Source organism: Nuphar pumila, chromosome 7 (genome assembly GCF_984573655.1).
Source record: "Nuphar pumila chromosome 7, dmNupPumi1.hap1.1, whole genome shotgun sequence".
Lineage (NCBI taxonomy): Eukaryota > Viridiplantae > Streptophyta > Magnoliopsida > Nymphaeales > Nymphaeaceae > Nuphar > Nuphar pumila.
The window spans coordinates 22,075,408-22,147,496 of record NC_143255.1 but is presented as its reverse complement, the minus strand read 5'-3'; the positions used below and the strand labels follow the sequence as shown (position 1 = coordinate 22,147,496).

The following is a 72,089-nucleotide window of genomic DNA, read 5'->3' as shown; positions in this document are numbered from 1 at the left end:
GATCATTAGATATATACAAAAAATTTACAACTATGTCATCAAACTAGTGCTATTGATACTCATTACAATCATGCAAATAACATATATCCTTTCAATGTAGATGACATAAAAAGGTACACATTATTGGGTTGTGTAATCTATGCTTCAAATGTAGGTGTTATTATGTAGGCATTTTTAACTTTATCATTGTAGACACACAAATTTTGACCGAGTCATTTTATGTGATGAGACACATATCAAAATTGAATGTTTTTAGCCTACTTTAAGCCTTTGTTAGTTTTAACTTTATTTTTGGCCTCTAAAATGGCATCCTCAAGTTTTTTGTCTAAAAGATCAATTAAACTAGAGGTTTTCAGCTTTTGAATGAAACAAAAATTAGGTTTATCCAACATTAGAGTGGAAAGTTATAAGCAAAACAATGACTTTTTTAGTAAAAATATATTTTTCAGGTAGGCCCACTTTGAGTGCATTTTTTACCACCAAAACGATCGAATTTAGCTTTTCAATACATCCAAAATCACCTCAAACCAACAACTGGATAGAAAGTTATGGCTAAAACAAGTTCTCATTCTAACGATAAGTTAGGTTGTCATTAACCCCTGTTGAATTGTCATCAAAGCTTTTTCGAATTGTCGTCATAGGAAGTTCTGTTTCAGAAAGATAATGGCATCTTCCCTTGACAACACCTTAAGTTGTCATTAACACTAGAGTTATCGTCAGCATGAGTTGTTGTCAACATTTTTCGATACCAACTCACTGTTAGCTCCTTTTCTAAGCATTTTTGGGATGAGATTTGCCTCCTTAGGCTTGCAAACTCGGATATGAAAAGTCACCTCCTCCCATAACCCCTTTCCTTTGATAAAACACTTCATCCAAGACAGTAAACCTTGACCAAATCGTAGCTTTTGATTCAAAAATCTCCTTTTAGGAATCATTTATATAGAAGATTTTTTGATACATCAAAATTATAACTGGATCTGCCTAGAAAACTACAAATAGGGATGCTCCCTCTCTCTCCCGTATTTGAGATTTGGCTCTTGCATTTCTAGCACTGTCACTCTACCGAAATCTTGATAGACCCTAACCTAGCCTAGGCGACTAACCTAGCCCACTTGGCTTAAGCGACTAGCCTAGTCTAAGCCTCTATTGAGCCTAGTCTAGGACTTAGATCCCTAGTATCACCCCTTTTTGGAGTCTGTGCCTAGCGGAAGTACCGTTCATGCTCTCCTGCATTTGTCAACTGTAGAAAGGGATAACTAATTCTGAGGTGAGATTTGATTTTAATTTTTGTTTGTATTTCATTCATTTATATATTTTTTTAAGTTTATGATAGTTCTAACATTCGTATATTGCTTGTTTCGTATATTTTTTGAGTTTTTGTGGTTTTCACCATCGAACTCACCCTTTTTCATAGGATTATGTAAGAGGTACGAATCTCCACACCACCGCCATTCCAAAAACAATGTTCCAAGGTTCTTAGTTCGGCTAATCCCTATTCATCGGCGGAGGAAAGGCTCTTTACCTTGAAGAATAGTCTCACACTCTTTCAAAGTCTAGATCCGTTTCAAGTCCATTTTAAAGAAAAAACATCTTTTAGTGGAAAACCCCTTTTTTTGTTTTCAATATCCATGAGGGATATATAATGGTTAATCATGAAATTTGGAAATGTAAGAAAGATGCATCCATGCAATCAAATGAAGATGGTTATACCACTAAAATGATGATGATGATGACTATACCATGTTAGATGATGGTGACTCATAATCAAATTATAAATGACATGGCTAAATTAATGGCAGATGCAAATAATGCAAAAATGATAATTAAAAAGTCAAACCCTTGGTATATTTTATTAGATATATGAGCACAGTAGAATTAATTTTTTTTACTAATGAGACATGGTTGAATAAGTTCTCATTCAATGGATTCTCATATAATGAAGAACAATTGAAAATCATTGAAGTAAAGACATCTAAAATTAATGAGTTGCGTAACAAAAAACTGAACAACCAAGAACCTTTTCAGGAGCTAACAACATACTCAAATGATGAAGACATCATTGTCGACTGAAGGTTTAATGATTTAAATCATTGTCATGAATGTTTAAAAGATCATGTGATCAGACAGAACTATAAAACAAAATTCTTAAAGAGTTACAACAATATAGTGGGTCAATGCAATGTCAATAAAGCAATATATTTTATGCAATTAAGATTCAAGATCAATGTTATGGTATATTTGCATCAAATCTTAAACCAGACTATATCTAGATCATATGATAATTCTCTATAACAAATCATAGATTCTCTCAAACTAGAGCCTATTGTCAAGTGCAGTAAGGTCTCGTTGAGAGTGCAACAAAATGATTGTGTTGGTTTCAAGAAATAGATTTATTTTAAGTTAAAGATTTTAGTGTAGCTTGTTGGGCATAGGCCTACGTACCTAAAGGGTATGATGTGAAAAAAAAATGAAATCTTAATTTAAACTTAACAAGTTGCCAAGTTATTTGGTTAGGCCCTAAGAGATAGGGTAACTCATCAACACGAGTGACTTTATTCTCACCTAGAAAGAGAGCTTGAACCAACCCCATGGGATTATGATGAGTTGTCGACAGACTCATAATTAGATGACGGTGGCATGTTTGCTCTTGTGGGCTCCGCCTTGGTCACTAGGGTGGACCAATCTCCAAACACAGTGGCTTAGGGTACACACACTCATTTTTATTGCAGATCCAGCTACGTACGTTAGTGGTAGTACACTATGACCTTTTTTTAAAGGAAGAAACTCCTTGATGAAGGATTCTAGACCTTGGTGTTGGCAAAATCGAGTTCTTGTGGGGTTTAAAATAAAATATGTAAGTCAACTTTGGTTGAATATACACCTCCACGTAGACCGACGAGCCTATAGCTGCCCAAGGCAGTGGTACCCTCGTGGAGATAATAATTCTATCAAAACCTAAATTAATTGTTGTGTGCATTGGTAGAATGCAAAAATAAACTTAAACGGAAAAGAAAGAAAAATATGCATGCATCGTAGTTTGTGCTTATATCCCTCTCATTCTCTTATATCTCATCACTCACCTTTCCTATCTAAAGCTACTCAAAAGTGATCGTGTCGTGATAGGCAGCCTCTACAGTGCAATTGGGGTTGTGTTTAATGCGAGAAAGTATTGCTTGGTTGAATCTTGAAATCAAATTTGCAGCCAACTCTATTGCACCGAGGAATCAATCCTATAGAGACAATTGTTGCTTTAAAGATGGAGTTTATATGCGTGCCTCCAAGCAAATTTCTTGTTTGATTGAGTATATGTTTCAGCTATTTTTTCCAGTAATTCCTAACTCAGATCTCATTCTATGTTCAACATGTAATACATTTCTTTTTATTTTTCAGTTTTCGTGCATTGTATGACTTTTTTAACCTAGTATGTGTGTGTGTGGATGTATGGAGAAGCTTGTTTTTGTTCATTTTGAGATTATCAAGCTGGGGTTAGGCAAGTGGCTACCATATTATGGGCTAAAGGTATAACTTCATATATATTAACTGCTTAGGAAACCAAGTCAAACAACTATATTCGTCACCACTTAAGCTACTTTCATGAACATAGAATGCAATTTAAGATAGTAGATTTTGTTGGCACACAATGGCAAAAACAGAATTTTGGAAAACTGAGATCCCAAGCCTAGGAGCATGTTCTTAAGATCGCTATCTTTAGAACTTTAATCGCCCACTTCATAATTTTCAAAGATGCAAATTGGGTTCATTCGCAACTAAGTTACCAAGATAGAACTAGGTTTGGATCTCAAGAGCATCACTTCTTTGCAAGATCAGGTGACCTCTCCCATACACGAACTTTGCATGCCAAACAAAAATAATTAAGAAGGTAGTAGATTCCTTAGCCAAGTAGGAGGGCCCACAAAGGGCGCGGGGGCGTCCCACCTTCTTGAGATTCCTACTTGCTTGTTTACTTTAGTTGCTTAATAAAAATTTAGATCTTATTTAAATTTCTAATTAGATTTTTTAAATTGAATATATATCTAAATTAAACTCAAATTCTATTTAAATTAAATCCATATCCATAACCAATTCTGAATTCAAACCAAATTCAAATGCTGAATCCAAATTCACATTTAATTAAATTCAAATCTAAATCCAAATTCAAGTTGAATTAGGTCCAAATTAAATTCAAATTTCAATCCCAAATTCATGTTGAATTAAATCTAAATTAAGTTTCCACTAAAATTCAAATTCATTTTTAATGAAGTCTAAATTTGATTAAATGCCAAATCCAAATTTTCATGTAATTAAAATTCAAATTTAAATTCAATTGGGATTCAAATTCAAATTGAAGTCCAAATTAACTTGAAATTTCAACTCATCTAAAAATTCAAATTAAATCAAGATCCATATCCAACTTTAAATTCCAACAACAAATGCACATTTAAATCCTAATTAAGAATGAAAATTAAAATTAAAATTCAACCCATAATTGAGACATAAAATTCATTTTTATTTATTTAATAATTATTGAAAAGTTCATGGGTATACTATGGACCCTATGTGTGGTTAATTATGTTTATGTGCATGCAAAAGAATTAATTAAACAAAATGAAATATGCATTATTTCTCTTGAAGCTTACAAAGAGTGTGTAAGCGGTACTATAGGCTCCGTGGAAAGTTGTTTATAGCATGGAAGGTTGTTTTTCTCCCACCACGGAAGGGGACTAGGCTACCACTGCAGCCGCAAGATGATATGTATAGACTTCAGCTAAAGAAAATTTTGATATATCAGATTGGTGGGCTGAAAACTCTTTTGATAATGGATCGCCCCAAACCTCAGGATCAGTGAAGTTGTACAAGGCCAGGTTAATAAGTCATAAATTAATTGAAAATATACCCTGGGCCAGTGCCTCTTGTTCGGGAGGTCTGTGTAGTACCCACAAAATGTGTTTGTGATAGAGAAACAACCTTGTGTTGTATATGTAGTTAAAGCATTATATGCATCATCTAAGTAAGAAAATATAATAATAAATATAAGAAGCTACTCATACATTAAAGAGACGTTTAATTATTCTAGTAAGTTTATGCATTGATTAACTTTTTATGCATAAATGTGATAAATGTGTAAATTGTTAAATGTTATGTAAATAATATTCTTTAGATGTACATATGTTAATTGTCAAAATTATATCTAGTTATGATTAATGCATGTCATAGTTAAGTTATTAAATAACTGGCATTATTTGATGATATCTTAGTCGGTGCATTGTTTGCATATATTTTTTCATACTAGGTGACGTTGTTCTCACCCCCAAATAATTTTAACATTTTACGTGAGGAGGCTAGATTGGATAGTTTATGAGAAGGGAAGGATCAGAATAGCCAGTATGGTTGTTAGAACCGACATCATGAAGCAGATCATAGTAAAGTAGAAGGATAATCCCAAATTTCCCAAGATGAAAGTAACTTGTCAACAAAATGAGTCTGCTCTATACTTGGAGGAGGATGGTAGTATCTAGTTTGGACAGAGACTATGGGTGCCAGAAGATCCAAAGTTGAAAAAGGATTTGCTTGATGAAGCACATAGATCTAAGTACATGATTCATCCTAGCAGTATTAAGATGTTCAAGGATTTACAATGAAATTCTAGTGGAACGAGATAAAATATGAGATTGCAGAATGCCTTTATAAATGCTTAGTATGCCAACAAGTCAAAATAAAGCACCAGAGACTTAGAGGGACAATGCAAACTCTAGGGATACCCCAACGAAAGTGAAAAGACATTACTATAGATTTTATGGTAGGTCTGCCCAGGACTAAAATCAGTATGATGCTATTTGGGTTATTGTCGACTGCCTCACGAAGTCGGTGCATTTCTTGCCAATTAGGGTGAACTAGATGTTGAAAAGTCTTGTAGACTTGTATGAGATTGTTAGATTGCATGGTGTTCCATTATCTATCATTTTTTATAGAGATTCTCAATTTACTTTAAGGTTTTAGAGGCATCTTCAGAAGACTTTTGAAATGAAAGTTAAGTTTAGCAAAACATTTCACCCTCAAACAGACAAACAGTAAAAAAGAACAATTCAAACACGAGAAGATATGTTGTACGCATGTGCTCTAGATCATGCAAGTAACTAGAGTAAACATATGAAACTAGTAGAATTCGCATATAACAACAGTTACCATACAAGCATTGGTATGACACCATACGAGGCATTGTATGAACGACCCTGTAGATCCCCAGTTTGTTGAAGTGATGTTGGTGATAGGACTATGGAATCACAAATTGTACTCCAACACTACACTAATCAGGTACAATTAATTTGCAAGGGGCTTTTGAGAGTTATCTTGATCAGAGACAGTGGGAACTTGCCTTTGATATAGGATATCATGTATTTTTTAATGTTTCACTGACGAATAATGTGTTTTGTTTAGACAAAAAGGGAAAACTTAACCTATGATATATAGGACGTTTTGAAATCCTCAAGAAAATTGATGGAGCAGCATATAGAGTGGAACTTCCTCCTTAGTATTCGAGTGTTTCATGTCTTTATGCTAAGAAAGTGTGTGTCTGACCCATCACATGTGATTTAATATGAAGATCTCGAGGTACAAAATATCTTACAGTCAATGAGCGACCGATAAATAAGATTCTTGATCGACGAGAATAAGTGTTATGGAAGAAGACGATTATCTTTTGTGAAAGTGCGATGACAACACCATGAAATCGAGGAATGTACATGAGAGCTAGAGGAAGAGGTGAAAGTGAAATACTCATAGTTATTTGGTATGTAACCATAACAAATTTTTGCAGAAAAAAATTCTTTAAGGGTGAAGGATGCAATACCTGCAAATTTTTCATAATTGTTTAATAAATAAAGATGAATTTTATATCTCAAATTTGGGTTAAATTTGAATCACATGTTAATTTGAATTGAATATGAATTTTAATTTAAGTTACAACTTAATTTGGATTTGAGTTGAATGTGAATTTGAATTTGAATTTGAATTTGAGACTTAATTGAATTTGGATATGAATTTAATTTGAAATTAAATTTGGATTGGATTTCAATTTAAATGTAATTTGAAAAATTAAATTGGTTAGAGTTTGATTCAATTAAGTAATTAGATCCATAGGGTGGGGAGCCCCTCTTTATGGGCCCTCTTGAGGTTAGAAACCAATTTGGGAAGGATTCAATTTTGTTCTTAAAATCTTCTACTTTATTCTAAAGTTAAATTAAGCCATTAGTTTATTATTTCATAAATAGAACTAATTAGCTTAGGTATCTCATAATTTCTTAATTACCTTATAATTCTAATTAGCTAAGATCTTTAATTTCATATTTAATACACATTAAATTAAATTAAATTAAAATCTAATTAAGATAGAAATTAGAGGAGTTTTCATGTGAGATTAGGAAAGTCCACATGGGGCTTTAAAAATGGGTGCTTCTCTCCCTCACCCTGTATGCCCCCTTGGATTCCCCTCTCTCTAAAATCCCAATTCCCTATTTCACTCTCTTTTCTTCCTTCTTCTTTGTACATGTCCCTCTCATTGAGAAGAGGAAGCCAGTGTAGGTAGTGCATATATAGGAGAATTGAGTGGTTGATATGATATATGTGAGTACCCTAGTTGAAATCTCATGTATTTTGGGTTTTAACCTCAATTTCAGATCTGGGTTTGGACTTAGATCAAATATTTTTTCGGATTTGTAGCCTTTGTTTGATCCTGAGTGGTTTTTGAGAGTTGTTTTAGACATATCAATCCATAGAATGTGCAATTTTTGCGAAAAAGATACAAGAAATTTATATAAAAAGGGTTTGGATTTAGGATTGAATCATGTGAATCAAGATCTTAAATCAGGTTCATGATTTAGAACCATGGATTGAATCTTTGAGTGGGTTTTGTAATGGTTTCTATAAAACTATGCAAAACAGCCCCTGTTACGATATGTTGTTTGAAATTTTAGATTTATCTAACTTTGGATCTTGCATTCTTATATGCGTTTAGCATGCTAGATGGCTAGATTATCATGTACATACGTGATTCATGGAGGATCCGATATGATTGCATCTATGAAGGCCTTGAATCGCAAAACGGAAATCTTAAAAATTCTTTTCTTATAGGAAAATTAGTTTCTTGAATTCGTAGTATGTGTATGCTATAGATTTGTATGTCTAGCATGTTATATATTGGATTTGTGATATAAAGCATGTTTAAATGTGTATATGAATTAATATGATGTGTGATTGATAAATAAAAATTGTTGGATGCATGCATGTTCTTAGTGTTTTTAATTAAAAAGTTAAAGTTTTTAATGTGTTTTCTTGAAAACTGCATATTGTTATATATTTTTATTCTGATCAGCCTCAAAGAAAAATCTAGTTTTCTAAAACAGTGAACCCATAAATCTTGAAAGTTTAGAAAGATGTTTCAAACATATGAAAGCAATCTCACAAAAAAAAATTGAGCTCAAATGAGTTTCTGTTTTGAAGATATGACCTTGCAACTCGATACATAATTTTTGTCCTAAAGGAAAATCTATGTAGGTTGCATGTTTTTGTGAAAAACATAGCTCCCAATATATTCTGGATTTGTTATTGATGTTTTTATGTGCATTAATTTATATATTAAAAAATGCATGATAAAAAGCTTGAGTCTAATTCTTTACAATTTGAAAATTAAAAATCATGCAATATGGTTCCAAATCTTGTAATTTCTGAAAAGCAGTCTGTCAAAGTATAGAAATAACATGCATTATTTGAATTTTAATTCTTTGTAGGAAACTTGTTTTAATGCAGGGTTTTTTTGAGCTTGTGTCAGACATACCAAGCTAACCTTAATAAAAATATCAGAATTTATTTCATTTTATGTAATGCATAGTTGATGTTTCTTCAAAAAGGCTAAACCAAACAAGACTATTTTGTGAACAAAAAACATATTGCACTTACAAGACTTGTATTCTCTGATTCATAATGAGTTTGGGTTTAGGTTTTTTCTATAGATAGCTAACACATGTGTAAATCTATAATAAAAATCTTAGAGATAAAATCATTTTATAAGGGTTATGGCAGAAATTTTGTGGACTGAGAAAATCTATCATAATATTTTCAAATTAGGAACTTGAGATTGCATGCAATTCATGGTTTAAAAACTAAACCAGATGGACATAGTTTGGTTCCAGAGTTGAACTAGATGAACACACGACCTGTTAGTGTATAGTGTGTGGGCCTAATGGGGTTGTATGGTTGTGTCATCATTTATAAACATAATTGAATTTTTATACTATCAATTTTTTTTACAATGCTAAAATGGATTGCATGATATGTTAATATACTTTCATGATATTATGACATGTTTGCATGATGCTATGTAATGCAACATAATGTTATGATATGCTTATGTGCATCATGATATGAAATATGTGAAGCATAATGAGATGCTTATGTACACTGAATACATGATTAAATGTATATAGTTATGCATATACACGAAGTGACTTACGTGTTGATACCATGTTTGAATTACTGCATGTTTGTACCTGAAAGGTGTCAATGGTTGTGCCCGAAAGGTGGCTATTGTGGTGCCCAAATTGGTAGCTATGGACCTTGTGTGTGGTTAATTATATTTATGCATGTATGGCAAGATAATTAATTAAATAAAGTGAAACATGCATTAATTCTCTTGAGGCTCTATGTAAAGTTGTTTATAACACAAAAAATTGTTTTTCCCTCACCATGAAAGAGGGGGGACTAGGCTACCACTATCGTCATAGAGTGGTGTGTATGGACTTTAACTAAAGAGAATTTTGATATATCAAGTTGGTGGGTTAGAGACTATCTCGATAATGGATCGCTCCATACCTCAAGACCGGTGAAGTTGTGCAAGGTCAAGTTAATAAGTCACAAATTGGTTGAAAATAGACCCTAGGATATTGCCTCTTATTCAGGAGGTCTGTGTAGTACCAAAAGGAATGTATTTGTAATAGAAAATAATATTGTATTGTTCATGTAGTTAAAGCATTGCATGCATCATCTAAGTAAGAAAAGATAATAATAAAGATAAGAAGTTACTCATGCATTAAAGAGATGTTTAATTATTCTGGTAAGTTCATGCATTGATTAACTTTTCATATATAAATATGATTAAATATGTGAATTATTACATAAATAATATTCTTTAGATGTACATGTGTTAATTGTCAAAATTATGTCTAGTTCTGTGTCATAGTTAAGTTATTAAATAACTAGAATTAGTTGATGATATCTTAGTCGGTGCACAGTTTGTGTATATTTTTTCATACTTGGGGACATTGTTCTCACCCCAAATAATTTTAACATTTTAGGTGAGGATGTTTGATTGGAAAGTTTCTTTTTGGACTTGACAACTGGACTGGCTGGGTCTTGTTTTGGAATGTTATGGGGGTTTGGCACTAGACTCTAAGATTGGCTCATTGGTTTTGAAATGGCTTATTATGAATACTTTAAATTAATTTAGTATAAATAATGATTTTTAAATTTATAAAATTTATTGGATTACTTGCTGGTTTGTTATTGTGTCTGTGACATTCTCAATTTTACATTTTTTGAGCTCTTTATGTTTTCTTGATAAAGGGTTTTTGTCCTTAGATGTCTCTTTCTTGAACTTGGTTCTAGAGAGCTATTAAACGCTAGCGCTTATACACAAACTGACTACCTAGAGCTTATTTTGGTTGAAGAAATCTCATAGATAAGGCCTTGCATAAAGAAAATTAATTTAAAAATTGAGTTATAAATCGGGGGGTATATCTCCCACATGATAACTTTACAAGTCACACGAGAGAAAAAAACAGAAAGAGAAAAAACTCGAGAATTAGAAAATCTAATGATCCAAAAGGACAAAAATGAAGGATTTTTATAACCTCAAGAAGGCAAAAAACAATTTAGGTGATAAATGAGATTAAATGGTCATAAATTCAATGTTTAGAAAAATAAATAAAAATAACCCTGAATAGTCACCCACCTTTTACCAACGGTTAATAACCACCAAAACCACCCAATGGTCACAAGACCAATAAACACCCTTTAAATGCTTTCAAAAGGGCCAAACCAAGAGCAAAACAAAAAGTCAATCAAATGGTCAAGGTGGGCTCGGTGTGGACATAGCCGCCTCAAATGCACCTTGCACCATTGCATGTGTGCAAAGTGCACCATCAAATTGTCACATTGCACCTCAAGCACCCTTGCGCACACACACATGTATCAGTTCCTACGTGTTGCATAACAATGTCATAACAATGTCCGCAAGCCAACCTAAGACACAAGGGTTTTCAAATATAGCATATAGATAAAAGACTATTTAAACCAACAAAATTTTCTCTCCCTCTTAGAATGAGACTAAATACTTTTCAAAGATATTTTGGTGTGAAGCAATAAATGCACCAAAGCTTTATAAAGGATATGTAACTTTTCATCACTAAAAATTGTATATTTTGAAACTTTTTCAACAGATTTTGCTATCATTTTGGCCTTGTAAACTAGTAGGGTTCTGCCTAACCCCAGCTGGCTAATCAAAAAAAAAAAAAAACTAAGCTTCCTATAAGATCTGCATAAAGGTGGAGCCATATGAGATGCAACAAGTTCTTGGTTTAATGATCTTTATATTAAATGCACTAGGGAATACTCTTCCAAGCATCAAACTGGAGTTCGATAGAGTTACCATAGGACACTTCTAGATACAAAGTGGATCGGGTGTATTTTCAATTAAAATAGATTTTTGTATTTCATTGATTCTTTGCCTATTCTTTTCTTAAAAAAAAAAACTAAAAATTTAAATCTATTGTGAAATCTTCCTCATCGGGTGTTTACTGAGAACAAGGTTTGTGGCTTTGAATTACACAATCAGATCTAACAATATATGTGGCATATGTTTCGGACCCCTGTTGGAGCTCCAACCAGGAAAACCCACAAGCCTTCAATTCCTTTTTAAGATATATCTTTCACGGTTAACTTTTTGTTATACCTGTCATGCAAACCACAACAAAACGATGCAAACCACAAGATAAAGAGAAGAAAAGAACAAGAGAAGACATGAGATTTACGTGGTTCAACACTCAGGCCTACATCCACGGGCAAAAGGACTAACAAAAAATCCACTAGAAAATGTGAGAAAATAGAGAGGCGAGATACAAAGCTCTCAAAACCCTAATCTCCAATACACCCACTACTGTCATACCCTTCTCTCTAAAGGAGGTGGCTATAAACATAACGAAGGGCATACATCTGCGTCCTCGAAGAGGTTTGTGGTGGGCCCTCATTTCGGGCCTAACAGCTCAATCTCTCTGCACCACCACAAACCCCCGTTGGAAATCCCATTGTATAGTTGCTAGAATATCTTAGGATCGGAGCAGATCCAAAATTCAAGACACCCACAACAATACCAAGGGTCGTAAAATAAACATGAAGGAACAGGGACACCACATTGTCTAACACAAGGTGGCATAAAGCATACTACCAAAATTTTGATATGATGGAACTATGCAAACCGTGTATTCTAGAAAATTCTAATTGTATTTACACAAAGATTTTTGTTTGACTCCACCTTGTGTGGTGGTTGATCATCAATTGCTTTTGTATTCTAAAAAATTGTAGTATCTATACAAAGACATTATCAGCTCCACCATGTGCGGTAGTTAATTGCCTATTTAGGTTGTTGAGGTTGGTGCGCGAGGCGAAGATCGATCACTCAAAGCTATCATCACATCTATTTTTTTGGATATAGTTGTGTAGAACTGTTTATATTGTTCATATGTTTTGTTAGAACAATTTCAGATTTTTGTAGTTTTAGATAGACATTGTTGATTTTATACATTTTTTGGTATTGCCCACTTTTTCAGAATATTTTTAAGCTTGTTTGGCGTCAAGTTCAATTTCAACTGGATGCATTGTCGTGCCTAAGGTCATTAGTGATGGGGCCTCCCTTTGCTAAATTTTCAAAGAAATGGAGATGGGCTTGATGTTGTTGGTTGATTTCAGCATAGTAGGAAATTTGGAAGGCGCACAACTGACTTTTTAATGACAGCAACCTTGGCTACCTTAAGGTCGTGCATCATCGCATCCAGCTTCATATGTTTTTTGCTGCGTTCGGTCTGGGACTCGGAAGACATAACTTGGTTAGGACCATCCCTGCTGAGCTCTCTTGCTAATGTAGCCCACACGGCAACTGCTTTGCTGTAAACTTCATGTATATATCACAAGCTTTCATCGTCATTTCTAAATCACTGTTAATAATATTCTTTATTCTTCTCAAAAAAAAATCACTGTTAATAATATTCTTTATTCTTCTCAAAAAAAAACTTACTGTTATTTAATTATGTTTGAATGCTGCCGAAACATGAGGTCATGATACTTCAAGCTACAATTATTACCCATGAATTTGCCTTGTTCCATTGAACCCTTCAGGATCTTCCTCTTAGAGCCAGAGCTTACTAAGTAGTCAGCAAAACAACTGCTACTGAGACGCAAAGACAGATACTTGGAAGGCATCTCTTCCCCTTTACCCACAGATTTTCTTCTTCCCTAATCTATGGTGATGTTGTTATACTGATCAATGTACTGCTGTTGCTTTGAAACCAATAGTTGGTTTCATACATAGTGAATCGATGGGGGAAAAAGACATAGTATCCATCATTGCTAAAAATTTCATTCTTGCTGATTATCTTACAAGGAAATATATGCTTTATATTAAGGACGTGAATGTACATGAAAATGGATGGGGTAGACCACATCAGGTAGTTTTTCTCTCCAATTCTTTTGGTCCTTCCATCTACTCCATTATAGAGAAAAACTCTGTTTCCAGCTTGCCAAGAATGACTGAATGAGCTGGTCATGACATCTAGTGACATGTATAATGGTGGGAAAATTGAAGTTTGTATTTTCAGGAATAAACCAGAAGAGCCTCTTATTTTCATGAGTAAGCTGGTATATCATTTAATTTTGAAAGTGTGTTTGAGACTCTACTTAGATGGTGGGAAATGTGTCTGGCATTCTTTGTGTTCTCTAAGAATTGTTGCTGCTTCCATTTCTTGTGCAAGTAGATGAAACATCAGTTGGAGTCATATGATACTGACAAGAATAATCTTACTTTGATACGAAATGGTATACGTGGGGGTCTGGCTTTGGCATTATGCACTTGTTAGAGAAAAAATTGTCAGAGTAAGATGACAAGGTGGATCAACTATTGGTTTCAAATGCCACGAGGAGATGCCTTGCAGGATCCAGGGCCTTTAATAGCTTCTAGGGATGAATCTATCATTATATGGTTTAAATCAGTCCACCATGGGACCCACCTGCCACATTTTGTGGCTCAGCCCCATAGAGGAATCTTTTTGGGGTTTGGAGTATTTCCTGTTTTAGGAAGGAAAGTTGTAACCCTAAAGCTACAACAAACTGGTATCAAAGTTGTAATTTTCTTATAGAAGGATTCAATATGGCCTCAAAGATATCGAGTGTCAAGTTTGAGGTGAAGAAATTTGATGGCAAAGAAAACTTTGGCCTATGGCAAAGATGGGTGAAGGATCTTTTGATCCAACATGGTTCATGCACAGCTCTAGCTGATAGGTCTATAAAATCGATGGTAGCAACTGATGGACAGTAAATCATCACTCTAACATTCGCGATGAGTGATGAAGAATGACAAGAGTTTAATTTTAGTGTTGCGAGCATAATCAAATTGTGCCTTTCAAATGATATCATGTATAATGTTCTTAAAATTGAATCGGCCAAGGAGTTATGAAAAAAATTAGAGAGTTTGTATATAACCAAGTTCCTACCCAATAAGTTGTATTGGAAACAACAACTTTATGAGTTGTAAATGAATGAAGGTATTAAGGTTCTTGATCACTTGAATGCCTTTAATAAAATTGTGAGATCTTATGAGTATGGGTGTAGTACTTGAAGAAGATAACAAGTTCTTAATTCTTTTGAAGTCTTTGTCCATTAAATATGTGAGCTTGAAGTCTATACTTATGTATGGGAAACAAAGTATCACATTTGATGTTGTTACTATTGCATTGCTTTCAAATGAAATGCCCAATAAGTCTTCTTTAAATGATCAAAAAAGTGAATGCTTAATTGCAAAGACACTGAATAAAAGTATGGGTCATCCTAAGGAGCACATTAGCAGGTCCAAATTGAAGGACAAATCTAAAGTAGGATATTATTGCAAAAAGTTGAGATACTTTATGGGAGTGTCACAAGCTTTAATAGATGGTCAAGAAAAAAAAAGCAAAAGATTATGATCAAGCAAGTATAGTGCTAGATGTCAAAGATTTGGAAAACCTTCAAGATGGATGGGGACCAGCCCTAGTGAAGTCCAAAGATGGTGTAGAGTATTTTGTGTCATTCATGTATGATGACAGATAATGGGGGTGAGTTTACATCTAATGAGTTCAAGATCTTCTGCAGGAAAAGAGAAATCACGTCACTTTATCACTCATAGGACTCTTCTATAGAATAAAGTGGTGGAAAGGATGAACATGGTATTGCTAGAGAGGGCTAAATGCATGAGATTATGTGCAGACCTTAGTAAGGAGTTTTGGGATGAGGCACTTAATATGGTTGCATACTTGATTAATAGATCAACTTCTACAACACAAAGATTTAAAGACTCTAGAAGATGTATGGAGTGAAAAGCCTAGAGATTACTTGAATTTAAAGATTTTTGGATGTCTTGTACAAGATAGACAATGCACCAAGTTAGATCCCAGGACTTATTAATGTATTTTTATGGGATATGAGAAAGGTATTAAGGGTTACAAACTTTAAGATCCTATTGCTGAAAAAATTATTTATAGTCGTGATGTAGTCTTTGATGAGAACTCTATGCTGGAGTTAAATAGAAGTAAAACCAAAGATGAGAAGAAAGGTGATAAATCTTTATTGCAAGCGGAACTAAAGGAATAAAGCAAAGATAAGGAAGAAATATCTAGAGAAGAGCCTCCACAAGTAGATTCACAGGATGATGTGCCTTCATATTTGATTGCAAAGAATAGGTCGTAAAGAAAAATTCAACCACATATTTGCTACAGAGAAGATGATGCAGTTGCTTGTGCACTTTCAGTTAGATCTGAGGATGCATACACTTATCAAGAGATCATTGAAGCAAAAGATAGTTGGATGCTATGAAGGATGAGATGCACTCTTTGCATAAAAATCATGCATGGGACTTAGTGAAACTATCAAAGGGCGAAAGAGTCATAGAGTGCAAATAGGTATTCCAAAAGAAAAAAGCACCTCATGAAGGAAAGCCTCCTAATTATAAAGTCAGGTTGGTTGCAAAATAATTTTCTCAAAAAGAAGGTATTGATTATAATGAGGTATTTTCTCCAGTTATAAAATATACTTATTTTAGTTTGTTGCTAGCTTTGGTGGCTATATTTGATTTAGAGTTATAACAAATGGATGTCAAAACAACTTTCCTCCATAGTGATTTGAAGGACATTTACATGAATCAATCAAAAGGATTTGAGAAGAAGGGCCATGAGAACTATGTTTGTAAGTTGAAGAAGTCACTTTATAGGCTTAAGCAGTCTCCTAGACAATTGTATAAAAGGTTTGATACTTGCAAGATTGAGTATGGTTATGTTGGCAACAACTATGATTCTTGTGTTTACTATCATAAGTTGGTTGATTGTTCTTCTATAGTATTGACTTTATATTTGATTGCAACCAAAAATATTTTAGATATTAATGCTTTAAAAAATATATTGAGTTCTAAATTTGAAATAAATGATCTAGGTGTTGCAAAAAGAATCCTTAATATAAAGATCACAAGAAATAGAAGGCTTGGCAAGTTATGGCTCTCATAAGGCTAGGACACCTCTTGGGCAACAATTGAAGTTGAGCAATGACCAATCTCCAAAGAATGGTGAACAAAGAGAATACATAAAGAAGATTCTCTATGCTAGTATAGTTGGATGCTTGATGTATACTATGGTATACACTCATCCAAATATTACACATGCAGTAAGTGTTGTTAGTTGGTCCAGATAATACTCATTGAGATGCAATTAAATGAATTGTGCACTAAGTTATTGTTTCAGAAGGATAAAGGTGAAGGTGAATTTGTTGACTCTAACTATGCAGGTGACCTTGATAGGAGGTGTTCATTAACAGGTTATGTGTTTACATTTAGCAGAGGGCGTATCAGTTGGAGATATATTTAGCAAGACATCATTGCTTTATCTATAACTGAAACAAAGTATATGACAACAGTTGAAGAAACAAAAGAGGTTATCTGGTTGAAGGGTTTAGTTAGTGAACTTGGCATCTCATAAGAGAAGGTATATATGCATTGTGAAAAAGAGTGTGATTGACTTGACTCATAATCTAGTGTATCATCAAAAGTCGAAGCATATTGAGATAAGGTATCATAAAATTTGTGAATTCATTGAAGATGGAAATATTTAATTAGAGAAGATTCCTACCAAAGAGAATCATGCAGATTTGATGAAGTCGATGATTATTGAGAAGTTTGAGCATTGCTTGGACTTGATTATAATGTCTTAAGTTAAACATTGTTGGCCCTAGAGAGAGGGGGGCATAAATGTTGAAGAGATGATTGGTGGGTGTGGACATTCAGGCCAAAGTGGAGATTTTCATTATATGGCTTGAATAAGTCCGCCTTGGGATCCACATGCCACATTTTTTTATCATCCCATAGATGACTATTTTTGGGGTTTGAAAACTTTTATATTTCATAAAGGAAAGTGGTGAGGTGAGTTGTGTTGGAACCTTCCTACTGTGGGGGTGCTCACGTATTTAAGTGAGGTGTGAATTTTGGGGTAGTGTGAAAAAAGAAATACAAGAGGGTTGTGAGAGAGGAAACCATGGGTTTTGATTAGGGTTGTCTTCCATAAGGCCATCAAGAAGGTGTTTTTGGGTTGTTCTATCTTAGTGGTAGAGAGAGGAAGACTTGTTGCACACAACAATTTACTTCGTAGACCCAACAATAAGTGTTTTTTTTGTTCTCTCTTGTGATTTTATATATTCCTCTTGTACAAAGATTATTTCTTAAAAATATGATCATCTCAAACTCTCTTCGTGGATGTAGGCGCATTGTCAATTCACGTAAATCCTCTTGTCTTGTGGTTGATTACCTCTTTGTTTTCATTTGTGTGATTTGCATTCCCTCTTTGAGGCTTGATCTGATCTTAACTTCTTTTCGAACTTATGTTTGGACCTTAAAACTATAACAAAATCATGGTAATCAGGAAGAGAAATGGATACAGGAAGCAATGCATGTAACAAAAATGGGGAAGTGAGTGTTAAAAAGTAGTGTGAAAAAGAAAGTGGGATGCATTTTGGAAGCGATTGTGGATGGTATGAGAAGCAAAAAAAATGTGAAGAAAATGAGGGGCCATCTTAGAAGAAGCGAGGAGAAAGCAAAAAAAATAAATATTAACATAAAAACACAAAAAACAAGAGGGAAGCGAGGTGGAAACAACCAAGAAGTGAGTGAGAAATGAAAGGAAAATGATTTGAGAAACAAGTGGGAAGCACAATTTCCATTGATGAAAGTGTGCTTTTCATAAATGGGAAGCAACTTTTCCCCATGCTTCCCCTTTTGGAGGAAGAGTGGTATTTTCCAGCTTCAGAAGCACGCTTCCCCCTATAGGGGCGCTTTCGGTAACTATGGGATGGATAACATAAAAAGTATTGTTGTTGCTTTGGTGGCACAAGACTGGCAGCAAAAGTGGACAGCCTGATGCAGGACTTGAAGCGCTCAAAGGAATATGAGGTTTCATGTTGCTTGTATGGAGTCAAAGAGTGGTAGATATCTCAATTTTGAATGATCTTGTAGACTATGTCCATGTTATTCAAACATGTGTAATTAGGATCGATTGTAATGGTCATGTGTATATAGATATTACGTGTGTAAATATGAATATGGACAGACTCGATAAAAATATTCTTGTTAATACATGATGGTGTCTATTATATATTTGTGCAGAGAATTTCATTGTGCCATTACACAAATTGTATTGTAAAAACAAGAAAAAAATCCGTGAATTAGTAGTGGTGTTTTATTTTTTGCCACCAATTAGGGGTGGCAAAACCTGACCCGACCCGCCAACCCGCCTCTTAGGCGGGTTCGGGTTGGGCTTAAACTAACCCGTTTAATAAACGGGTCGACCCGCCTAACCCGTTTATTAAACGGGTCGGGTTCGTGTTAAGGGTATGCCAACCCGCCAACCGGTCTGACCCATTTAATAAATGGGTTAGGCGGGCGGGTCAACCCACCAACTCGCCAACCCGCCCACCCGACCCACCAACCCGCTAACCTGCCAACCTGCTTACCCGACCCAACCCATTTATTAAACGGGTTGGCGGGTCGTGTCGGGTTACCCGTTTAATAAACGGGTCGGGTTCGGGTTGAGGTATGCTGACCCGCCAACCCGACCCGATCGTCACCCCTACCACCAATACTCTTTAAGTCATAATAATCATGCAGGGTAATTTAGTGGGACTTGTGATTGCTGCTAAAGATATGTAGTGGTAAGTGGCAATCAGAAGTGCCACTATTGATCTACCAATGCAACATAACAATTGGAATGTTTAGAGATCTAGTAGCATTAAAAAATCTCCACTAAGTCATATAGATTTATTGGCAAATATAATTGCTGCATAAAATTGAAATTTGCTGCTGTATCTCTATAGCCACATTGACTATAGCGACAATTAGTGAATTGCCACTGTTCATATAGTGGCGATTTTCCAAGCGTTTAGTGGCAATTTTGGTTGCCACTAAAGACCGTTCTCCTTTTCACTGTGACTAGACTTGGTTCTATAAAATTTATTGAAATTTGATCAATTTCAACTCTTGTCGACTCTGGTAGTATGCAATAATGTTCCCCCAATGTTGGCTCATGTGGGAGTGCTTTGAGGTACCAACCCCAGATTGGTTTCCTCCCTAGCTGATATATAAAAGTATCGGTGCGTCTGCCTAACCCCAGCTTGCTTATCTAAAAAAAAAAATTAGGTCTATGTTCAAGAGGAAGGGCTTATAGGAAATGGTTTCATTATTATATATTTATATTGGTAATGTGTTTCTTTGGTTTGTCTATTACCCTGTCTAGTTGTATAGCACATGTTTCTCGTAAAGCTGTTGTTCCTTTTGTTAATCCTTTTGAACCTCTTGCGGATGGACAAGGTAGCATCGTGATTAGGGGTTTCAACGGGTCAGGTTTGGTTGGGACCCAGGTAGAACCAGACTTGGACTAGATTTTTGGGTATTGTATCATGTTCAGACCTGGGTCTAATTGGGTCTGCTATAAGAGAAACCATACCCAGACACAATAAGAACTATATGAACTAGACTCGGATCATACCCCGTAAAATAATATTTTTTATCATTTTTATATTGAAAATTTGTGGGTCGTAATCAAAACTCAGGTCGGGCTCGAGTATGGTATAAAATTTCATAAACTATACCCAGGTCCATGTATTAATCAGACCTTTGGGTCTGGACACGGGACTTCTTATTTGTCACCATACCCAAACCCTAAAGGGTTTGGTCTGGGTAAACCCGACCCATTGACACCCCTTATCGTGATGTTTGCTTGACTTCTTAGTTTTTTTTTTTTTTTTTGAGGGAAGGCTTGATTTCTCAAGTTTCAAACATCATTTTTTGCTAGGGCATCAGCATATAATTTTAAATCACTATTTACTTTTATTGAAATGATTAGAGAGTAATCCCTTGAAGGTGAGTAAGCATGCAATTGAACTGTTTTGAAATTGGTGGTATACGAGATATATATATAGAGAGAGAGAAAACGACAAAGAGAGAGAGAGAGAGTAAATGGTTCGGCCACTTGTGTACTACGAAAAAGAGATGATCTTTTCTTATAGATGCCTTAGGTCTAAGCCTTTACAATTTATAGAACTCTCTTCACTCAAGGGTTAATTTTTTTTTTTTTGAAAGGCAAGATAGGATTGGTTAGATCCCTACCAGTTATACAACTTTACCATTGGGTTTTGAACCTGCAATGTCCCAACACAAGGTGACATGCACTAGCTGCTCCTACCAGACAAGCGGAGCCCCAGTTTTTACATTTTGATAAAGACTTCCTTTTTACAATTTTTATCTCCTTTTCTTCTTTGATTATCTTTCTTTTCTTCTTGGTTTTCTTGCCAAGTAGGTTTCCATAAGGCTGGATGTGGGGTGAGAAGTTTCCATCTTGTTTGAGATTTCCATAGTGTAGAAGTCTGACATTAGGTGAGTTTTCATAAAGCTGGTCTTGAGTAAAGTTTCCATCTTGGAGCTCTTCTTGGATTCGGTTGGACTTGGGACTCTTTTTTGGATCAGCTGGATGGAATCGATTAGCCTCCTGCACACTTGGTGGGGGAGATGCCCATAGGCAAAGTTTGGGCTGAATATGCTGAAAAGCGGGCTTAGTGAGCAAATTGGTGAAGATATCTTCAACCTGTAAATGAGATAGAATGAAAGTAGTGACATTTGAATGACCTTTTCCGGAACAAAATAGTAGTCAATTTTGATATGTTTTGACTAATTGTGGAACACCAAGATTCTTCATGGCAAATTCATGCATGATATTTAAGACTCACTGCCTGAGATGATGATGATATCATCTACATAAAGATAAAGATGAAGGAATATGCATCCCTGAGAGTCGTGAAAAATGAATAAAGAGGAATCAGCAATACTACAATAACATCTCAGGGCCATCAAGAATGTATTGAACCAATCAAACCAAGTCTGAGAAGACTACCAAAGCTCATAGAGCGCACAGTTGAGTTTGCAAACATAATTGGGTTTGTTGGGGTGCCAAAATCCTGGTGGTTGATCCATGTAGATAGGTTTCTCCAATATCTGTCATGGTTTGTCCCGACAGTTTAATTTGGGCATTCTGCGAGTTTTGGTTTGAGCTTGTGTTTTGATTCATCTGACGAGAAGATTGGTTTCCCGTTTGCGAGAACCCACGCCCTCTAGAGGAAAACTTGTTTTGATAGCCACATCGCTTATTGAGTTTGCAAACAAAATTTTGTGGTTGTAAACGCATGGAGGAAAACTTGTTTCTCAGTCGGTGCTATCGGCTAGGCTTGGTTGAACCAAAGTAGTTTTTCCGTTCATATGACGTTGATGGGCCATGGCTTTGCACGGTAAAAGTCAGAATAAGGCTGCACCTATATGTGGCCTCCTGTGAAGACTAGAACTCATGTTTCACATTTCCTTCATGTTGCCCCGAAAAGCCGCACCAAACCTTAATAGCTGTGTGGGTCCACAAGTTGTAAGATGCTTTATTCCATTAAAGTTTAATTGGTTAACCTCACCTGAGTCCCATTCACCTAATTCAGTTCACCGTAAGGTTTGAGAAGATCCACAAAATTTATATAGACCACTTGATCTAGAACTCTATATCAACCATTGAGCCAACCCCACCTTTCTCATTTGTAGAGAGAGAGAGAGAGAGAGGTGTTCATGGACACTCTGCAACTAAGGACGGAACTTTCATGGGGAGGATCCGAATATTTCTCTCTTGTGAGGGGGAGGAGCAGGAGGATGGCCATGACTAAAGGCTCGGGCCTCGTCGTCGCGGTGAACCGTGGGAAGGCTATGGAGGCTAAGATGATCGAAGGCGTGAGCGACGAGCTGAACGCCATTGCTCGCCAGAACCTTGACTTTGCGGTGGTCCGCCGGCGAGTCAGGTCAGCCTTCGTGGAGACGCAGCAGCAGCTTGATCATCTGCTTTTCAAGGTTCATCTTCCTTCCTTCCGTTCTTCTTTCTCTTTCTTTTCTCTGCCTGAAAAGATTCTCCTGGCCAAACTGATCCATGACAACCGACTTTGCATCCCAAATGCATCGTAGGGCCCATCTCCTTTGAATCATTTGCCACTTTCACGACACGCTACAACTGTAAAAGAGGTCATGCCGTATGGTCCACATTTTGGTGGTGGGTCCCACCAGAAAAAAATGTGGGGTTTTCGGGTGTATGTCCAAAGAGCAAGGCAGACCACCATGGGCGTAGTTTCGTGTAGGCAATGACCAGGTTCCACCACCGAGGTGGTATACCATGTGGTAAGCGGGGTGCTGTGCCAAGCTGAAGGCCCAGGTTCGAATCCCTCTGCCACATGGGGCTTAAGAGATATCTGGTACTGGTAGGGGTCTGCCTAACTTCAGCTTGCCTTTAAAAAAAAAAATAACCAGGATCCCGTTTGGGTTGGAGATGTTGGGCAGGATCCAGCAATTTGAAAACGTACGGTCTGGATGTGCCAGTTTTACATGTTATAATCTATAGTTAGGTCTGATAGACTGGGCTGGGCTGGTTGGCTCATCATTTGTAGGACTGCCAATTGAATGGGCTGGGCTGGGCTGGGCTAGACTTCAGGTTGGTTTGAAAGGTTTTGCAAGGTCCCAATCAGATCATTCTTTGTTGTGATCTGTTTTTCGTCGGCAAGATCAGCAGCCGTGAAGGCCCAACCCTTCAAATAAACGCTTAGCCTCATAATAACATCAGCAGCCGGTTCGGAGTGCCAAAGGAACATTGTTTTTAATAAACGCTTAGCCTCATGAAATAACATCTATGTTGCTGCTGAAATTACAAAAGTGACTTCATCATACTGTTTACTTTGTGTCCTTTTAAGAAGATGAATGAGTACTTTTCAAATTTTAAAAGATAATACAAGAAACAAAAAAGGAATTACATTTTTCAAGATGATAGATGGCTCACCTGAATCCCTATTTAATTGTTTCCAAAGAAAGTTTGGCTCATATTTAAAATTCTGAAAAAGTATGACCATATTTGTAATTAGAGGCAAAAGGTTGGCCCCTAAAATGAAATTTTCCTAAACAAAAAACATTGGAAAAGGACGACAGAGTCTGCTTTTTTAAGTACCATGCCTTTACGGGCAAATATAATTAACTTTTCCTTGTGTTGTGATTCTTGTGAAATAGTAGGATGCTGAGATCTGATTTAGGTCTTGGGTGTTGAGCTCATGAGATGGGACTAAGTATCGAGCTCCTTTAGTTAAGGGTAGTTCTGGAAAACTAGATGTGCGGCTCATGGCTTGAGTCATGTTCAACTCGTAACAAACTTGTTCCAAATGGCAAGCCAAACACGAACAGCAAGTGTTTGACTCGGCTTGGCTTCTACAGACTTGTTTTTTTTTTACCACATAGACAAAGGGATTTGAAGGCTTGTATAGACTTGTTAACTAGGAACAAATATATTTTGCATATTATTAGTCAACACATAACTCTATCGTGAGTTATAGGGATGGCAGTGGACCCGGGGAAAGCGGGGCCCCGCCCCGCCTAGCCCCGTTTGGACAGGGGATGAAGGGTATGAAACGGGGATGGAGGCGGGGACGAAGGTTAAAATCCATCCCCGTCCGGGGGTGGAGGCGAGGATGGACGTGCACTTTTTCCCGCCCCGCCCCGTCCCCGCCACGATCCCCACCTCATCCCCTCCCCGACCACTTTTCCCCGCAATATCCCCGCCCCGCCTCATCCCCGTTTGAACCGGGGATGGAGGACATGAAACGGGGATAAAGGCGGGGGTGGAGGATAAAATTCATCCCCGCCAGGGAGGCGGGGCAGGGGTGGAGGATAAATTCTTGAGGCGGGGCGGGGGTGGAGACCTTGTCCCCCGCCCCACTGCCATCCCTAGTGAGTTATCGTGTTATCGTCTAGTGGTTAGAGCTTGTTATTGGATAACTGATACCGAGTTATCATTCGTCTCCAACTCTTAGCCACAGATCTACATTTGAGACTTTAAATTAGGATTATCGCCTATGTAAAACTCTGTAGAATATCAAACTCTTCTTTTTGTATTTCTGATAACACATATATTGTAATGTACGTTGAAGCTAATGAAACACATGTTCAGTGAAATAGAATTATCGTTCTTCCTGTTTCTCTTTTTTATGGTATCAAAGCAGGGACATTGATTTTGCACCCTTCATCGCACCCGACTCATTCTTTTGAGACTCGTTCATTTGGCCATCGTGCATCTCTTCTTCTCCATTGTGCGCTATCTTTTATGGCGTCGAATAACATTAACACTGCTTCGTCCGAGAACACTCAAGAGTCGACGCTTAATTCATTTTTCCTTCATTATTGAGATAATTCATGGATATCCTTAGTATCGCAATAGCCTATTAGAGACAACTACTCTATGTGGAGTAAGGCGCTATGGTTATGGCACTAAGTGCCAAAAATAAATTAGGTTTCATTAACGGATCCATCACGAAAGCCGAATCTTCGTTACCAAATGTTGTCATGTGAGAGCGATGTAACAATATGGTGCTATTTTAGTTGCTTTAACTCCATCCATAAAGATCTAACAACCAGTGTCATCTACTCTCAAACCGTAGTGGAGGTTTGGGCAGAGCTCCACGAAAGGTTTTCTCAATCAAACGATCCCAGGATATACCAAATCCAACAGGAGATAATCAATCTCAAGTAAGATCAATCCCCCATAACCATGTATTTCACCAAGCTAAAAGTTCTATGGGACGAAATGTCCACTTGTATCGAGATTTCACCATATTCGTGTGGTGCCATGCAGGTTATTCAAGATCTCCAATAACGTGAATGGCTCATCTAATTTTTGATGGGGCTCAATGATAGTTTCAATGCCATCTAGAGTCAATTACTCCTTATGGCACCCTTACCTAGTATATCCTAGGCATACTCATTGATCGTCTAAGAGGAGCGACAATGCGACCTTCGTCTTATGCCATCACATGAACCAGCTGCCGCGATAATCGATGGAAGCAATATTCCTATCAAAGTTTATGCACCAAGGACAGGACAGATGCATCCATGACCAAAATGTGATCATTGCGATTGCCTTGGACACATCAAGCAAAAGTGTTATTATCTTCATGATTTTTCTAACCGACCAAGGGGTCCTCCTAATGCTCGATTCACTAGTCAGGCTAATGCTTGCATTCTCACTACCAAACCCAAAAAACCGATTTAAGTTTTCCTATTTCTAAACTTACCCAAGAACAATATGATAAAATTATGGCTATTGTCAATCTAGGTAACCAACCTAATCCATCCATGGCCAACCTTGCAGGTAACATACCCACATCTTTTATTTGTCTGTTTGCATCTTAAAGTTGGATTATAGACTCTAGGGCCACAAATCATATCACCAACTCTGTATCCACCATTTCTTCTATTGAACCAATTTTTTTTTCACCCATCGGTCTCCATGATGGAGACGTCCACACATGTCACTTACACTGGTAGTGCTTCATTAACCCCCACTATCACCTTACATAATGTCCTTTATGTTCTTCATTTCAAATTTAATCTTATTTCTATTAGCAAATTAATTTATGATTTAAAATGTGTCATTTTGTTTGATACTAAAGCTTTAAGAGAACCTTTATATCCTTAAGGGTGGTAGTAGCCATGCCTTGAATATTGCATCTCCTTCTCTTTGGCATTTTCTGCTTGGGCATTTATCAAATTCTTGTCTTCAAGTTCTTCTTAATTCTAATAAAGTTAATGATAAAAAATTTCATGACCCTTGTTGTGTTTGTCATAAAGCTAAACAAACCAGGTTACCCTTCTTTCATGGGACTATATCCTCTTCCAAACCTTTTAAGTTAATTCATTACGACATATGAGGTGCATATCAAACTCCCTCTATGTTTGGGGCTTGTTTTTTCTTGACCATCGGAGATGACTATAGCAGATGCACGTGAGTGTATCTCATGAGATATAAGTTTGAGACATTCAATATTATCAAAAGTTTCCTTGTATTAATTTATAATAGGTTTCAAACCAACCTTTTAAGCATTCGATCCGATAATGAAACTGACTTTCTTTTCAATGATCTGTAAACTTTTCTTAAAGACAATGGCATCCATCATCAACATAGTTGCATCGAAACACTGCAACAAAATGGTGTTGTTGAAAGCAAGCATCGTGAGTTGATGAATGTTGCTCAGGCTCTATATTTTCAATCCAATTTACCACTCAAGTTTTGGGAGAATGTGTCCTTACCGCCACGTACCTCATTAATCGCCTTCCTTTCAAACCATTGATGGGCAAAATTTTTTTTGAGGTGTTATAGAACAAAATGCCTAATTATACTCATCTTCGTACATTTGGTTGTTTATGTTATGCTTTTAACATCCACTACAACTACAAATTCAACACACGGGTTAAACAATGCATTTTTGTTAGATACCCGTACGGTCAAGTTGGCTATAAAGTCTATGACATTGAATCTCAAAAGATTTTTGTCAGCAAAGATGTCAAATGTTATGAAACCGTTTTTTCTTTCCATGATCATTTGGATCCTCCTTTTGATGTTACCAATGTCATACCCATACCCATTTTCGAATCCCAAGAATCTGATATGCAACCTTCTGTCGTTGAGCCTTCATCCACCATCTCAATCCCCCCAGTCCTCCCATACCGTTGTCCGACCCACCTCTTTTGCCCATCACCCATACCACCCCAAACCCCCTCCTTCTCGCCCCTCTAATCGCCCTCGTCAACCACCTTCTTACCTTAAAGATTACAAGTGTTACTCTGCAGCCCCCATGCTCCTGTCGGATGCTTCAAGTGATGTGGCTCCCAGCACTCATCATCCTGTACACCATCACCTTACCTATCACTACTTTTCTCCTTCCTACTGCACCTTCTTAGCCACCATCACTCAAGCCTTCGAACAAAAGACCTTCTCTCAAGCCATGAAACATCGACATTGGCTTGACACCATGGTTGTTGAAATCCAAGTACTTGAAGAGAACCACACCTAGACGGTGACAACTCTACCTGAAGGTAAGCATCCTATTGATTGCAAATGGGTCTATAAAATTAAATTTCAGTCTGATGGATCATCCATTGAACAATATAAAGCCTGCTTGGTTGCCAAATGGTACACTCAAATTGAAGGCCTCGATTATCATGAGACTTTTGCTCTTGTTATCAAGATGGTCACTATTCGCTGCCTTCTTGCCATTGCCTCTATTCGTCGTTGGCACCTCTTTTAAGTCGATGTCAACAATGTCTTTCTCTATGGCGATCTTGATGTGAAAGTTTACATGTGGATTCCTCCCGAATTTTCTCATCAGGGGGCACCTTTGGTTTGCCAACTACACAAGTCTCTTTACGGTCTCAAACAGTCCTCACGAAACTGGTTTGTCAAGCTCTCCTCCTATTTACAAGGAATTGGTTTTGTTCAATCCAAGACCAACTATTCTCTATTTTCTAAAATTGGGGCTTCACTTATTCCTCTTGGTCTACGTAGATGACATCATTATTTCAGGTGACACTTTCAATTAGATTTGTGCCTTTAATGAGAATATTCATCGACAGTTTTGCTTTAAAGATCTTGGTATTCTCAAATATTTCTTGGGAATTGAAGTAGCTCACTCCAAATCAGGATTTTTTTTCTCAACGCAAGTATGCTTTAGATATCCTAGATGACATGTGCTATCTTGGTTCTAAGCCATACTCCTTTCCCATGGAGCAGCATTTGAAGTTTAACAGTACTGATAGTTTCGATCTTGGAAGACCCAAGCATGTTTCATCGGTTGATTGGTAGATTAATCTATCTCACCATTACTCGCCCTAACATCACCTATGTCGTGCATCTCTTAAGCCAGTTCTCTAGTCAACCACACACTCTTCACATGGATGCAACTCTCTGAATACTGTGCTATCTCAAAGGCATCTTGGGTCACATCATTTTAGTGAATGCATCTAGCCCACTAACTTATCTTGGCTATTCTGACTCTGATTGGGCCTCGTGCCCCATCACTCGCAGGTCTACCTCTGGATATTGCATCATGCTCGGGTTGAGTCTGATTTTCTGAAAGACTAAGAAACAGTCAATTGTCTCCCGCTCTTCTATAGAGGTCGAGTATCATTTTATGGCCCTCCCCACTTGTGAGCTTATTCGAATCAAATCCTTACTCACTAACTTCGGCATCTCTCATCCTCAGCCCATGACCATCTTTTGTGATAATCACCGGTCTGCATAATGCAGCCAACCCTGTCTATTATGAACACACCAAACACATTGAAGTTGTTTGTCACCTTATTCAGGAGAAAATTCAAAGTGGGCTCATTACTACTCAATTTGCTCTGACTCACCTCCAGTGTGCGATATTTTTACCAAAACCTTGGGTAGTGCGCACTTATCACTTTTGAAGACCAAGTTGGGCATGCTCGATCTACATGCTCCAACTTGAGGGGGCGTATTAGTCAACACATAACTCTATTGTAAGTTATCATGTTATCGTCTGGTGGTTACAGTTTGTTATTGGAAAACTCATACCGAGTTATCGTCCATCTCCAACTCTTAACCACCGATCTACATTTGAGACTCTAGATTAGGACTATCGCCTATGTAAAACTCTGTAGAATATGAAACTCTTCTCCCTTTTGTATTTCTGATAATGCATATATTGTAATGTACATCGAAGCTAATGAAACACACACATTCGGTGAAATAGAATTATCGTTTTTCCTGTTTCTTTTTTTTTCAATTTTATATCATAGAATATAGATATTGATGGGTTTAGTTTGCCAGCAATAATAATCCTATTGCTTACGACTTTGAAACAATGTACACTTGACCTCGATGACCTTTTCCCACCACTCCCCGTTCCCATGTTAATGGCTGTGGGGCTCATGTTTCCTTCATGTGATTGCACTGTTGATTGTGATCTCTCAATGGAACGTGGGCCCACACCACATGTACGGATTTCAATGGATTGGGCTTGGGTTGAAGATCAGATCGACCCTGAATCCCGTTAGTGCGATTTGCCAAAGTAGAACATGATAAATAATCAATTTTGGATTCCATGTATAGCTTTGCTTATAAATCCAAATCCATGATTGCTCTCATATTTTAGGCAATATATATCTAGTTTAATTAGTTTAGGGGAGCTTCTAGGTTTGCAATTTATAACTCTGAGCCCCAAGGGGTGTTGGCATAGTGGAGTGGGGCCTTGGCTGCTAGACGGCCAGTCAAGGTTCAATTATCGCGGCTGTCGTCTCTTTGTGCAAGCCAATGCTTAGCATAGGCCACAGGGAATGAGTCGTAGCCTTGAGTTTTATGCTACTAGTACGACGACCATAGGTATGGCAGACTGAGCCCGCACGATCAAGTCTTTGTGCTGGGTGTGGTTTCTTCGGGTTATAAATTAAAAAAATAAGTTGTAACTCTTTTATTTGCTACTATCATGATACGTGGGTTGTCCTGCTTCTATATTCAACCTGGAGTTGGAGTTTGTTTTGTACCCAATAGGTCCAATTTTGGACTCAAATCCTAGAGGTATTGGATCTAACCTGAGTCCCACCAAATATACCGTAGGAAAAATCACACCTGGGTCCTACAGGGTTGGTTTTTGAACCTGCATCGTTCCAACACAAGGTGAGGTGACGTGCACCAGCTGCTCTTACCAAACAAGCAGAGGCCCCATTGTTAAAGATATTTGATTCAAAACCCTAATCAAAGAAAACAAAAGTCCTAGTCAAATCAAAGGAAAACTCTAATAAAAATTAAATAACAAAAGCTTTAATTAAAGATATTTGTTTTAAGCTCTAATCCAAAAAAAAAACTCTAATCAATGAAAATCAAAGAAAACCTTAATTAATGAAAATAACTTAATAAAAAATCAAAGAAAAAAGTCTTTAAGAAGAATAAAGAAGGGAAAGAGAGACAGGGTCGGGGTTAGACCCTTCTTTGCCCATTTTTTTCAGTTTGTTCCCCGGTCCTGTTCTCAACGTAACATAGAAGGGGGAGGAACATGAGACGGCATTCTGCGCATCCACCGCATGTGTTAGCACGGCATTCCTTGCGGCCGCAGTGTCCGAAATCTACCGTGAGATAGGGGATGAAACACACCCATAAGGATTAGATAAATCAGACCTTGTCTACATCTGAAAAAATATTTATGTTTTTCGCATTGAAGAATTGTTCATCTTAATCAGATGTTAGGTCGTCTGGTATAAAATTTGACAAACTACGTTTGGCTCCATGTACTAATAGGACCATATGGTTTGGAGCCGAATCCTATTGGATCTGATGTATATATATATATATATATATATATATATAGCACACAACTTTTGATGTGTTTTGGCTGGGCCCACCATAGCAACGCAATAGAACCCCTCTTTCAGCAAAAACTTTCCCGCTGATGTGTGTGTGTGTGTGTGGGGGGGGGGGGGGGGGGGGGAGTGGGGAGGGTGTCAACGGATGGAGTTTGGTTCGGACCTGGTGGAACCAAACTTGGATAAGATTTTCAGGTATAGTAACAGGTCCGGATCTGAGTTTAATTGGGTCCACTATGAAAAAACATAGCTGAACCCAATAAGAACTACATGAACCAAACCCGGATCTTACACGGTAAAACCATATTTTTTACCATTTTTACATTGAAACTCGGATTGGGGCTGGGTCTGGTCTGGTATAAAATTTCACAAACTATACCCGAGTTGATGTATTAATCGGACTTTCAGGTCTGGACCCGGATCTTAACCGGGTCTTCTTATTTATCACCATATCCATACCCTATAGGTTTGGTTCAGGTCGGGTCCTTGTAAACCAGGTCCGTTGACACCCCTAGTCTTTTGTAGGTGGGTGGGGAGCCTCCCTCGGCAGGTAAACGAATGGGCCTGCCTCCTTGCAAGGCAAACCGCAGGTGGGGTCCCCAAGCCCGTACTGATTATATATTTTGTCATGATCCTGACCGTCTTAAATTTTTTTGTTTTTTGAAAGATCGACACCATCCTAATTAATTTCGGCTTTGTGTTTGTTCTTGCAGAAGGCACCATCTGGAATTCAAATGGAAGAGGTAAGGCTGTTATTTTATAAAAATTGGATGCAATACTGGTTTGAATTATACTCAGGTGAGTTTTAGAGGCAACCAACTTGGTTCATGATTGGCTCCACTCATCTGGTGGGGGCAGCTCGTGAATATCACCTATCTGAAAGGAAAGTCAGGAGTTCAAAACTCACTGGCATGCGGATCATGGTGCATCCTCGTGGAATTGAAACGATATGAATTTGATAGACATAGAGCATCCGCTATGTGGGCCATTGAATGGTGCAGTGCTAACATGCCAGTGAAAGATCACGCGTTCGTGTCCTGTTGCGACCACTTCCTGTAAAAGGGAGGAGGTTAGATTTGTCTCCAGTCCGCCCCTCCTCATTATCCCGGAATAAGCGGGGACAAAGCTAGTGTTCGGGGCGGAACATCTTATAAAGAGTTCTATCCAACTAGAGGGAGCCACGTAGTGGCTGCTTCCCTATTAAAAAAAAAAGGGTCCCTGTTAATTAAAAGGGTAAAGGGGGCGAACACTTGTAAAATGTTTGCCTTCCCATCACAGAACCACGCCTCGCAATACGGGACCACACCGAATATGGCCTTCAGCAATAGCGCATCCCTTAAAGGAGCCCTTGTTTATGTTGTTGGTGCAGTGGTATGAAGTAAACTCGAGAGGGTTGGAGATCTTCTGCAAGAGCTGGTTCCCCCCACCACCAGACGTTGATATCAAGGGTAGTGTCTTCTTCTGCCATGGCTATGGGGACACCTGCACCTTCTTCTTCGAAGGTAACATGAGCAGCTGTGTGTGTGTGTGTCCACGTGCGCCCACATGCACAAAATATTTTGCCGTGATAAATTACATATTTTTCTTTGAAAATATCCTGGTAGGTGCTTCATGTATTCTTCATCTTAATTTCAAACTCATATCAATACGTACGTTTTTAATGTCTACCTGATCAATGTATCTTCTTGCGCTAAGTATGATCTTCAGTACAACTTGAACGGTGCCCATCTTAGTAGGGGGCTAAATTTTTATCTGCGGTAAAATATATAGCTGAATAGCCTTTGAAGTTTACTGTCTTATAGCAATTTCATTAGTGGGATGCTTGTCACTAGTCTTTAAAGTTTCAAAGATGAAGACTGCACAAAATCTAGCTGTGTCACATGGGTGGAGGTACTAGTTGGTCCTATACAGATGGAGTTGAGTCCTGTCAGGTTTCTTATATAAACAGATCTGGATGAGACAGTAATGAAGAAGATAGACCTGGGTCAGCTTGTAATGAAGAAGGTTTACGAAAATCAAAAGAATCTCAAAGATCGTGTGTGTAGTCAAATAGGAAAGAAGTGTTAGCTGATAAGATTATCTTACCAAAGATTTTTGCCGATGTTGCTGAATGTAAATTCCATCATCAAAAGGGATTCTTACATTTTTAATAAGGCAATCATGTAAACTCTCCCCAAAATAGCTCATGAGAGACGTGAGCTGGTAGGTGCCAAAGATTGTGCCTACAATCATGCTGTAGCTTGATAAATTCTTGATCATTAATGGAAGACGTGAGAGAGAGTGTTCTTCCCGTGGACATATGTTCTGCAGAAATGAGAACCTATGTTGTCAATCTTGAATATCAGAAATGAGAGAAGATTGGTCAAATGATCCTATGTTGGATCAATGCAATATTGTCTGACCCTATTCTTGCTCAGGTTGTTGGATTAGAAACATCTAAAGATGTGTGGAATTCCTTGAGGAAGACATGCTGAACAATCACAGTCCAAGTTCATGCAACTAAAGAAGTAGCTGCAAGATATGAAGGTACGTCTTCCATATCTGAGTACCTTCGAAAAATTAAATCTATTGATGATGCTTTGGCCATCATTCAAAAACAGGTTGACAAGGATGATCTGATTCGTTATGTTCTAGATTGTTTGCCTTCTGAGTATGAGACATGTGACTACTGTTGCTTTTATGAAAAAGTTGCCTGAATTTGATGAGTTGAGATTTCAATTGTTGACTCATGAAAGTAGAATAGAAAAGACTCATAATGGTCCATCTTCGAACCAGTAAGCCACTGCCTTTTATTCCTCTAGAGGAAGCGGATCAGTTTTTTTCCCACCACGTGGTGGACGTGCTGGCAGGTACGGTGGTCGTGGTTATAATCAACGTGGAAGAGGTCAATATTGGGATCGGAATCAATACCAAGACTCAATGCCTGGAAATCAAAGACAAAATTCGAGAAATGGTCAAGGGAACCATGCCAAACAAAATCATTTTTTTTCTAATGTCGACTGTCTTTTTTTCTGAAAGAATGATAAGAAATAGTTTCATTGATGATTAAATCAGCGACTGTGCAACATGAGCAGAATTGATGAGGAATCAATTGTACAGAAAAAAACATCAGATCAGAACGCAGTTCGAATTCAGATTAGCTCGATCTTTGATGACCCCACCCATTGTACAGAATGTTGAGGCCATTTCTGTTTTATTCTCTCTTTCAGTTCCCATCTTATCCTGCTTATGAGGGCTTCCTTTTGCAGTCTGAGTTTCCTGAACAATATGTTGTTTCTACAGAGCTAAATGCTGTTCCAAGTAAGTAACAACCAGCAACGCCACACAAAGTGTCATTTTTTCTTCTCCTGCTGCAACTGTGATGATTGAAAACAAACCACGAAGAAAATACCCAAAAATAAAGAAGATGAAAATTGCAGGGCACAAAACGAAAGAGCAAAAGATAATATATACGTGGTTCGGCGATATGCCTACATCCACGGGCAAAAGAAGAGCATGTTCACTATCAATCAAAAGAAAAAGAGGCTACAGAGGCAATATATAGAAAACCCTCAAACCCAAAGAGGACAAAGCCCTAAAGGGAACAACAATAAAGAGGGAACCCAAAGAGAAATAGACAATACCTTTTACGTGGTTTTCTCTTAAAGAAAAAAACACAAAAGAATACTTCAAGAAAATGCCTCAATACCATAGATGGAGTCTTCACCAAGTGGAAAGCCAAAAACCCTCCTTCTCTTCTTCTTTCTTTCTTGATGAGGAAGAGGACCCAAAAGCCTTCATACGTAGAAATAAGAAAGGCTTCTTTCCTTTCTTTATTTTCATTCTCCATAACTCCAAATATTTTAAGCTTATTTTACAAAGCCTCATTAATATGGATATTACAAATAAGTCAATTAGGAACTTACTTTTTACCATATGGTTCAAGGCACACGTAACAAATCTCCACCTTGACTTGAACATCATCATAGCTTCGTCAAAATAGCAAACATACTCCACCTTCACCAAAAAATAGCCCTAAAGGGCTCAACTCAAGAAACTAGAAACGCCAATAAAGTTTAAGCAATGCTTGAACTTGGCAATTGGAACCGGCTTGGTTAAGGCATCAGCAGGATTTTCTATAGTACCAATCTTCTTCACAAGAATTTCACCCTATACAACCATGTCTCTAATAAAATGGTACTTGACATCAATATGTTTTGTCCTCTTATGGTACATATGATCTTTGGTCAAGTGAATGACACTCAGACTATCACAATAAATAATAGCCTTTTCTTGACCTAAATTAAATTTAGATAACATACCTGTTAACCAAATAGCTTCTTTAACTACCTCAGTCACTGCCATATATTCAACTCTGTAGTTGATAATGCAACCCTAGACTGTAGGGTAGCTTTCTAACTTATAGCACAATTTTCAAGAAAAAACACATAACCAGTGAGTGACCTTCTCCTATCAAGATCACCTGCATAATCTGAGTCAACATATCCAACCAAGCCATCACTACTCCTCCCAAACTCTAAACAAGTGTCAAAAGAGCCCTTCAAATACCTGAAAATCCACTTCACTGCCTGCCAATGTACTTTGCCAGGGTATGACATATATCAGCTGACAACACTAACTGCATGTGAAATATCAGGTCTAGTGCAAACCATTGTATACATAATACTACCAAGTGCACTAGAATAGGGAACATGTGACATATACTCTATTTATTCATCTGTTTGAGGAGATAAAAGAGCTGAGAGTTTAAAATGAGAAGCAATAGGAGTACTTACAGGTTTGGCATCTTTCATGCCAAAACACTCTAGAAACCTTCTCAATATATTTCTTTTGAGACAAATATAACTTCTTTTTCATTTGGTCCCTATGATTTTTCATGCCAAGAATCTTCTTAGCAGGACCCAAATCTTTCATCTCAAATTCATTTGCCAACTGCATCTTCAACTTCTTGATTTCAGACAGATCTTTTGCTACAATCAACATGTCATCAACATAAAGCAACAAATAAATAAAAGAACCATCATGAAGCCTTTGATAGTAGACACAACTATTATACATATTTCTGCAGTAGCCAAAATTTAACATAGAAGAATCAAACCTTTTATATCATTGTCTAGGAGACTGCTTCAAGCCATATAATGACTTCTTTAAGAAGCAAACATGATCTTCTTTTCCTTCAATAATAAAACCCTCAGGTTGATGCATGTAAATATGTTCTTCTAGTTCACCATGTAAAAAAGTTATTTTAACATCAAGTTGTTCCAACTCCATATCATACATGGCAACCAAAGCAAGTAAGATATGTATAGAGCTATGCTTCACTACAAGAGAAAAAACATCATTAAAATCAATTCTTTCTACCTGACTGTAGCCCTTCGCCACTAATCGTGCCTTATATCTAGCATCTTCCAATCCTGAAGTACTTTCCTTTTTCTTGAAGTCCCACTTACAACCAACAATCTTCTTGTCTTTTGGTGGTTTTACAAGTTCCCAAGTTTGATTCTTATGGAGAGATTCAATTTCTTCATGCATAGCAACCAAACATTTAGCAGAATGAACAAAATTCATTGCTTGTGAATATGATGAGGGTTCTTCATTATCAATTGATTTTGCAACTGACAAAGCATAAGCAACTATATCAGCATATGTATACCTGTGTGGAGGTCTAATATTTCTCCTTTATCTGCCTTTAGCAATACTATATTCCTCCACCTGCTCATCATTTTGAGGAGTTTCTTCTACTTCAACATGACTAAGAAGTTGAGTTGAAGGTGTCTGTACAGAACTTGCAGTCTGATTATAATCATAAACACCAACTTTTAAGTCTACTTTTTTAACTGAACTTTGCACATCTTGGGCTTTACCTACATTAGACTGAGTAGAGGATTTCATCTTTGGATGTAATAAAGAAGACTCATCAAAAGTTATATCTCTACTAATAATAAACTTTGGAGATTTAGGATCATCACACCAAAGTCTATATCCTTTTTACTCCAGAAGCATAACCAAGAAAAATGCACTTTTTAGCTCTAGGCTCAAGTTTACCTTCATCTACATGAACATATACAGGACAACCAAATATTCTTAAATTAGAATAATCAGAAGTACTTCTTCAGGTGTCTTACATTCAATAAAAGCATTAGGAGACCGATTTACCAAATAACAAGCCATATTGATCGCTTCTGCTCAAAACTCCTTTTCAAGCCCTGCATTAGATAGCATACAACGTGCCCTTTCCAACAAAGTTTTGTTCATGCCTTTTGCAACCCCATTCTGTTGGAGTGACTTCACAACTGTGTGTTGTCTATCAATACCCTCATCTTTGCAATATTCAGTGAACTTATTGTTGCAAAACTCAAGACCATTGCCAGTCCTAAGTCTTTTAATATGCTTCCCTGCCTCTTTCTCAATTAAAGTTTTTCATCTTTTAAAAGTCATAAATACTTCACTTTTATGCTTCAAAAAATAAACCCAAACTTTTCTAGAATAATCATCAATAAAAGTGAGCATATAACAAGCACCACCTTTAGAAATTACCTGTGCAGGACTCCATAAATCTGAGTGAACATAATCAAGAATACCTTTTGTTTTATGCACTGCAGTACTAAAATTGACTCTTTTATGTTTACCAAATATACAATGTTCACAAAAATTCAGCTTTACTGTGCTCTGACCACAAAGAAGACCTCTCTTACTCAAAATAATTAGCCCTTTTCACTCATATGGCCTAGTCTCATATGCCATAATTTGGTGGTATCTGACTCTAATATAGATGATATGGCAACAGAACCTGTAACTGTAGAACCCTGCAAGACATATAAGCTACCAAACTTTTTACCCTTCATCACAATGAGAGCACTTTTGCATACCTTCATGGCTCCATCTTCAGCTGAGTACCTACAATCATTTTTATCAAGAGTACCCAAAGAAATAAGGTTCTTTTTTAAGTTAGAAACATGTTTAACATCTGTCAGTGTTCTAACCACACCATCATGCATCTTAATTTTAATTGTATCTTTACCAATAATTTTACAAGATGCATTATTTTCCATCAACAAAGAACCACCTTCAATAGACTCATAAGTAGAAAACCATTCTCTGCTAAGGCACATATGAAAAGAACAACCAGAGTCAAGAATCAATTCATCTTGCAACAAAGACATCAGCATCAACATCACTATCAACATGTGCAATACTAGCCTCTATAAGAGTTTCTTTCTTTTTTTCATCTTGTTTTTCTTCTTTTTGTTGCTTATTCTTAAGTTTATAGCAATTGGAAATTTCATGCCCCTTCTTGCGACAATAATTGCAGAACAAATTCTTATTTCTTGACTTGGATCTTGAGTTGCCTCTTGTCTTTCACATAGCGATCTTTTGGCCTCCCTCTAGCAAACAAACCAACTGAACAATCATTGTTGTTACTGCCAGTCAATTCTTTATCAATCTTCTCTTTACTCATAAGCTTGGTTTTGACCTCATCTATGGTAATTGATTCTCGACCATAGATCATAGTGTCCCTAAAATTTTTATATGATGGTGGTAAGGAACACAAAATCAAGAGGGCTTGATCCACATCATCAATCTTCACATATATATTTTTCAACTCCATAATAATAGAAATAAATTCATTGATGTGGGATTTGATGGGAGTACCTTCTGACATGCGAAAAGTATATAACCGTTGTTTTAGAGCCAATCGATTTGTGAGAGACTGTCAAATACAACTCTATTAATTTTTTCCAAAGTTCTGTCGTTGTCTTTTCTGTTAAGACTTCTTAAAGAACATCATTAGTTAGACAAAGTTGAATAGCAGTAAGGGTTTTATCATCTAATTCATTCCAATCATCATCGCTCATGGTAGCGCATTTTTTTTTGCTTTCCCAAGCAAAGCTTTTTTCAACTCATTTTGTGTCAAAACGGCAAGCATCTGCACTTGCCACAGGCTGAAACTCATAACACCATCAAACTTTTCAATATCAAACTTTATCGTAGATAGCATGGTGGCCAAATAAATTCACCGATACCAGTTTGTTATGCTACATCACAGGTGAATCGAAAACAAACCACCAAAAAAATACCCAAAAATAAAGAAGATGAAAATTGCAAGGCACAAAACGAAAGAGCAAAAGACAAGATGTATATGGTTCGGCGATATGCCTACATCCACGGGCAAAGGAAGAGCATGATTTCACTATCAATCAAAAGGAAAAGAGGCTACATAAGTAATATATAGAAAACCCTCAAACCCAAAGAAGACAAAGCCCTAAAGAGAACAACAATAACTAGAGAACCCAAAGAGAAATAGACAATACCTTTTACGTGATTTTCTCTTAAAGAAAAAAACACAAAAGAATACCTCAAGAAAATACCTCAATACCAAAGATGGAGTCTTCACAAAGTGAAAAGCCAAAACCTCTCTTTCTCTTCTTTCTTTCTTGATCAGGAAGAGAAAAAGGACCCAAAAGCTTTCAAAAATAAGAAAGGCTTCTTTCCTTTCTTTAATTTCATTCTTCATAACTCCAAATATTTTAAGCTTATTTCACAAAGCCTCATTAATATAGATATTACAAATAAGTTCATCAAGAGCTTACCTTTTACCATATGGTTGCCAAAAACCTGAATCCTCTTGCCATGACTCCCATAGCAGAGTCTTAAAAAGAGTGCATTCCCTAAACATATGTTCTGCCGTTTCCTCTGCTTTGCAGCATAGGTGACACCGGCTTGCTAACTGGATTCCACATCTTCTAATATACGCTTTGGTTTTAACCCGATCATGTATCACTAGCCATCCAAATGTTGAACCCCTGGGTGGCAGTCTCCTCCCCCCAAAGAGTATGGTCGGGTAGCCATTGCATACCCTGGGGGCACACAGACCTGTAGCATGATGAAACTGTGAAACTCCCATTAATTGTGTGCCTCCATTGTAGGGAGTCCTGGTCCTGGTTCAATGTTTGGTGTTCTAACCATTGCATTAATGTGATCCACTCGTGGAGTGCATTGTTGTTTGGGTTTCTCCTCAATATGATCTCCCAACCCTCTGTTTCTGACCACATAGAGCATACAAGCTGATTCCATCCCCTTGCAAACTGGAAAAGTGAAGGGAATTCCTCCCTATAGCAGTCTTCAGCATCCCGAACATCTCACCAGAACATTGTTTTGGTTCCATCCTTGAACCTGCACCTTTACGCCTTGTAGAAAGATTGAAAAACCTTCATTAATCCTTTCCAGAAACCATAACCTTTCCTCCCTATAGCAGTCTTCACCATCCCAAACATCTCACCAGAACATTGTTTTGGTTCCATCCTTCACCTGCACCTTTACCCCTTGTAGAAAGTTTAAAAAACCTTCATTAATCCTTTCCAGAAACCATAACCTTTTTTCCATTTTGAATCCTCCCTCCATTGCCAAGGCCAACCCCTCAATCCATATTTGTGTTTTATCGCTATGAAAGCCATTGATTCTTGAGTTGGGAGTTGCCACCACCATTTAACAAGCAATGCTTGATTTAATCGTCTGAGATCTGAAATGCCTAAGCCTCCCAAGTCCACCGGAAATGCAATGGATGACCAGCGCATCAAAGCCCTCTTGTGGTTATTCTCATTCCCTCCCAAACCAGACTGTATAAAGTTTTGCATAATCTTGGCCACTCGTTTTGTGACATGTTTTGGAATGAGGAATAGAGACATAACATGTGCAACGGAGGTGAGAGCGTACCTTATGAGAACAATTCGACCCGCGAATGAGAGATGATGAACGTGCCATGCCTGCAACTTATTTCTAATTCTACTTTCCACACGTGACCATAGTGGGCCTCTTGATCCTCAAACCTGACATTTCTGAAAAACAATCCAGTATGATCTTAAGCATCTGCATGTTTCTAACGGTGGTCTCACCAAATATAGTCTACAACAAGTGTAAAAAGTATTGTAGGCCAGGTAATTTGAGACCATTAAATAGTCCTTGTTGTGTCACGCTATCAAGCAAAGCAGTTAAGCCCTCCATGGCCATGATGAAAAACAATGGTGACAGTGGATCCCCTTGCCTCAGGCCTCGATGTGGTTTAAACAAAGATCTTCTTTTACCATTAATAGTGACTGCGATGGAGGTGCATTTAAGTATTTCCTGCATCCATCTAATCCACTTGCCCCCCACACCCATTTTCTGCATGCATTGTATGAGATATGACCACTTTAAGGAATCAAATGCCTTCTGTAGATCAATTTATGTTGAAAGGATTTGATGTTTGGTGTGTGAATTGAATGAACAACCTTATGTGCTAGCAAAGAACAATCATGTAGTTGTCTTCCAGGAATAAAAGCACATTGTATCGGTGACACTACCTGGTGGATAACTTTCTTGAGTCTTGCAGCGAGGGTTTTTGTGATGATTTTTAATGGGGTACTGATGAGTGATATAGGACAGAATTTGTTTATATTATCTGCACCTTGATCTTTTGGAAGGAGCACTAAGAGAGTTTCTCCCCGCCGCTTTGGAATCTTTGAGTTACGAAAAAAATCAGAGAATGCTTCAAATATGTCCATTTGGCATTGATCCCACAACGTCCGATATATTTCGATGGGAAAACCATCAACACCCGGTGCCTTACCTAGCATTAGGTCCCAAACTACACATTTGATTTCCTCCAAGGAAAAATGGAAAGAAAGGGCTTGCTGTGTTGGAGAGTCAAAAACCGTTAAGCACATGTCCTGCAAATCAAATAAGTCTTCATTGTTAGATGAAAATAAATCCCTGAAGAAGCCTGTGGCTTTTTGGAGAATGTCTTCCTCTTCCCATAGAATTCCATTGACAACCATCGACGGTAGATAGTTAGTTCCCTAGTGGGATGATGCAGAGATGTGAAAGTAGTTAGTATTAGCATCCTCGTGTTGTAGCCACTGGATTTTAGCCCTTTGCCGCCATCAGATTTGCTCTCTCCTTCTCCATGCTTCGACTTCATTAACTGTAAGTTCTTGTTTTGATTTGAGTTTTAGTAATTTTGCCATGTCCTCTTCTACTGCCATTTGCGTTTGTATATGGCACAGTTTGTTCTCCCAAGACTTGATAAAATGAAGTTGCGCCTTGCCTTTGTCCCTGGACCATGCGATCAATTTTTTCCATACAAAATCTAGCTTCTTGAATACCCTTCAGGCTGCCCATTTGGCTTCTTGAGCTGTGGACCACCAATTTTTAATTTCTTCCACGAGGTTGTTATCGCGCAGCCACCAATGCTCGAATTTGAAAGACTTTCCTGTTGGATTCCAATGGTCTCCCATTGTAGAGTGATGGCGGCATGATCAGAAATGGTAATTGGTTCCAATTCAGCATGGATGTCATGGTGTTCTTCTATCATGGCCTTAGAGATGAGGAATTGGTCTAACTTTCCCATGGTGGGAGAGTTATGTTTGTTGGACCAAGTGAAACTTCCCCCTGCGAGGTGCACTTCGGCCAGCTCCATCCTGTCAATAAAATCCGCAAACCATCGATAAACTGCAAAGATCAGTATAATAAGGTTGTTCAATCAGAAAACTTACCCAACTTTTTCTGCTCTATCTATGGTGTCACTGGCTGATGAGGAATGGTTCTCGGATACTGGAGCCACCAATCATGTATTGAATGATAGCAGATCATTGAATGCAGCCTCCTCGTATCAAGGTAATGATCTTGTGATTGTTGGTGATGGTAAGGATCTTCAAATTTCTCATATTGGTAATGGTTCAATTATGTTGAATAATCATGTTTTGCGTCTCAATGATATATTGGTTGTTCTTGATATTAGGAAAAACCTACTTTCAATAGCATGCTATACTATGGAAAATAACTGTGCATTCACTTTTTTCTTGGGGTTGTCAAATCAAGGATTTGAACATGGGGAAAATTCTCTATCAAGGAAAGAATAGAGATAATCTATATCCCCTTCATGGAGCTGTTGGAGACAATCAACCACATGCTATGTTTGGTGTTCGTGCTCCTATTTCTGTTTGGCATAATCGATTAGGGCATCTTGGAGACTCTACATTCATTTAGAAAATTTAATGTCTCTTTTTCTTGGTTCTCATAAACTACAGCATATTTGTGAGATTTTTGAGAAAGCTAAATGCCATCGGCTACCATTTGATTCTGTTATTCATGATACTACTATGCGATTAATGTTTGTCTATGGTGATATATGGGGACAATCTCCTATTTCTTCAGTTGCTGGATATAAATATATCACATTTGTGGATGATTTCACACATTTTGGATGGATCTATCCTTTGGCAAGAAAATCAGATGCTTTCACATGTTTTAAAAAAATTTGGGCACTAGTTGAGAATCAATTTTTTTTGAAAATGAAATCCTTTCAAACAGATGGTGGAGGAGAATTTACTAGTTATGAATTTGAAAACTATTTGCAGCAAAATCGCATTCATCGTCGCATTTCCTGTCCTCATACTCAAGAATAGACTGGTCTTGTTGAGAGGGAGCATAGACACCTAGTTGAAACTGAGTTGGCTCTCGTGGCTCATGTCTCTGTTTCTCAAACTCTATGGGTTGAAGCCTTTTTAACTGTTATGTTTCTCATTAATAGATTGCCATTTAGTGTTTTTCATTCAAAAATCCCATATGAAATGTTGTTTGGGAAACATCCCAACTAGGGTTTGCGTAGAACGCTTTGGCTGCCTTTGCTTTCCCTACTTGTGATCATATCAAGCTCATAAACTGGATTGGAAAACCACAAGATGTGTCTTTCTTAGATATAGTTTGTATCATAAAAGCTATAGGTGTCTTGATCCTTCTACTAGATGGGTATACATCTCAAGACTTGTGGTTTTTGATGAGCACATTTTTCCATTTGCTACCGCACCACCACCTACTTAGTTTCTTGTCCTCATTTCCCGTGGTTCTTCCCAATCTCATTCATGATTTACCCATGTTATTAGATCAGTAGGCTTATCAAGATTCAAGTCCACAATCTACTCCACATGATAAAGTGATTGAAGCCATCTTACCCAAGTCCAACCCTGAATCGTCCTTGTCACCTACACCCATTTCTCATCTTGTCCCACCTGCCCCACATATTAGAACATATTCTATGGTCACCAGGTCCATGGATGGTACAAGATGACCCAAAATATATACTTCTACTTGTTACCCTTTACCAATGTGTTTAGCAACTGTAGCTTCGCCATTGCCTCCTGAACCTCACACCTATCATCAAGCCGTTAAGGACAGTCATTGGAGGGCAGCAATGCATGATGAATTTCAAGTTCTATTGAAGAATAAATCATGGACTCTTGTGCCTCCCTCGCTAGATAGTAATTTGGTGGATTGTAAATGGGTGTTCAAAGTTAAACAACAGGCTGATGGTGCATTAGAATGTTATAAGGCTTGCTTGGTTGCTCATGGTTTCTGGCAACAAGCTCGGGTGGATTATAATGAGATGTTTAGCCCAGTGGTTTGTCCTACCACCATGAGGTTGCTTCTTAGCATTGCCATTTGTTACGTGTTTGCTCGGTTTAATATGATTAGTGCTAAGCTATGTCACAGGGATTCGGCTAGCAGGGTGCTGCACCCACGTCGACACGACGCGAGTGCGGCACCGGGTGCGGTCAACGCACCCAGGGTCATTTTGGTCCAATTTCCAGACTTAAAAAAAAAATTGCCAAGAAATGTTTTTTTGCCCTATATGTCACAGGGATTCTCCAACTAGGTGCCGCACCCGTGTTGCACCCGCACCCGCACCCAATGTGGTCAATCTGATCCTGGGTGCAGTCAACGCACCCAGGGTCATTTATGTCCAACTTTTGGACTTTATATATATATATATATATATATATATATATATATATATATATATATATATATATATATATATATATATATATATATTTTTTTTTTTTTTTTTTTGCCGCACACCCGCACCCATGTGACATAGGTGCTAAGTGAGTTAATACACCGCTGCTCTGGTGGCAAAATGCTCTTCTTTGATGGAAATCCGCTTCAAGATTCTGTCAGTATCGACATCTTGTTGGTTAGCTACAGTATTTAACCATGACTCGGCCTCATATTTCATATGCAGTCAATCAAGTCTGTCAATTCATGCATGCTCTTCGCACCACTCATATGACTTTGACCAAATAGATTTTATACAATTCAGATAGGTCTTCCTATGAATTCAATTTCTCATTCAAATCTTTTGCTTATTCGGATGCGGATTGGGCTGAATGTCCTGACAATCGAAGATCCACCACAGGATATTGTATATTTTTTGGATCCGATTTGATTTCCTGGTCTGTTAAGAAGCAAACCACACTGGCCCGTTCAAGTGCTGAAGCTGTGTACAAATCCTTGGCTACTACAGCTGCAGAGTTGGTCTGGGTAAGATATTTGATGCAAGATCTTCAAATTTTTTTGGGCACCCCAACAACCATCTACTGGGGTAATATTAGTGCCATCCATATAGATTCTAATCCAATATTCAATGCTCGAACTCGTCACATCGAAATGAATTATCATTTTATTCGGGTTGTTAGAGGTTATTTTTAGTTGACCTAGGTTCATTCTAAGGACCAATTAACTGATGTCTTTACAAAGGGTCTACCAGTCTCAGTTTACTTTATTCAGGGAAAAGCTCATAAATTTGGTGTCTTTTCTCTTGAGGGAGAGTATAAACATATCTGGATCAGACTGTAATGAAGATGGACCTGGGTCAGCTTGTAATGAAGAAGGTTCACAAAAATCAAAAGAATCTCAAATATAGTGTGTGCAGTCAAATATAAAAGAAGTGTCGACTGATAAGATTATCTTACCAAAGATTTTTTAATATGTTGCTGAATGTAAATTCCTTCATTAAATGGATTCTTACCTTTTGAATAAGAAAGGCCATCAACTCTCCCAAAATAGCTCATGAGAGACATGAGCTGGTAGGTGCCAAAGATTGTGCCTACAATCATGCCGTATCTTGATCATTAATGGAAGACGTGAGAGAGTGTTCTTCCCATGGACATATGTTCTGCAGAACCGAACCACATAATCTTGATCTTCTTCTTTATTCTTACTGTGAGTCTTTCTCTTGATCTTATGGATATGGTTTTCGTTTCTCTGTCAAATATCTCATTTGTAATTATTTAAACCTATTAAAATGGTAGTAATGTGTAAATTCCTGACCATTTATCTTCCAGACCATCTCAGAGTCCTTTTGAAAAACATATTTGCATGTGTTTTTTACTTAATCTAAACCTGTAAATGTGTTCTCTATGTTTATTTAGTGGAAAAAATATATTAGTTTAAAACATTTTTCATTTTTACATGTGTTTTTAGCTCAACAAAAAAAAATCAATGGTTTATATTACACCAAAAATTTGATTAAGTAAAAATCAAGAATTCTTGTTAAATTGATTTGATCCAAAACATGATTCTTAGTGAATAAGTAATGATAAACACATCTACAAGTTTGGTTTAAGCAAAAAATACATGTAATTGTATTTTTTAAACTGGAATGGTCTGGGAGATAAATGGTGTGGAACCTACACATTAGTATTAAAATGATATACGAAAACAAGAATTTGCAGCAAGTACTTTGAAGGCATTGGACATGCATTATATTTGGACTAAAGGCGAGCCTATTGAAATGGTTTTGTTTTTAAACATTAAAGATAAATGATATTTGGATTGCAATAGTGCTAATATTTTTCCTCCACTATGTTGCAGATGAAGAGGGCTGAAGTTTTGTGCTTCTTTATTTGTATTTCTTGCATAAATCCCAATTTTTTTTTCACATGTTCAAACTCTGAAATTTTTGGAACTATTATTGTTCTTTGAGGCATAGCTATCACATTACCTATTCTCTACAGTAAGTGAACATTGATTTGCCATTTCTACTTTTTTGGGTATTTTTGTCATCATATTTACAGATCTTAATTGGTTTAGTGCACAGTTTTCCATTTTCCCATCCTCAAAATCTTAAACTTGTTACCCTAAAAAAAATATTACACTTGTTAACATCTTTGACTTTGGATATCATATAACGGAAAAAGAATTACACTGCAGGTATTGCCAAGAGAATTGCAGCAGCAGGCTATGGAGTTTATGCCATGGACTATCCAGGGTTTGGTCTTTCACAAGGGTTGCATGGGTATATTCCAAGCTTTGATGAATTAATTGATGATGTGATTGAACAGTATGCCAAAGTTAGAGGTAATTTCTTTTCCACTTTTCAACAATTTTTGCTACTCTCTTTTTTATAGTTTTGACTTTTCATTTGTTCTAGTAGATGAAACATACTTTGAATATTTCACTAGAATTCTTTCGTTTCATATTTAGGTTCAAATTGTAAGCAGCAGCTAATATGTTTGATCTTCTCATTTAAACATGCCAAGAGAAATGATCTTGCTAGTATGTCATAATATTGATTGTTAATTATGTATTTTTCTACTTTTCCTTAAATTATATTGAGGCTAGAAAAAAAGTTATTACTAAAACAGAAAATGAGTAACAACCGTAGGCGAACAGGACCAAAATCAGGGCAAATCCCTGCTGCAGGGAGGGCCCAACATCTACTGAAAAAAACATGGAGCATTAGTCAGCAATTGTTGCACACAAGGATAACTCAATTTCAGAAGTAAAGACCTATATTAAACATTCTCATATCAGCTTCCCAACTTTGGCTGTTATGTCCTCTGAGAACAAAGGCTTTTGAGAACCATATATATCTGTGTGTGTGCTTCAGAAATGCTCATTTTCATGTTATGTATCAGGATCACAAAATGTCTCCGCTCAAAGCAAAACAGTTGCCATATATTATGCTCTGTTAGCATGTATTTATCTTTTCGCCTATTAGAGATGGTTATACAATTGTTATAAAGTTATTTGTATTCAAAGCCAAGTTGAGGTTATTGGTTTCTTGTCCAACCAAACCCAGACTTTACTACAAAAATACACATTAAAATTGATAGTGAATGCCAATCAATCCATTCTGACATTCTTCTAATATCCATTAGATGCAGCAAAATTTACTGTTTTCAATTGACTTGCAGCAAGGTCTCCAATAGGTGATCTTCCTCATTTCATCTTTGGACAATCTATGGGAGGAGCCGTTGCTCTCAAAATCCATCTTAAGCGACCAGATGAATGGGATGGTGTTATTTTAGTTGCTCCTATGTGTAAAGTAAGTTGTCTATCTCATTAGCATATTTGTGATCTCAACACTATCATTAAATTCAAATGTGAGTTAACATGATTTAACTTGGGTATCAAAGGATTATGGCACCATCATGCAGTAAAACTATCATGGGATCATTACTTCGCATGGTCATCTTCCTTGTTCATATTTTCAAAAGATTGGCACTTGCCTTAGTTAATTCAATGTTTCTTCATTCACCTGGCCTCTGTGCATAGCTTGTAGATTTTTAATATTGAATCAACAAGGATCTAGAAAATTGTATTATGAAGTAAAAAATATTCAATGCATATTTTGCTTTTTTATGCTTTGTGAACCCAAACTCGCATATTTGTATCATGATTGAATTATGGTACTACTTTGTTTTGTTGTCATGAAAATCACTACTCTAATACCAGTTCTTAGAGGTCTCCATTAATCATAACATGCATGGTTTTAATAGGTGTCTGCCATAAGGCATTTGATGAATGCCTTGTGTTAAGGAAGTGCAAAATGCTTAAGCTTGAGAAAGTCAAACATGTATATGAGGTGCCTTGAAGCTTATATATGATAGAGCATCCTCAGCTCTGTCTTGCATTTTTTGGAACATGTGAACGTTGAATACTCAACAATCACTCTTTATTTTGTTAATGACACTATTGCTAATGGTTTCCTGAATGGACTCATGGAAATCATATTCTGTTTGTTTTGTATAATGGTGTTTTACTTGCAAGATTGCAGAAGATGTCACACCATCTGATGCAATGATAAAGATTGGAACACTGCTATCTATTGTTCTTCCTAAATTGAAGCTCTTCCCCCAACAAGATCTAAGTGAGATGATGCTTCGGGAACCTGACAAAAGAAAAATGGTCAGCTTTCTTTCTTCATTAGCTCATTATTGTATATTCATGCATTTATTAATACACATGGACACTTAACATATTTACATGCATCTAAATAAATATTTGTAAATAGTTTAGAATTGTTAGTTGTAGTGATAGTCTTTGGTTTTTGGGTTTCCATGAAAATTTCATCTTTGGTACTCTCTCAAATTAGAATGGCTTATATTCATAGCTTTATCTACCCTTGAATTTATCATTATTATTTTTTGTGTGGTACAGGCTCAACTTAATGTGATCTCATACAATGACAAAGTGAGAGTAAGGACTGCCACTGAGTTATTAAAGACCACTATGGAGATTGAATCCCAGTTAGAAAAGGTCAATTATCCTTATCCATTTTTAATCTAGCAATAACTAAACCTTATTTTTTGTTTGCATTCATTTCCACTTTCATTTTACATGCACAAGAAATTTTTTATAGATTATTAGATCACTTTCTATGCATAGTTTTTTAATATCTAACTTGGATTCAGCCTCTGCTTAATTCTGATTATTCTGTACTTTTACCGATGCTAGTTGAGCCCTCTTCAACCTAACAACTTTTAATTTGTTAATGAATTTTCTTTTCTCTCGAAAAAAAATATATTACACTTTGTCAAGGACCTATGGGAAATAGAAATGCTGGTTGTTTTGTTGGGACATTCAACCAGTTTAAAGATAATTCACCACACTAAATATGGCTCGATTGAAAGATGTTCATGAGTAAAGGCAACTTTGTGTTGAAGCCTTCATTTTGTGCTATAGATGCACGGAGCTCTGGATTGTCTTAATTACATGTCTCCATTATATTGTTTGCCAACTATGAGGTTAGTTGGAGTGCTTGTATGTTTTTTCCATAAGATGTTTTACGCACATCATGCTCATGGGTTAAATCTGGTTTTTAACCTCTGGTTCTTGATTTCTCAACCTCATTCAAGTATAAAATCCCAAATTGTTCTACTTATTTCCTTAGGTTACTACCCAATTGCAATGTAGTTGAATATTCAATTATTCGTATAAGTACCTCAATGTTAAGATTCTGGGGTCTAGGGGATTGACTTTTCACATCTTAATCACTAGGGTCTTTTGGTGTATGAGTTAGGTAACCAAACATTGGGTATAAGAGCAACCATCACATCTTGAGTTCAATTCCCAAAAGGAACAACCTAGGAAATGGTATAACTGGACCATAGTGAACCACTGAAGATGAAAAGGGCTACTTGGAGTTAAGGCAGAGTGAGAATTATCCTAGAGTGGGCAGCCAAGTATGTCTTCTTTTTTAGAGTAACAGAAAAGCTTTATTGAGAAAGTTCAGAATTAGGTTTTTTGATACCGATATGGGAGAAAGTTCTAAGAGTTCTGCGACACCAAGAACTTGGGATCCAGGAGACTCATCAAGAAATCCCAAACCTGACAATGGAGGAAGCCAAAGACATCTACAAATGCGAGATCATGGTCAGATATGGTTGGGATGGGTAGGCCTTTGGTTACAGACGGTGTGTCACCATTGAAGTGTATATTTGATTTATATTTGGTTTTCAGATACCCAATGCGCAGGCTTACCCTCTAGCTTATATTTGGTTTTCAGAAACATGAAAATTGGAAGTTCCTCCATGCACAAGCGCCACCACCGCTTGAAAAAGAGGGCAACGATGAGCCTTGACAATCTCCAAATACCAAGTACGTCAGTTGCAGAGTGCGGTAGATTGTTAGGATCCTGATGATTTAAAAGACTTGACTGTATGCATCTTAATCACTGTAGAGCCTTTTGGTATATTAGTTAGGCACCCAGCACTCAATAAGGAAGAGTTTTATCACTTCTCTTCCAAAATAAAATTTCTATTATTAGGAGAAGTTGTCAATTTTGTTCAAGACACATACCAGCTGGAGCTTTGTCTCTCACTGAGGTTTATGCATATTGGTTCCTATTGGTATGCTATGATGCAAGGTGAAAAGATCAGGTGCAATATGATTGCACAAAAAATTGTGCATTAAGCACCTGATCACCCTCCATCTTGGTTATAGGGCCTGTCAGGTGTGGTGCCCAAGACCAGATGGAGGGCCATCAGGTGCTTAATGCACAATTTTTGTGCAATCATAGTACACCCGATCCGGACTCTGATGCAAGCCGCTCCATCTAGGTTCAACAATGATTAATTTTTTTTATTTTTTGGCACTATATCAAAACCTGCAAGAGACATAACTCACCTTTAGTAGAAGGGTTGCTCACTTGGTGTCCAGCTTGTGGATAGGAAGCTTTTCCCCTATCCCAAGTTTGAGTCCCCATGTGGCAACCCCTTCTGCAAGGTGAAGTAGGATGCTCCTTAGGGTTCGAGGGGGGCACCTATGGAGTTTTAGGCCACCGAGACGATGACCATAGGTAGGGCAGGCTAAGACCAATGTGACCAGGTCTGCAATCCTAGATGTGGTTTCTCTAATAAATGAAAAAAAAGCTCACAATATTGAAACTTCTAAAATTTTGATGAAAATTACCAATATCCAATGCCAATGTTCCCTATGTTACTGGAATCTCAAATTTAACATGACATTTTTAAATAAATATGTGTATGACTCTATGTTGTCTTTCTCTATAGAACTAATATTGCACATATACATTCTAGTTTATTTTTCAGCTTTTCAAAGTTGAAAGCACGTGCTATGATCAATGGGACATTTCTATGTAAATTTTAAGATTATTTTAAGTTTTAAGCTTAAGTTTTTATCCTAGATTTGGTCGCACCAAAGGATCTCACTTCTGCAATTATTGATTTGTAAAGATCACCTCCTAAGGCCCTGTTTGAATGACATGGGCCAAAACCAGGTTTGCCTCAAACCCGGTTTTTGACCAACCAACCTGGTTTGCCAAAAAACACATTGTGGGTTGTTTGGGTAACCAAAAACCTGGTTTTGGTATTCAGGTTTTTGTTCACAAAAACCAAAAATAAAAAAATAAGGCCCACCATTTCCCTGCTGGTGGCTGGCCGGAAAATGGTTGGCCAGCCGTGAACTATGAAAAAAAAGGGAAAGACTGATTGATTGATTGATTTCCATAAGACCTTCCATGAAATTTGATACTCTTTATGGAGCATTCATAAACAAACTTCTATTAGCTTTGACATAAACATCATATAAGTTATGGCACTCATGCCCACAAGAACTCTGCACACCTGACTAGGTGGGTTGGGCTTTCAAGTTGAAGGAGGTCGAGAGATCGATATTTAGAGTCCGTGTTTATGGAGTTTTACATTGCAGATTCTGACTCAAGTCCACGGTCAAAGTAACACCTCTTAGCCCATAACAGGACATCCAAGCCATAGTGGTAGTTTCTCCATGCTAAATCAGAAAAAAAAGCTGATACACTCGTGCATGAAACAATTACCATTAGGATAAAATACAAGAAATATAATTCTTGTTCCAGCTTTTGCCATTGTATAAGATTTTGCTTCTGTAAATGTTTCCTTGCTTATGTTGAAAGTTTTGGTTTATTTTAAATATTAGGTCTCTTCTCCTTTATTGGTCCTTCATGGTTATGCGGACAAGGTGACTGATCCTCAAGTGAGCAGATTTCTTTATAACAAAGCAAGTAGCAAAGATAAGACCCTGAAGCTATACGAAGGAGGCTACCACTGTATTTTGGAAGGGGAGTCTGATGAGAGGATTCTCCAAGTGATAAATGATATCATCTCTTGGCTTGATTTACATTCTACCATTAAGAAAAACTAAGTTGATTTGTTGAAGTGCAAAATTGTGTATCATTTCTAGTCGATTTTTGAATATTAACCCCAAAATTTGGGTTTTTTTTTTTTATTCTAGGTGCTTTTTCTTTTGGCTGCCGTCTTGTTGGTCCACTTCCTTCCATTAGTGGGTTTGAGGAATGAAACTGTTTATTGGGTGAATTTGAACAAGTTTGTTTTGTTTTGTGGATTGGTGAATTTTGTTGTATTGTGTCAGTTCTTCGAACCAAATATATAAATGAGATTCCATCTTGAATATGTATTGGATCATGGCTTATTTGTACTTGTACCTTTTTTTTTTTTTTTTGCCAAAACATGCCTGCCACATTAGGACCCAATGTGCATCCTGCAGTATGGATCCTAGAACCGGGTCTGTCATACTAGATGCGATAAAAGTCAAATGGGTCAGTTTTTATCTGAACCCAGACTTGGTCTTGTTAATATACATGCAATTTGGATATGGGTCCTATATAACCAGGCAAGACCTACTCCAAATCTACCCTATATTTGGAGAAGGATGCCCCCTTCTCCCAAAATGGGTGATATTTAGATCAAAGCAAAGTTAACATCTGACATGAATGGGGCGGCATATCCGCCAAGGGTTGAAAACGAGACCTGTTGTTTAGGCTGGTGAAGTTATGGATCCAGCTAGCAGAATTGATAAAGAAGATTCAGGTCTTTAAAATGTTGGTACTCTGCTGAAGAGGCCAATTCTATGAGCTCCTCATGTTTGAGGAGACCAGCCTAAACAGGGCTTGCTCTGTTCGGTTGGCTGGCCGCACATGAGGTGGGGTGACCCAATAGGAAAGAGGTAGGGAGGAAGTCTTACCCAATAGGAAAGAGGTGGGGAGGTAGTCCCCTCCCACCTCACGTTTTCCACTTTCCATGTTGCGTAGGGATTAAGAGAAAGGAAAGAGACCACATTGGGTCTCTTGGTGGGGTGTGCATTATTGACAAAAAGAAAAAAAAAAAGTTAGAAAGTGTAGAGAAGAGAGTGAAGAAGGGAGGCATTCCCCTCTAGAAGCTCTAAAGAAGGCTTATGGGCCCCACCTCCTTGACGCCACCCATTAAGCCTCTCCACGAAACTCGTGTGGCCTTTTGAGGCTCATTCCTTGGTAGTCCAAGTGGGTCTTAGAGTTGGTCCCTCTTTATTTTGCTTGAGGAAGGTTTGTTCTAAGTTTAGACTTGAGTATTTTAATATGCTTTGTTATTGGTATTTTTTTTAAATAAACTTTGTTAGTCATGCTTTATTTTAATTATGCATTGTTATTTGTGGAGCTTCATTGGCCTATAAAATGGATTCATTTTTGTATTTTGAGCATATATGATATTGAATCAAGGATTGGTTGTAACACCCCAAAATTCTCAACTTAGAATATGTAAAAAATTCACCCAACTTTTTTTTTTGAAATATGAGTTTTAGAAATAGCGCTACGGATATAGTTAGGATTAAAAGTTAGACAATTCTAATTGGTTACAAAAATAAAGTAAATGAAACTAGATTGGGCCTCATTCCATCATAATCGGATCCATCCCTACTCACACAATAAGAACAAGAGCAATTTAATTTCAAATCCATAATAAAGTTTAGAACTGGAAGTACAAGTTTTTGAAAGATAATTAAAAACATCTCAAATAAATTGAGATATCCCAAAATAGTTATTAAGACCGCCAAGATAGTTAGAAGAATGGTTTCCGGCCTTGCCGTCACATCGTGCCCTCGCACTGCTTCCTCATTTATCACTTGCACCCCATGAAACGAGGTCAAACTCTTGCGATCAGGTAAGAAAATCTATATTCAAATGCATAATGAATATTATCAAAGCATAAATCATAGATAACATTTCATGCTATTGTAATTTCATATTCTAACTGTCATTTGAACAATATAGATGCATAAAAAAAACTATTCACAGATATTGCAACTAACAGAGATATCACAATTATTGAAATTATCTAACATGGATATGACAAACATAGAGGTTAGATAGTTAGCACTGTTAGACATATTTGTTTATCTTGATTACACCCTCAGGTAAGCGAAGGTAATTGTCATCGTGTCTACTAGAGTATACCACCAATATTTATTATGTCATTGATGTATTTTTGCCATGGTACCTACAGACTGGATAAACATACCCAAGCTTGTGGTTCATGACCTTGAAAATCTTTGCAAGGGTAACTAGATTGTAATCCATACTACTACAGTAGTTGAGAAATACCACTTTTGTGTAACCCCAACCTCTCTAACTTCGAGTGACTAGAGGTTCAAGGACAGCATTGCTCCTTAATTCAAGTTGGTATGACATGTAAATGACACCTACATGCGACATTGTCACTCAAGGTTATACCATTCCACCATCTCTAAGGTAGACCAACATTGTGAATAAGTTACTAGGCGGTCTTATCTTTCTTAAGATGGTTAGTAATTCATGCCCTCATTTCAAGAGACAATTAGGTTCAATAGCCTCAATACTCCTCTCAAGGCAATATACATGTGATGACATGGTCTCAACTGAACCCATTTACGTGCTCTGGTGCCTTTAGCCTATAGGAACACCTTGCCTATAAAGGATAAAACAACAGTATTTCAATGTATGAATATATGCATGTGAAGTGAGACTGCCTCTCATAATTGTAGGCTCATATCCCACTCAACCTCGTAAGAGAGCATTTTCTAGCATGCATTGCAACATTTATTTACATAGAAGATCCACACAAAGTTAGTGATGATCACTTAGGTTCATCGAGCCTTATGCCTTTACATTCATAGCATAGCACATGACATTTAATTTTATGATGTACATCTATGCATTGTACATTTTACAATATGCTATGTGTTTCATTCATGTATGAGCCTCATGGTGAATTCATGGCATTCAAAAACATATACATGACATATCATGATATTTTATAGCATCATCAATGAACATCATCATTTCATATTGTTTCATGTATCATATGACATTCATTCATGGTATGCAAGTTCTAAAACACCATTACACATTTCATATGCATCTACCTCATATGCATTTTGGCATAACACGCTCACATAGATGAATAAATGATTTTCATGTCATATGCATCACATTTATGAATGCATGAGCATATTAACATACATAAGCATTTATGCATTGCATGAGTCTTTAGGTGTTGGGATGACAAACCTTGTTTGCCGTCTAGTATTGGGACAATGTCGGGACAATAAACCATTTTGCCATCCATCATTGGGATGACAATCCACTTTGTCATTCATCCCATTAAACGTAGGGATAAGTTTTAAGACGCGTGTCCCTATCTTACCTAAATTCTCCATGCGAGTTTCCAAGCATGACTCTTTATGGATGAGCCTTATCCCTCCTTGGGATACACATGAATCCATTTGGATTGGATTTAAATCTAGAAAACCTTTGATTTGTATCCCGTTTTAAATTTTTATAAATAGGGGTTGACCCCTAAAACCTAGATCATCTGAAAATCCCTTGTCTGAGTGATGGCCCTAGAGAGAACTGTTACCCTAACCTTGCCTTCACTCTATCTTTCTTTCATCCTCATCCCTAAACTGCCTTACCTACGTAGAGGTATTGCCAAAACCATTGCCTCAACCATCATACATATGCGGAGGTGATGTCGGATCAAGGAGGAGTCACTCTTAAATCATCATACATGCCCCAGAAGGGGGCCTAGGCCAGGAAAAGCCCGTCAGTTAGAGCACAAAAGATAGACGAACCCCAAGTCTAAAAAAGCTAATTTTCATATCTGTTTGGTTGTTTATTCCTTTTATTTTGGTTTTCATATTTATTTTTTATTAGTTGTTGCATAAGTGCTTGTACACCCTATTGAATTGAATCATATTTCATTTTGGGGGAGAGAGTTTGGACTTCAAATCTTTATTTTCTCGATAGTGAACTTTGAGTTAAGGAGGTTGAACATGGTTATGATTTACCTTGTCGTGGAGAACGGTTGAGGCTTGAAACGAGTGTCCCAGATCTTTTAAAAAAAATTTAAAAAGGATTTCGTGAAATCTAAGTGAGTGAATATTTATTGCAAAATTTTTGTTAACAGATTGTAATACACATGTATAGTAGGAGTATTGTCTATGGTTAAATCTTGAAAAGGAGAGCATTTGTTATATTTGGCAAATCATAATTTATCATGCATTCATAAGTTAATAAAAAGTTATATTCCACTAGTGTGCATATGAACTTTATGCAAGATTATTAGCACATGATAATGTCTTATGGTTTGGTCATAGAAGAGCCATAAGAACCCTATGATTAAGTAAGAAAGTAAGACCCACATTATGATATATTGAAATGAATATGGCAACATTATAATATATATGCAAAATAATTCACATTGGTTTTCTTTAAAGCTATAAACTACATAACTGAGGATATAGTGGATGGTAAAAACTAAAAATAAAATTTGTTGTACATGGTATTACACATAAAGGATTATTATTGAAAATTTAAAATGATAAGAAACCCATATGGTTTTGTGAAATGAGTGTATAAAAGGATCATGATAAAAAAACATCCTAGTTTGTGAATATCTTCATGACAGGGATATATCATAAAAGAAAAGTTCAGCTAGTGTGTGTGAAACCTCATGATGTCCCGACTAAACTCATACTAAATGTGAAAAAAATTATGGTTCATATAATGATGAAAATTGTATATAACTACATGAAAACTAACTCATAGCATGTGTAAAAAGCCATAATTCAAAATGAATGACGAAAAAAAACTATATGATTGTGAGAAATAACTCATAGCATGTGAAAAAAAACATCATACTTAGATATTGATATTATCCTTGAAGTTGTACAAATTTTATTTGATGTATGTTTTATCATGAACTGCTATATATGATACATGTTGCACCAATTATGATATAATGTACGCATTCACCACATATGGCCAAGTGGGAGATGTTGGATCTAAGTACAGGATCTAGTGTAGCCATAGGGTCTCAAAAATGAAACCCCAATAGCCAAAAAAATGGCAGGTTCATTAAGATTATTTATGCCATTTAATTATATAATTTAATATTATTTAAGGGCTACTTGTAACCTAATACGCATGGTTTATGAATAAGGTTACATAACTAATATGGTATTATCTCCAAGAGTAAGGTGAAATTAATCTAGCCCCCATATTTGCCTATATCATAAGGCCATACACATGACATGGAGGAAAGAACAATAATAAAGCTCTAATGGAGGACTATGAAAGTTCATGCTTGAAGAAGGTTGGAATAACTTAATTGGTAGAGCATGTAGTCTTTACAAGGTTGGAGGTTCAACCCCCCCTTTTAGCACACATGCCCCATTTTGTTTTGGGTGATCCTATCTATACTGATTTAAGGAACCTTATAATTCCAACAGTGGTATCAGAGTAATGTTATTGGTGTGTACAGAGACTCGGTATGCATGTAGACTCGGGTCACCTCTAGAAGTGAAATTGTTATACATGTGGATTCTTCCACCACTGAAGAAAAAAACAAAAAACAAAAAACAAAAAAGGTTAGTATAGTTTTTTGTCTGGCTCTCAATTATCAAAAAGCATAATTGGCCACTCTGTCATCGAAAATTGTAATTTGTTCATAAGAAGATTTGGTCGGTGATTCAAAACCTAATTTTCTCTTTACCTGAATGCCTGTTAGAGGAGGGAGGATGAGCACCATCAAATTTTGGCGAGTCCAGGGAGGTTAAATCGAACCCCCAACTGAAAAACCCTCCCTCACTAGAAAATTTCCCTCTTCTTGTTTCTTTTCGCCTAAGGATCGTTAGAGAAAATGCTCGTCGTGCGCTATCATGAGACTTGGCTTCTCAGGTCATGCATCACCGCTGGGCTCATCTTCAACGATTGTATGCCACCATCGGATGGTCGTGCCTGACGGTTCTTACTGTTGGAGGAAGGTCATTGCAGATTGGTCCAATTTTTATGTTGAATCCTATTCAGATCAATTCAATATTGAATCGCATTGGTCCAAATTGGGTCAGACTGGATCAAGTTGGATTGGACTAGATACAATTGGATCTGCTATTATGGATCAATAAAGATGACATGGAAGTAGGTTGAATTAAGTTGAAATAGGTCAAATTCTAATAGACTTGATTGAGTCCAGTAAGACAATATTGGATCTGGTTGAATTTGAATGGATATGAATAGATCCAATTGAATTAGTTTGGATTCAGGTAACACCATTGGATTCATTTTAACATATTAGACCTTCTTGCACGATTATCATACTTGAAAGGATCAAAGTATAAAGATCTGCCAATGGATCTGAACTTATATGTTGACATGCTTGTAGTTTGATTGCTTATTATCATACTTGATAAGATTAAAGCCTTGAAAAATGAATGGGGTTATAATGCTTGGCTTACCCAAATGGTAATGAGACAAAAAATGATAATTCATGTTGGATATGGATCTGAGGCATATCCAAATTAAATCTGGAGATGAGGACTTAAGTTTTATTCTTAATGCATATTGCTTCTAGTTTATGATGTCTTAATGCATGTATTGCTTAAATGTAATCCATTAGAAAAGTGAGAGCTGAATTATAATTTGCACATGCATCTAGATATTTATTTGCATACGATGATAAATAATCATCATAAATCATGCTCTCTATGGTTTGCTTGTATGAATGCATGAAAAGATGTTTTCATGCTTTAGAAGTTTTATGCATAGTATGCAAAATGATGGTATTCACATTTTTAATCATATTTATAGCTATTTAAATCTGAATATATCAATCCAAAATGATCAGATGGTGGTTAACCTGATAAGAGTTAAAACATGTTGCATGTGATGGTAATGAGAGTATTGTCTATAGTTAAATCTTGAAAAGTGAGACAATTTATTATGTTTGACAAATCATAATTTATCATGAATTTATGAGTTAATAAAAAATCATAATACTCTACTAGTGTACATGTGGACTATGTACAAGATTATTAGCACATGATTATGTCCTACGATATGGTCATGGAAGCACCATAAGAACCCCATAACTATCTAAAAAAATGAGACCCATATTATGATGTATTGGAATGATTATGATAATCTTATAATATATGTGCAAAATAATTCACCATGGTTTACTCTGGAGCTATAAACTATATAGTTGAGGATGCAGTGGATGGTGAAAATTGAAAATAATTTTTTTTGCACATTAAGGGCTATGATTAAAATTTTAGCATGATAAAAGACCTATATAGCTATGTGAAATGAATGCATGAAATGATCATGATGAAAAAAAATAACCTAGTTTGTGAATATCCTCACGATAGAGATATATCATGAAGAAAAAGTCTAGATAGTGTATGAAAAATATTATGATGTCATGACTAAACCCATATTATATGTAAAAATAATCACGGTTCATGTAGTGATGAAAAGTTCACATGACTATATGAGAAATAAAATGAATTATGAAAAAATCCGCATGACTATGTGAGAAATAACTCATAACATGTGAGAAAAATATCATAATTAGATATTGATTTTACCCTTAAAATTCTATAAATTTTATTTGGTGCATATTTTGTCATGAAATGCTATATATGGTACCTGATAAACCAATTATGATATTAATACACTTGTTTTAGATCCATGTACCAGTTCCAACATGGCCATTGGGTCTCATAAATGGAACCCCAAAGGCTATAAAAATTGTGGGCTCATTAAGATTATTTATGCCATTTAATTATATTTTTTAATATTATTTAAGAGTTACTTATAACCTAATATGTATGTGTTATGGATGTGGTTATAAAACTAATGGGGCATTATTTCCAAGATTAATGGTAGAACTAATTCAACCCTTCATAGTTGCCTATATTACGAGACTATGGTCATGGCATTGAAGAAAGAACAATAACAAAACACTAATGGATAATACCAAAAGCCCATACTTGGAGAGAGTTGAAATAGCTCAATTGGTAGAGTATGTGGTTAGAGGTTTAACTCCTAATTTTAGGGCACATGCCCCATGTTGTTTGGGTGATCCCATCCATACAAATTTAAGAAACCTCATAGCTTCAACAATGGTATCAAAGCGATGTTGTCAATGTGCACATAGTCTTGGGCCACCTCCAGATTCTTTCTTACCATTTTTTTAGTCCTTGAGCTCTTTTATATATACGACAGCTCCTAGGTTAAATGAAAATTCCCTCTCTTACTTTCCCATGAACATTGGTTAGGATAGCCAAACCACATACACTGTTGTCTTGTGCTTCACTTTTAAAGAAGAACTGAATGTTGAAATCCTTGACCAAGGTCTTAGTGCTTCCAAACGAATATCATAATCCACATTTTCCTTTAAAACCAATTTTCTTGGATTTATGTAATTTGATTCCCCCCCCCCCCTCCTTTCAAAACACTCCAAATACCTCCTTCCAAACCCAACCTTATTTAAGAGCATAGGTGGTTAGGGATGGCAGTGGGTCGGGGAAAAGCGGGGCCCCACCCCGCCTTGCCATGTTTGGACCGGGGATGAAGGGTATGAAACAGGGATGGAGGCAGGGACGAAGGTTAAAATCCATCCCCGTTCGGGGATGGAGGCGGGGATGGACTTACACTTTTCCCCACCCCACCCCATCCCATCCCATCCCATCCCATCCCATCCCCAGTCCTTCTAAAGGATGTCAATAGACTATGGAGAAACAGGGCCCCGCCCCGCCTCGTCCCCGTTTGAACCGGGGATGGAGGACATGAAATGGGGATGAAGGCGGGGGTGGAGGTTAAAATCCATCCCCGTGCGGGGATGAAGGTTCTAATCTTGAGACGGGGCGGGGGTGGAGACCCTGTCCCCCGCCACCGTCTCGGTCCATTGTCATCCCTATGTAGGGGTGGCAAAATCTGATACGACCCGCCAACCCGCTTCTTAGTCGAGTTTAGGTTTGGATTAAACGGGTTCGTGTCGTAAACAGGTCAACCCGCCTAACCCGTTTATTAAACGGGTCGGGCTCGTGTTAGGGGTATGCCAACCCGCCAACCCGGCTGACCCGTTTAATAAACGGGTTAGGCAGGCGGGTCAACCCGTTTACCTGAACCCAACTCGCCAACCCATTTACTCGACTCGACCCGCTCGTCAACCCGTTTACCCGAACCCGACCCACCAACCCGCCCGCCAACCCGTTTACCTGTTTACCCGAACCCGTCCCGCCAACCCGCCCGCTAACCTGCCAACCTGTTTACCTGACCCGACCCGTTTATTAAACGGATTAACCCTGTCGTGTCGGGTTACCCGTTTAATAAATGGGTCGGGTTCGTGTTTGCCACAGCCAACCCATTTAATAAACGGGTTGCTGACCCGCCGACCCGATTGCCACCCCTACCTATAGGTGATTCTCTCGTTTAAAAGGAGATTTGTTCACAGGTGGCGCTAGTATTTTAGAGGCTGTTTATTGAGATTAATCTAAAATAGCGGTCATTTTTTCATAAAAACAGAGATATTTCTCTATCTTGTCCGTCCCGCTCATCTTCTTCTTAGCTGATAGAAGGGCTGCTCTCTGAGAGAGCGAGAGAAAGAGAGAGCGAGAGTCTTCTTCTTCTTCGTGTTCTTATTCTGCGGGAAATTTCCTCGTCATGTCATCAGTGTGTTGGAGAACATGACGTCCTTCTTGTCTTCCTCCCTTTTCACGGACATTCGTCTTCACCACCACCACCACTCTTCTCCTCCTCCCTCCAAAATCTTTCCACTCAGAACTCTCTTTCTCAATCTCAACAGGCGCCCCTTCCTCTTCTTCTTCTCCTCTTCTTCTTCCGCCTCTTCTTCTTCTTCTTCCTCCTCCTCCTTCAGAAACTCCGGTCACCGTCCTGACCCTGATTCCGCCCGGCCACTGGCATCGTATTCGAACTCGAGCCGCGAACCATCGTCCCCGTGGTTGAGAAGATGGGGGCCCGAGCCTGCCACCGTTGAGCCGACGAAGAGAACCGGTGGCGGCGGCGATAGCCGCCAATTGGACAGCCACCACCAGCCCAGGAGCCCAATTGAGCGGATTGTCGAGAGGTTGAAGAATTTGGGGTTTAGTGACGACGAAGATGATGATGAAGATGATGATTTGCTTCCTTGTGAGGAGAAGGAGGGTGAATTGGGGGAGAAGGAGCTCGGTTATCTGTTGGAGAGGAGGTGGAAACGACCAGACCAAATTGGGGATCCAGCGGTGGGTTCTGAGCTTTTGCTGCCATGGGAGAAGGATGAGGAAGGTGGTGGAGCGGTGACGGATTTGAAGAAAAAGGAGAAGCGTGTCAAGGCTCCAACTTTGGCGGAATTGACACTTCCGGATGACGAGCTCAAGAGGCTGAGGAAGCTAGGGATGCTGCTGAGGGAGAGGATAACGATACCAAAAGCCGGCGTGACACAAGCGGTCTTGGAGAAGATTCATGATAAATGGCGCAAATCGGAGCTGGTTAGGCTCAAATTCCATGAGACGCTCGCCCATGATATGAAGACCGCCCATGAGATTGTTGAGGTTTGCCCAGCACATTTTATTGTTTTTGGGCTTTTTTATGGATAATGTAGGTAGAGTTTCGTAGACATTGAAGAAAATCAATTGCTTCTGGTTTAATTCTTATTATCTTGGTGCTGCAGTGCTATGAAATTGGTAATATAAGGTTCAATAGTTGCCACTGAACCAACTGATCAACTCTTTGATAATAATCATTCGTCACATACAGAAAGGACTGGTTGGGTGTTTGTAGATTTTCATTGTTAAATTAATGGCATCTGTTGGTCATTTGATGATTGATGCTAGCATTTGTATTTCATGTAAATCGGACTAGAACCATGTGGTATCAAAGAAAGAAATCAATTGAAACATAAAAGATTGGGGAATGTCTTTATATTGAGGTGTCAATGATCTCGAGAAGTGAGATGCTTTTAGATTACCTAACATAATTCACAGGTGGTGCTCAAGAAATTTTTAGGCAGATTGTATTTTTTTATGAAACTAAGTAGGGCACTGGTTCTAGAAATTGGGATGCCTGGAGTCCATTACTTGCCAAATTTCATGGCTGTTGTTGCCTTGTGGTGATCTTTGTGATAGAGTCCTTCCTTATAGTCCGCTGTGGTATGTTCCTTGCTGCTTCTATATATTTGACTTACATTGAAGCCTTCATGCTTTGTTGTCGCACACCATGTAACATGAACCTCACAGAGTTTCATTGAAAGCTGTGCCTCATGTTCTCCTTTTCAATTGGAACTTGTAAGAGCTTGTCATGCCTTCAGACGTTGAAGTTCTTGACATATGTCGATGGTTGGCTGAGGCTTGTTTTGTTGCTAAGAGATATCTTGGTGGATATAAATTATTATAAAATTGCGTATTTGGTGATATTTTCTCTTGCTCCAGTGACAGCCATCTTTGTTATGTAGTTCCTATTCTTGTTAAATATTACTACAATAGTTCCTATTATCATTGTACCTCCGCAACAATGTGAATACTATCATAAACACGAAAACTTTATCCAATAAGCAATATCATCATTGTCTAATTGACATGACGTAGGGGAGTATCGTAGTGAGCTCAATAATATTTTGAGGTTAGATTCTGGGGTATCTTTAAGAATTTCTTATCTTCACTCTGGTGTTCCTTTCCAGAATAGCCCTTAGTTGAGAGAGAAAACAAATTTTTTTATCATAATAGAAGAGAACACATGCTTTATTTATGAGGAATTTTACAACTTTTCATATCAAAAAATCCTATTTCAAGTTCACTGTTGAACATTTCTCTAGTCTTGCAGACAAACCTATTCTGTTCTTGTTACTTTCAGCCGAAGCCTGGGATTTTAACTTATTGAAGAACTCTTATCTGAAAGTAGCATACTAGGCCTCCAAAATATATTTACAAATGTAAATTTAGAAGTATCTGTGTTATTGTGAAATGGTGGCTTCTTCTAATGGTGCTGATTTTTTTTTCTGCCAATGTGCATCAGTTAAGCATGTAAATCTTTTACTGCCATCTATTTCTCTTTTTTCTTTTGTTTAGCTCTTCTGTGATCATTCTAATTTAATTATTGAGACACCTGGTTCTTCTTGCTGGTCAGCGCCGAACAGGAGGACTTCTGCTATGGAGGTCAGGAAGTGTTATGGTAGTGTACAGAGGAAGTAACTATGAACGGCCTCTAAAGCCTGCAATTTTTGGCGAAGAATGTGTTTCCAAAGAAGTTTTACATGAAGGAGATAAATTATTTGTACCAGATATTTCTGCAGAAAAGCTGAGTAGTGACAGTGGAAAGGATTCTGATACTTCAGTTCTGGAAAAGTCTAAACCCTCTAATGTGAGTCTTGACCATGTTGAAAATTTAACACCTGAAGAAGCGGAGTATAACAGCCTACTTGATGGGCTAGGTCCTAGGTTTGTAGAATGGTGGGGCACTGGATTGCTTCCTGTTGATGCTGACATGCTACCTCCGCATGTTCCTGGTTATAAAACACCTTTTAGGATTCTGCCCATTGGAATGAGATCGCGGCTGACCAATGCAGAGTTGACGAATCTAAGGAAGCTTGCAAGATCACTTCCATGTCATTTTGCTCTTGGTATGGTTTGCTCTGAGTATTCATTTGTTAGGACTTAAGAGTTAAGAACTTCTTGCTTGGTACCTATTCATGGGGTGATTCTTGTAGGGCGGAATAGGAATCATCAAGGATTGGCTGCTGCAATTGTTAAGCTTTGGGAGAAAAGTACGGTTGTTAAAATTGCTGTGAAGCGTGGGATCCAAAACACAAATAACAAATTAATGGCTGAGGAACTAAAGGTACATGTGATTCTCTACAGAGATTGTTTCCCTCTTTGCAGTTTAAGCTGAGGATATTTGAAAGCCATCTGTTCTGAAATATATCTATCATTTCTAATATAGCTAATTAAACATTTGCAATTATTATGTTGGATGCCTCATAGAGTCATAGGGTTGTCAATGGGGTGAAATTGAACCTGACCTGAATCCATATTTAGTCTGATATAGTTCTTAAACTTAAAATTTATCGTATATTCATAACCCAACAGGATTCTGGTGGCTTTTGATGGGGCTGATGTGTGCTGGATGGCCAGGCTGAACCACACTGCCAAACTTGTGCTTTTGCCATTGAAAATGTTGGAATCCCACTGTCCGTTCATTGGAGAAACTAGAACATGTCCTGCGCTGCTTCACTTATTGTAAAAATTAATGCATCATATTATGTGTATCATTAGATTTGTATTTGCCTCTTTATAGTTGGATTCAGACTCAGTCAACGGCATGGTGATCTGACCTAAATCAGAACTGTGAGCTGAATATGACTGTGTTGGTTGGGTCAGTTTTGGGTCGACCCAGGTCTGAACTGAATCTGACCTATTGGCAGTCCTGATCTTGTATATCTGCCATAGCTGCAGTAATCAGATTTTTTTTTTATTTTATTTGAAGCCTAAGAGGTGAAGCGTCTCTACCAAGGGAAGAAAAGATCTTTTATGAAGTGAAGCATGCTATACTTTAGTACGGTAAAGATTCATCCACTGAATACAGAATTCTTTGCTTTTGTCTTCTTTCAGAAGCTTACAGGTGGTATTTTACTACTTCGGAACAAATATTACATTGTCATCTATCGTGGAAAGGATTTCCTTCCATCAAGTGTAGCATCTGCACTGATGGCAAGACAGGAGCTGTCAAAAGATATTCAAGCGGATGAAGAGAGGGCACGTGGAGGAGCAATTGAATCGATACAAGTGGAAACAGAACCACAGGCCTTGGCTGGTACATTGGCTGAATTCCGGGAGGTTCAAGCACAATGGGGAATTGAAATTGCTGCTCAGGAAAAAGAGAAAATGATTGAGGAGGCATCTAGAGCTAAGAGTGCCAGAGTCATCAGGAGAAATGAACACAAACTAGCTCTTGTAAGTCAGATTCCAATTAGTCACTCACTTCTATAACTCAGAGATCCCTCCTGTACTTCTCTAAAATATGATATGATGCATCATTTGCTAGCCTCATCCTTCCTACATCAAATTTCCTCATGCCTCTTGCTCTATCTGGGTATATCATTCATATGTTGCTAGCCTCATCACGTTGCCTTCTTCTTTCAGTCTTGTAACCAGGCATCTCCTATTTATCTTTTCAAATAATTTCAAGGCTCTGATGAAACTTTTTGTAGTGCATGTAATATGCTTATGTTTTTGTTCCTATGTACCAGTTCTAGCTCTTTCATTTCCTATGCCATGTTTCGTGTGTATTCTTTTTTCTTTTTTCAGAATCCTGTATCCTGTTTCATATTTGTACATGGCAATTATAACCACAATTTCTAGTCACAATGCAACTCTATTACATTTTTTCATATCTGATGATCGTACTTGAATTGAATGGAATGGAATTAAAAGAAGCTTTACCATCTTTTAGCAGTTTTTTCCTCAAAGAGGGTAATCACTTTCAACATTTGTAGATTGCATAAGCATGCTCCTTTTTTTCCCAATTATCCTTGCAATAGTAGCCATGATGAACTTGCATGCAAACCGCACATATGCAGTCACGCTATCTTTTCTAATAAAGTAGAATGATGTAAGTTCATGATTTAGGTATTCTATAGGTGTAAGTTTAGAATTTGGCTTCCAAATATAGGTACTCGAACTTATGATGCTTATTTCCAAGTGCTTAATGTTTCCTTTATTGATTTTGGCAATGAATTTGTGTATTATGGAGATTCCTGTATAAATTATTTTACCTGTTTAATGTGTACGATATTTAATATCCAGGTATATTATATGTATGGGGAAGATTTGTGTAGCATTTAATTTGTTCTACTCTTCATTATGCCTGATTTTTAGTGCTTATTACTTCATTTTTCATTCACAATAAAATTCTGCTTAATAACTCCTCATTCTGCATTTTTATTTATATTCACTATTGGTTTAGAGATTTCTTACAAACTATTTATAATCTTTATTTATGAAAAGCTTGGCATGAATATGCATATTTTATCTATGACACAGGCCCAATCCAAAAAGTTCAGAGCTGAGAAACAGCTTTCAAAGATAGAATCGTCAATGGTGCCAGTTGGGCCATCAGATGATCAGGAGACAATAACTGATGAGGAAAAGTTTATGTTTCGCAGAGTTGGTTTAAGAATGAAGGCATACTTACCTTTAGGTACTTTTTTAACCATACATTGCTGTTCTGGCATGGAGCTTTTGGTTGAAAAGCTTAACATATGTATGATCTCTTACTCAACGACAGGTATTCGGGGTGTCTTTGATGGTGTCATTGAGAATATGCACTTGCATTGGAAACATAGGGAATTAGTAAAACTAATCTCTAAGCAGAAGACTGTTTCATTTGTTGAAGATACGGCACGATTACTAGAGTATGAGAGTGGTGGAATATTAGTAGCAATTGAAAGAGTTCCCAAAGGTTATGCTCTAATATATTACCGCGGAAAAAACTATCGACGACCCAACAGCTTGAGGCCTAGGAATCTATTAACAAAGGCAAAAGCCTTGAAACATTCAGTTGAAATGCAGCGGCATGAGGTGGACTTCAGTTATCATGCAATTAATTCTATTTACCTTCTTTTACAAACTACTATTTGGATGATTTCTAAGTATTCTCAGAATGATTCTTTACTAAAAATGTGTTCGGCTCATGTGCCTAAGATATTTTAATTTGTAATCCAGTCCCTCTGCCAGCGAATACAGGAATTGGAAAACACCATCGAGCAGATGAAGGCAGAACTTGTAAGCCAACGTTTCCCCACTTTTTTGTTCAGTAGGAAAATATAAGCTTGATTGTGGTATCTTCTGCTTTGAGATTTTTCTTATTATTGAATGTTTACAGAGAAACTTTTTCTTTTTCCCCCTCCTAACATTTAAAGAACTCGGACAGAAGGATAGAAACTTGGCATGTTAATTGCATGGTAAACTTATTCTTGTCCATCTTTTACACCAATCCTGCAGGGAAAGTAGTACTTGCATAAGTATTTTCACACTGTGCAACTTGTATGATAATTTAAGTGTAGTTCTGTTTCATATGGGCATTATGTCGATGGCATCATTGTTCAAGGAGATGCTGCATGTCCTACTTGTTTGTTCATTCCGCTAATGCTGCATACTGGGATATATATTTGCATTTATGTTACCTTGACTATGCGACCTGTATGATATTCAAGTGTAGTTTTGTTTCGTGTGGCTATTATAGTCAAATTGGCAATGTTTGTCAAGGAGATGCTGCAAGTCCCTCAATTATTTAGCTAATGCTGCATATTTTTATTTTGTCTACAGGGAGATTCTCCAGATACCCAAGACAAAAGTATCTGGAATTCAGATGAAGAGGTTGTTGTCTTCTCATTTGCTTGATATAGAATTGATAGTATCCATTTTGTGATGGTGTCTCTCTTATTGGGTAGAAGAAAATAATCATTAGCTGCTGTGATCTCCCATGCAGGGTGAAGATGAGCACAGCTCTTCCTATAGTGACTGTGAGAGCTTTGAATCAGAAGAAGATGCAGATTTACAGTAGTGACATCTCATTTCAATCGAATGAAGCTCGATGTCGGAGGAATTTGTATATCCTTCCACTGGCTTGAGGATCACTTTTCTGAATCAAATATGGTCTTATCGTATTATTCCTTTTGGCTTGATATCTTCAGATAGTAATTTCTGATATAGGCTGTTGGAATAGCATGGTTATGATGGAATTTTTCAATTGCTTCTTTTTTCCTAAATATTCTGCAGTATGTCATCCATGCTCCATCACCTTGTGTTTCCATGAGTATTTCTCGAGGACCGGAAATACTCTGTTCAAGCGATGACAGAAATTTTGGGAGACATGATAGTCAAACTTATGATTATTGTATATGTAATTTCTTTTGTCGCAGTGACTGAATTGGCTGTCATGGAGTGAATAATTCATACCAGGCTGGGTCCTAGTTGGCCTCTAAGAGAAGCTTTGTCAGTTGAAGTAACTTGTAAAAAATAAAATAAAATAAAATAAAATTTGATTGTTTTCTTATGATGAACCTATCATTTCGTTAGAACAAAAAAAATATACGAAGGAACCAATGAAACAAACTTGCGCACCTATAAAGTAGAATGCCTACATGTAAGAATGAATTACATCTTAAGAGGAAATACTTCAATGAAAATTTGTACTTTCTGGAAAATGTTATGGTTTTACATAACTTAATAAATTATGATTATAATGTTGTCAATGTGGAATTATTTGCAAAAATATAAACGGACACAGTTTAAGAAATCGTTCTGCTTAACCTCAAGGTGATGGTAAGTGTCAGTGAAATATTAATGTTACATCCTGCATAAGGAAAGGTTGGCTTAGGTTCTTTTGTCTACAAGGTCAATATGGAAAACAAACAAAAAGATAATTTCATCCATATTTTTGCTATGCTATAGGTAGGGCTGGTAAACGAACCGAATGAACTGAACAGGGCATGTGCAGGCTTGGCTCATTTACCAGTGGATTGAGCTCGTGACTCTTTGTGCTCCTGTTTAGCCCGAGCTGAATATGAGCTGGCTTGTGTAAAAACATTTCATGTTATTCATATGTGGAATATATATTTTTATATATTATTTTTGAAACATATTATATATTGTACTTAATAGTTCATATTTCATGTATAGATTTTATTCATTCTTCTCTCTCTCTCTCTCTCTCTCTATATATATATATATATATATATATATATATATATATATATATATATGAGCTCACCCGAGCCCAACACTTTATGTTTGGGCTCGACTCAACTAATCGGGCTGCTTGTGGCTCAGCTTGCCAGCTATACATATCGACCATTAATGAGTTTGTGACAAGCTGAACCGAGCTGAGTCACAAGTTGCTTGGTTCGTTTATCCGCACTAGCCCTAGGCACCAAATGCCACAAGTTCGTGATGTCTGATAACATATGATGTTTATCACGTCGATTGTCTAAATCGATGTAAATTCTGCTTCATACTTTGCAAATGATGAACAGAAACGTAGTAACAAGTTGTACCTCATGCCAGTTTTTTTTTATAGGCAAGCTGGGGTTATGCAGATCCCCACCAGTTATACAACCGTACCATTGGGTTTTGAACTGGCAACGTCCCAACACAAGGTGGCGTACACAAACTGCTCCTACCAGACAAGTGGAGCCCCCCGTCGGTCATGCCAAAGATTGTTGAATGTCACATGATGAGGAATTGGTAGACTAACACTTAGTCGGACTCGACTGCTCTGTCACGTAGTTGGCCACCCAAAACATGACCACTTATCCCTCTATCCCTTTGCTTTTCTCTTAACAGGGCAATGTTTGCTACGCTCGTGGGTAAGGAACCCCTTTAGTGAAAAATGTATTATCAGTTTTTTGGCAGATCTGACCATTACCTACATTAAGTTTAGTAAAAACTGATCTTTAGATCATGCTTTTCTGACATACATATCAGGTTTTAGGGAGAGTTAAAAAATTACAGTTTACCAAATTTTTAAATCTAAAAAAAAAAACATATTTTTAAGATCTACGGGTTAAGGGTTGATTCCTACTATTTTGACCATGCTGAAACATTCATTAAGTCAAATTTGGTCAAATCCTCCACCAATGAGTTTAAGTAAGAGTTCCTTACTCACGAGGGTAGCAAATGCTATCCCTTTTGCTAAAAGTCACTGAAGGGTTCAGTGATTTTCAGAAATTAGCTGAAGGGAGAGTTTGTGTTCTAATAAAGATCATTAAAACTGAAAGCAGTCATTCTAGGTTGAACATACGTTACAAGGATGATAGCGACTTTTTTTTTTTAGCGAGAAAAAGTTTCGCCCTTAGTATGGATATTCCTTTACTTACTGTTAAAAATATATGTATAAGGACGAGATTTTCTAGCCACCGTTAGATATTGCCGTTAAAACATTTTAATTTTGCCGATTAATAATGGCCAGCTAATGTTACTGTGATTGATCAATGGTGCTTTGCGTCCTACGGCTTTTAGGGTTTCGAAGGAGAATTAGGGTTTCGTTCGCCCTCCCTCTCTCTCTCGTTATCAGCTACAAGGAAGAGGCGAAAACCCTAATTAGGTATCAATTTCTCCTCTTCTTCTTCGGGATTTTTCGATATTTTTTCTTTTTCCCAGAGGATTTAGGGTTTCCCCCATCTTCGATCGATCCTTTTCGTTCTTATCTTCCTTCTTGAGTTTTTTCCGAGGTGTTTAAGGTTGCGGTAGCGAAGATGAGGCCGATTCTGATGAAGGGCCACGAGAGGCTGCTCACTTTCCTCAAGTA

The 72,089-nt window shown here is 37.3% G+C and overlaps 2 protein-coding genes and 1 long non-coding RNA gene across 6 annotated transcripts in view; all 3 read left to right on the top strand.

Annotated features, from left to right (window-relative positions):
• Nucleotides 1-22,465: 22,465 nt before the first annotated feature.
• LOC149831495 (caffeoylshikimate esterase-like) lies at nt 22,466-52,902 on the top strand. Of its 2 annotated transcripts, XM_090012098.1 has the most exons (9): nt 22,466-22,756; nt 31,807-31,836; nt 32,463-32,595; nt 47,123-47,269; nt 48,109-48,239; nt 48,965-49,102; nt 49,355-49,453; nt 49,880-49,941; nt 52,613-52,902. In XM_090012098.1, the coding sequence occupies exons 1-9, from the start codon at nt 22,481-22,483 to the stop codon at nt 52,656-52,658; spliced, it is 1,062 nt and encodes a 353-aa protein (XP_089868224.1). In that variant the 5' UTR covers nt 22,466-22,480; the 3' UTR covers nt 52,659-52,902. The 2 variants fall into 2 exon arrangements, with proteins under 2 accessions (XP_089868224.1, XP_089868223.1); XM_090012097.1 differs by lacking the exon at nt 49,880-49,941 and having other exon boundaries at nt 22,469-22,756.
• A 9,434-nt stretch (nt 52,903-62,336) lies between these two features.
• LOC149831494 (CRM-domain containing factor CFM3, chloroplastic/mitochondrial-like) lies at nt 62,337-69,834 on the top strand. Its single transcript, XM_090013918.1, has 9 exons — nt 62,337-63,340; nt 64,911-65,403; nt 65,491-65,621; nt 66,392-66,733; nt 67,823-67,979; nt 68,067-68,359; nt 68,504-68,563; nt 69,107-69,157; nt 69,270-69,834. The coding sequence occupies exons 1-9, from the start codon at nt 62,477-62,479 to the stop codon at nt 69,342-69,344; spliced, it is 2,466 nt and encodes an 821-aa protein (XP_089870044.1). The 5' UTR covers nt 62,337-62,476; the 3' UTR covers nt 69,345-69,834.
• A 1,921-nt stretch (nt 69,835-71,755) lies between these two features.
• Nucleotides 71,756-72,089, top strand: part of LOC149831493 (uncharacterized) — a 1,237-nt gene continuing 903 nt past the window's right edge. The window contains exons 1-2 of one of the 3 annotated variants that reach the window (XR_016433024.1): nt 71,756-71,885; nt 72,022-72,089. The exon at nt 72,022-72,089 is cut by the window's right edge and continues 79 nt beyond it. This is a non-coding gene — a long non-coding RNA (uncharacterized LOC149831493). The other 2 variants (XR_016433025.1, XR_016433023.1) reach the window with 2 other exon arrangements.

Coding starts and splice junctions, on each gene's coding strand:
- LOC149831495 (XM_090012097.1), top strand. CDS start 22,481: ATGGACACTCTGCAACTAAGGACGGAACTTTCATGGGGAGGATCCGAA. Junction 47,270..48,108: donor ACAGTATGCCAAAGTTAGAG/GTAATTTCTTTT, acceptor ATTGACTTGCAG/CAAGGTCTCCAATAGGTGAT. Junction 48,240..48,964: donor TAGTTGCTCCTATGTGTAAA/GTAAGTTGTCTA, acceptor TTTACTTGCAAG/ATTGCAGAAGATGTCACACC.
- LOC149831494 (XM_090013918.1), top strand. CDS start 62,477: ATGACGTCCTTCTTGTCTTCCTCCCTTTTCACGGACATTCGTCTTCAC. Junction 66,734..67,822: donor ATGAACACAAACTAGCTCTT/GTAAGTCAGATT, acceptor TCTATGACACAG/GCCCAATCCAAAAAGTTCAG. Junction 68,564..69,106: donor AGCAGATGAAGGCAGAACTT/GTAAGCCAACGT, acceptor TTTTGTCTACAG/GGAGATTCTCCAGATACCCA.